The sequence below is a fragment of the Sceloporus undulatus genome, chromosome 2, assembly GCF_019175285.1.
Source record: "Sceloporus undulatus isolate JIND9_A2432 ecotype Alabama chromosome 2, SceUnd_v1.1, whole genome shotgun sequence".
Classification (NCBI taxonomy): domain Eukaryota; kingdom Metazoa; phylum Chordata; class Lepidosauria; order Squamata; family Phrynosomatidae; genus Sceloporus; species Sceloporus undulatus.
Window position 1 is genome coordinate 267,405,804 of NC_056523.1, and position 69,305 is coordinate 267,475,108.

Here is a 69,305-nt window from a genome sequence, read left to right on the forward strand (position 1 = left end):
TGGCGCTTATGTAACAATGGAGGTGCCTTGTATATAAGGCACAACCATTGTTACGCCCTTGTCACGTGCTAAAGTTGAGTGACGTGTGGGCGCTCCGCCCCCACACAACCCTAGCACGTGACGAGGGCATCGCAAAGGGCCTGTATGTACCGGGCCTATCATACCTTTATTGGACCAACCAAAATGCACAATTCTGGTTTTTGTGCTCTTCATGTCTTCACTGAAAACAAATTTAATTCTCCCTGTTACCCTCCTTTTCTTTTTGTTTTCTTTTAAAATCAGTCAAGATTCCAACTTTTTAATGCAGTTAAGTTTCACACATTTGGGGAAATCACAGGGGTCAGCAAACTTTTGACGCTTCACTGGCTTCTTCATCAGGCAAGGTGTTACAAACCAAACAGGAGAAAAAAATTGAAAATGTTATTCATGGGCCTGCATTTTGCTGTTTCCGTGCTTAGTTAAAATGTATAGAGGGGCATATTTTGCAGGCTGGCCTCTCCTCCTTCTGGCCATATGGTAAGTGGGAGATTCTCAAAGTCCTGGAAATTTAAAATCCATTTGCATTTTAGTTGGCCAATAAAGGTATTGCTGTTTTGGGGATTTTGTATGAAGACACGTATGGCCAAATCCAAATACAGTGGAGCCTTGCCTTACACAGGGGATCCATTCTGGACCTCCCCGCGTAAGGCAAATCCTACATAAGCTTGAGCCCCATTCAATATAATGGGGCTCGTGCTGATGGCAGTGCGGCAGGCGCGCATAGTGGGCTCACATGGCATTAATTTAATGGTGATGCAGCTTCCGTGTGAACAGGAAGCAGCGTATGGTGCACCCAGGTATGGAGCGGGTGCACTGTAGTCCCAAATGGATAGACTCACTGAATCAGTGGGTTTTACATACATCTAGCCTCATCACTGAGAAACTGAATCAATGAGTCTACTTGAGTTTGATCTAGCAGTTGGAATTAGGGCTATAGAGTAAATTCTTACAGTCAGCCCTCTGTATCCAAACAGTCTGCATCCATGGATTCAAACATTCCCTGTTTGGATATACAAATACACATACATATACATATATACAGTCGACCTTCTGTTTTCGTGGGAGAACCTTTCCAGACAGCCCCCCCTGTGAAAACGGAGCTTCACATGTATTCAACTCCCATTGGCTTTAATATAGGCTCATGGACATGGAAGCGCATGTGCGTGCGTGTCGGGCATGCACCCTATTATTTAAGAGAAGGTTAAGAGACTATACAATAGCCTTGTTTAAATATTTGAAGAGGTGTCCTGTTGAGGATGGAGCAGGCTTGTTTTCTGATGCTCCAGAGAACAAGACCTGGAACAATGGATGCAAGCTCCAGGAAAAGAGATTCCACCTCAACATTAGGAGGAACTTCCTGAGAGTAAGGGCTCCTTGACAGTGGAATGAACTGTCTGAAGAAGGAGAAATGCTGGATTCCAAGGAAACATCTTTGAATTGCAAATGGACATTAAATTTCCTTAACTTTGAGAATCTCCCAGTGACTGCCTGGGCAAAGCAGGAGGTACCAGCCTGCAGATAGCCCTCCCTGACACTTGAAGTAAGACCAGAAACAGAAAATGCAGGCCTATGGCTAACATCTTCAATTTCTGTCTCCTGTTTGCCTGATGAAGAAGCCAGTGTGACTTTGAAAGCTTGCAACATGTAATTGTGCAAATGTATCATTGTTTGGATGTTACTGGCCAACACGGCTACCCCTGGATGTCTGAGACTGTGGTGGAGCCCCTTTCTTTGGAGGTCTTTAAACAAAAGCTGAGGGAACATCTGTAGGGGATGCTTTGATTATGAGTTCCTGCATGGCAGAATGGGGTTGGACTGGGTGGCCCTTGGGCCTCTCTTCCGACTCCTGCGATTCTCCATTTTTCTTGACTGTGAGGCCATATCTGGTGTGAGGAGAAGTACTATTCTTATGACAGGCTGGCTGAGGAGCTTTAACTTTGTTTGGTTCTTTGCTATGGAATTCTGGGAGTTGGAGTTTGTTGTGGGCCCCAAACTCCAACTCCCAGAATTCCATAGCAAAGAACCAAACAAAGAGTTAAAGCGCTGCCTCAGCGTCCATTGGGGATTCCCAAGGCAAAGAGGAGGCGCGAGGCCATTGGCCCTTAAGAAGGCCCGCTGAGGCGGGGTCACGTGGTCCGTCGTTCTGAGCGCGAGGGAGGGGCCGCCTTCCAAGATGGCCGCCCTAGCAACGGCGGCGGGGAGGGTAACTAAGGGCCGCCAGGTAAAGCGGCCCACCTGAGCCCCTCATCGCTCTCTCCCTGCTTCCCCAGCCTCCTCCCTTAAAGAGCATTATGTGGGACGGTTGTTGGGCTCACGGTGGCTTTTTCTTGGGGGTTGTGTGTGTGTGAGTGTGTTTGTTGAGCAAAGCAAGGAAAGCCTGTTTGGATCCTGGGTTTGTTGGTATTATTATTGTTGTTGTTGTTGTTGTTGTTGTTGCATCTGAGGAAGTAGACTGAAGTCTAGGAAAGGCTCCTGCTGCCAACTTCTTTCTCTCAGTGAGTCTCAAAGGTGCCACAAGATCTCTCTACGTATTATTATTGTTGTTATTATTTAGACCTGAAGCATCGATTTCTCCTTGAAGTTAGTCTGAGGTCCACACTGCAGAAATAATCCAGTTTGGGACCGCTTTAACTGCCCTGGCTGAGTGCTAGGGAATCCTTGGAGTTGTGGAACCAGAGCTCTCTCTGACAGAGAAGGCTAAATGTCTCACAAAACTACAGTTCCCAAGATTCCCCATCACTGAGCCAGGGCAGTTAAAGTGGTCTCAAACTGGATTATTGCTGCAGTGTGTTTTGGACCGTGGTCTCATCCAACGCTTGTTACTGTTAGGGTGCATCTGCACTATGGAAATAAAATGCAGTTTGACACCACTTTCACTGCCATGGCTCCATCCTACAGAATTGTGGGACTTTTACTTTTGGGAGGTACCAGCATTCGTTGGCAGGGAAAGGTAAAGACTTTGTAAAACTACAGATCCCAGGATCCCATATAAGATGGAGCTAAGTGCTTAAAGTTGTGCCAGACTGCATTATTTCTGCACTGTGGATGTACTTTAAGGGATGAGAGATGCACCTGTTTTCATCAATAAATGCAATGATAGGCTACAGGTTCCAGAAGGCTACTGTTGCTTTCACTGGATGTGAGGAAGGAGGGGGCATCTACACTGTAGAAATAATGCAGTTTGTCACCACTCCTTCCTACAGAGTTCTGGGATTTGTAGTTTCCTAAGGCACCACCGCTCTTTGGCAGAGAAAGCTAAAGTCCCTGTACAACTTCAAGTCCAGGATTTCATAGGATGGAGCTGCAGCACTTCAAGTGGTGTCAAACTGCATTATCGCTGTGGAATCCTGGGGTTTGTAGTTTTGTCAGATACTTTGCCTTCTTGACAGAGAGCTCTAGTGCTACAACAAGCTACAAATCCCAGGGATTCTATAACATTGACCCATGGCGCCCTGGTGGCGCAGTGGTTAAATGCCTGTACTGCAGCCATTCACTCGAAACCACAAGGTTGCGAGTTCAAGACCAGCATAAAGGGCCCAAGCTTGACTCAGGCTTGCATCCTCCTGAGGTCGCTAAAATGAGTACCCAGACTGTTGGGGGCTAATTAGCTTACTTGCTAATTAGCTTACTTGCTGTTCACCGCTATGATCTTTGGAATAGCGGTATATAAATAAAACAAATTATATTATTATTATTATTATTATTATTATTATTATTATTATGACAGTTAAAGCAGTCTAGGGATTTTGTTGGTGTATCGGCCACCCCGTGCGCTAACAGACTCCCTTAACGAGTTGACACAGTTGGTTGCGGAGCTGCTGTTGGAAACGCCCAGGCTACTTGTCCTGGGCGACTTCAACATCCCCTTCGCGGCCAACTATGTTCCATCCGGTGCGGCTCGGGAATTCATGGAGACCATGGCGGCCATGGGCCTGTCCCAGCTGGTTAAGGGTCCTACGCATTCTGCGGGTAATACACTCGATTTGGTCTTTTGTTCGGAGATGGAAAATCCGTGGGCGGAAATATCTAATATTTCCCCCCTGTCATGGACGGATCACTTCTTGGTGGAGGCAAAGATCAAGGCTTCTACCCAGATCCCTCCCGGGGGTGGTGGACCTATTCGAATGGTCCACCCTCGAAGGCTGATGGAACCCAGTAGGTTCCAAGAAGCCCTAGAGGGTTATATGGTTGGAAATGACAGCGATACTGTTGATGCCCTGACTAACACCTGGGACATTGATCTCTCCAGGACTATATACAGTATCGCTCCCAAGCACCCTCTCAGGCCTGCTTCCAAGAGAAAGCCCTGGTACACGGAAGATCTCCGGGCAAGGAAGCGGGTTCTGCGACGGATAGAGCAGCGCTGGAGGAAACACCAGCGCTTATCCGACCAGACTCTCCTAGATCGTCTGTTCGATGACTATGGAGAGGCGATACGTGCAGCTAAGAACTCGTTCTATGATGCACGTATCGCATCCGCGGAGTCGCGTCCGGCAGAGTTGTTCAGGGTTGTGAGAGAGCTGACCCAGCTACCTCCTGCCCTGAACCAGATCCTTGAACCGACCAAGGCCTGCTGTGACCAATTTAACAACTTCTTCGCGGATAAAATCTCTCGGATAAGCGAAGGTCTTGAACCCAGTATTAGAGCAGAACCTAGAACAGAGGTATCCAGAGCTTCCGTGGACTCGGTTAGACTGGATCGGTTTGAGTCTGTGAGTACTGAGGATGTGGACAGGATCCTTGGAAGTGTTCGGAAGACGACCTGCTCTCTCGATCCCTGTCCCTCATGGCTAGCGGCTCAGGGGGGCCCGGCAGTAATTTCTTTACTGCATCGGATTATAAATACATCTCTGGGGGAAGGACAATTTCAATCCAGCTTAAAATTGGCCATTGTAAAACCTTTGCTGAAAAAGCCTTCCCTCGACCCCCTGTTGCATAATAATTATCGGCCTGTTTCGCTACTGCCATTTTTGGGGAAGGTGATCGAGAGGGCGGTTGCAATCCAGCTTCAATCGATCCTGGAGGAAACGGAGTATCTTGATCCATTTCAAACCGGCTATCGGGCGGGCTACGGGGTTGAGACGGCCATGGTCGCCTTGGTCGATGATCTCCGTCTGGGCATTGACAGGGGAAGCGTGTCCCTGTTAGTGCTCTTGGACATCTCAGCGGCTTTCGATACCATAGACCATGGTATCCTTCTGGGGCGCCTGGCAGGGGTGGGAATCGGGGGCACTGCGCTCCAGTGGTTCCGATCCTACCTCTCTGGGAGGTCCCAGATGGTGCAGCTGGGAGACATGTGCTCCGATGAAAGGCCCCTAACATCTGGGGTCCCTCAAGGGGCCATTCTGTCTCCCATGCTCTTTAACATTTACATGAAACCGCTGGGAGAGATCATCCGGAGACATGGGGCGCGGTGTTATCAGTACGCTGATGACACCCAAATAGTCTTCTCTATGTCCCCGACTGATGCAGTGACCGGGGTTGGCATCTCTCCTCTCGTGGGCTGCCTGGAGTCGGTAATGGGTTGGATGAGGGAAAATAGACTCAGCCTGAATCCAGAGAAAACGGAAGTACTAGTGATAGGTTCTCCTGGCCCAGGGATGGCGGTGGTTCCACCTGTTCTGAACGGGGTCACGCTCCCCGTGAAGGACTCTGTACGCAGTTTGGGGGGTGCTCCTTGACTCGTCGCTCCATCTTACATCTCAGGTGGATGCGACGGTCAGGAGTGCTTGTTATCAGCTTCGGCGGATACGCCAACTGCGTCCCTACCTGGACCGGAGGAACCTTGAAACGGTTGTACATGCTCTGGTAACCTCTCGTTTGGATTTCTGCAACGCGCTCTACATGGGGCAACCCTTGTACCATTCCCGGAGCTACAATTAGTGCAGAACATGGCAGCACGACTGGTCACTGGCACGTCCAGGGCCAGTCACATAACACCGGTGCTTAAAGACCTCCATTGGCTGCCTACTCGCTTCCGGGCGCAATACAAGGTGTTGGTTATTACCTATAAAGCCCTAAATGGCTTGGGCCCAGGGTATCTAGCGGACCGCGTCTCCCCATACATTCCGCCCCGCACACTCAGATCATCTGGACAGCTGCGCTTAAGCGTGCCAGAGGCAAGGTTAATATCTACATCAAAGAGGGCCTTTACCATCTTGGCCCCTAACCTCTGGAACTCGCTGCCAGCCGAACTCCGTGCTGCCGCCTCCTTAGCCCAATTTAGGAAAGGGTTGAAGACCCTACTATTTGAGCAGGCATTCCCCTGACACTTACCCCGACTATGCTTTGATCCTCCCCCTAGCCAGTGTGGCCGCTGGCAGAATTGTGGTTTTAATCTGTATTTAATTTTGTATTTAATTGTGTATTATGTATTGATGTTGTAAACCGCCCTGGTATTTGATAGGGCGGTACAGTGCTACCTCGGGTTACGAAATTAATTCGTTCCGTGGCTCCGTTCGTAACCCGAGTAATTTCGCAACCCAAAAAGCCGCTGGAAAGCCGCTAGCCGCGCTTTGCGTTTGAATTTCGCGCCGAAATAATTTTCGTAACCCGAAAAAAAATCGTATCCCGGAACAGTTTTTTCCAATCTAACTTTTTCGTATCCCGGAAATTTCGTAACACGATCAATTCGTATCCCGGGGTACCACTGTATATAAATAAACATTTTATTATTTTATTATTTATTATTGCCAGACTGCATTATTCCATGCAGATGCAGCCACTGTCGTCTTTTAAAGAAGAACTATAATGGTTCTCATTACAAAACTTCTTGCCACTATTTTCCTTATAGAACGGCAGCAGTGATAAAAGTGCTGTTCAACATTTTCAGAACCAGAAGATGAAAGCTGACCAAGTTAAGAAAGCTGAATTTTTTAGAACAGGAGATAAGCTAAAGAATCAGTAAGTTTACATCTATTTATTTTATTTATTTAGTGTATTTATACTCTGCCTTTCAACTAGAAAGGTCCCCAGGGTGACTTACAGATCATTAATTTTACGGTTCCTTACCCTTAGGCTTGCAGTGTAAATGAGGCATGACACATAAGGAAAAGGGAATGGCTGTCAGGGAGTCTGTCAGATACTGCCTGCTGTTCTGAGAGGCCAGAGCATGTTCCAGTGGCAGTTGGAGCATGGAAGGAGGGTTCGCACCAGCTGCTGTGCTAAGACATAACGGATCTGTGTCTGGCTGCTTTCCTACCCCTTAGAGACCAGATAAATTTTAGAATCAAATTCTAGAATGAAGTTAATTTTTCTAAAACAGCGAGGAAATGCTTTTGAGGTAACAAAGGAAACATTAACATTAGAGAGGCATTATAAGAAGGAACACAGCTCTGAATACATGAAGATTAATATTCTTCAATGCCAATAGCTTGTTCAGCTTTACAGAGATCTATTCTGAATCATTTGGGTGACCTTCCAATAGAATTTTATATGGTTTAGAAAATGTGTGGCTCAATCCCATGCATGCTTACTCAGAAAGAAATCCCACTGAATGGTATAAAGTTCATACCCTAAAAAATTATAAGATAACAGCAAACTATTGGCAAAGATTGGTCAAAGAAAAAGAGATTCATGAAATATTATTACCTTCATTAAATAATAAAATGTCAATTCATAATGTTTATGGTATTTTAAAAGATGTAAAATTACTGATGAATGTTATACTTCATTGGCCACTATGTTCTCTTACTGATAATTGCTCTACAAAATGTCATTTTTCCTACGGTTTTAATCAATGCCATATTTATTCATAAATGGCATTTCCAAAGACTTCTTGCTGGGGTTGTTCTGGAGAACCCTGACTGTGTTGTCCTTATATGTGTTAGCTTCCAAGGCAATTAACCTCCAAGGCATTTTAGTTAGGAAAAGAATATAAAGATTAAACCACTTGCTCCCAGATATCTCCCCTCCTACTCTTTTGTCCATCAGTGAATGGTAGTTTGTATTTATTACTTTTATATTATTCTAAAAATGATGTGATTGTAGTTTGTTAATCTGCATTATTAATCTGCATATTACTAGAATAATTTACCCCTTTGATGGACCAATTAAAATGAATAGTGACTTTTAATTTTTGTTACAAAGAGACCTATCTAGACAGAACTTTCAAACTTTCATTTAAGTGATCTTAATATTTATTGTGTAATTTGTTAAATATGTGTTCCTCTCCCAGGCTGGTGAATATCAAAAAAGATAAAAGTATCTTCAATAAGAAGAGTGACTTTAGAATGGAATATTGCACACTGGAAGAACTGGAACATAAACTGACTAAAAACCGGAAAGAAGAAAGTAAAATGTTGTTTTCCTTATTTTATACCTCCCACTACTACTTTGTTAATAACAGGAAAGAGCCTTCTGCAACTTTTATATCTGTTGTATAACAACACATGAGCATAATTTTTTTGGCAAAATAGTTTAAAAGATCTCTCCTCTAAAAAAAGATGCATATACACATTTTTTATTATCTAAATTTGAAAATGTAGGAAAGCCTTTTAATAAAATCACATTTTTGAAGCATTTTGACTCAACATGCTACACCGTGTTGGCTCTCTTATGAAATATATAGTCTATGAAAATCTATAAAAAGCAGTCTGTCTAAAAAAAAAAGATAATAAAATAGTTTAAAATGAGAAAGTGATAGGATTTTTTTTTTTACACAGAAGCTAAAATCCAGCAAAAACTAGCCAGAATTCATAACAATGTTAAGGGGCTTCAGCGACAGCTAAAAGATGTGAAACCAACACCAGAATGTAAGTCTTATACTGATGATTTTTCTAAGCAAACAAAATTTTTGAATAGCTGTGCCTTTGTTTAACCTTAGTAAATTTCCCCATCTTATGATGTTATTATTCTGCTTTCTTCCATCTTGTATTAATTCAAGTTAAGCAGTGATGGATGGAAATGAGAAAACAAGCCAGTGAAGCGAGATGCAGATGAGAACAGGACTCCTGCACCCTTATTAGTTGTCTATAAGGATGATGTTCAGTTGGTAAAGATGATTCATGAGTCAGCAGTGTGATGCGGCAGCTAAAAAAGCCAATAAGATTCTAGGCTGCATCAATAGAAGTATAGTGTCTAGATCAAAGGAAGTAATAGTGCCACTCTGTTCTGCTTTGGTCTGGCCTCATCTGGGAAACTGTGTCTAGTTCTGGGCACCACAATTCCAAAAGGATGTTGACAAGCTGGAGCGTGTCCAGAGGAGGCCCACCAAAATGGTGAAGGGTCTGTAAATCATACCCTTTGAGGAATGACTTAGGAAGCTGGGTATGTTTAGCCTGGAGAAGAGATGGTTAAGAGGTGATATGATAGCCCTTTTTAAGTATTTGAAGGGGTGTCATATTGAGGATGGAGCAAGCTTGTTTACGGCTGCTCCAGAGAATAGAACATGGAGCAGTGGATACAACTACAGGAAAAAAGATTCCACCTAAACATTAGGAGGAATTTCCTGACAGTAAGAGCTGTGCAACAGTGGAACACACTACATCAAAGTGTGATGGAGTCTCCTCCTTTGGAGGTTTTTAAACAGAGTCTGTATGGCCATCTACTGAGGTGCTTTAATTGTGTGTTCCTGCATGGCAGGGGATTGGACTGGATGACCCTTATGGTCTCTTCCAATTCTATAATTCTATGGTTCTATGCATCTATGATTACATAGCTGTTCTTGGGATAAATTTGGGTAGATTTTGCAGGATATTCAGCTATTGGAAACTTAAAATATAAATCTGGTTTTCTCTGATTTCCCTGTTCTTTACATTATTTTAAAATGTGTTACTTTTCCTATAATATTTGGTATGTTTAAATGTCTTTATTCTAAATAATATTCCTTTATTCTGTAGTCGTTGACAAACTAAGAGAAATGATGGAGGAAGCTGAAATGGCAATACATGCTTTTAAAGAAGAACAGCGACAAATGTGTGTATTTATGTTTAGTTAAAGTATTAACAACACATCTTTCTTAGAGCTCAGAATGATTAACTACCAAAAAAAGGAAATCTTAATAATGAAAACAAATATCTTAAAAAGCATCATTTTTTAAAAAAAGAGTGGAAGTTAGCAGCTGTAAAACTAGTTTCTTTCAAATACTTTATTATTTATTACTTTTTTATTCATTTACATCCCACCTTTTTCCCAGTTATGGGTGAAACAAAATGTAACACAAAGCTGCTTACAACATAGTTAAAACAATACAAATTAAAAACTGTACAAAAACTGCAATAAAAGTATAAATATAAAAGTTAGGTCCAAAACACACTGCAGTTTGAGACTGCTTTAACTGCCCTGGTTCAGTGCTAGGGAATCCTGGGAATTGTAGTTTATTGAGGTACCAGAGCTCTCTGATAGAGAAGGCTAAAAGTCTCATCAAATTACAGTTCCTAGAATTCCCTAGTATTGAGTCAGGGCAGTTAAAGCAGACTCAAACTGGATTCTTTCTGCAATGTGTTTTGGACCTTATTTAAAAGACCATTAAACAATTAATGAAATTGAATTTATGAAGTTATGACCTTACTGCAAGTTCAGCAGTTTAAACAGTTCATCTTAAAAGATTTATGACCCAAAGTCCTTCCTGGATTGGAAGGTTATGACAGTACTTTTTAAACAAGGACAAGGCACATCCTCTTTCAGAATGAGTTTTAGAGTCTGGTCACAGCCAGCAAGAAAGACCTGTTCTATGGTATTTTATGTGCTCTGATTCTAAACCTAATCATTACACTTGAACATAGCAGTACTTTGCATAATGCTAATTCTGAACCTATAGATGTTATATCGTGCAATATTTCTATGTCCTCCCTTCCTCAAGAGATGCGGTGGCTTAGTGGTTAAGACGCCGATGATCGGAAGATCGGAAGGTTGGCAGTTTGAGGCCCGAGTGCTGCATGATGAGGTGACCTCCTGTCGCTAGTCCCAGCTTTTGCCAAGCTAGCAGTTCGAAAGCATGCAGATGCAAATAGATAGATAGGTACCACTTTAGTGGGAAGGTGACAGTGTTTGGTGCAGTCATGCTGGTCACATGACTTTCTTACATGCAAAAATCTTTTTTTAAAATCAACAAAGCAAAATAAAATTTGTCTTTCTTAACCATTGATTTTACAGCAAAACAGTAAAACTAAAGAGGAAAGGTAAAGGTAAAGGTATGTCTAGTTCTAACCAACTGTAGGGGGTGGTGCCAATTGGAAGTTTGGCAGTTTGAGGCCCGAGTACTGCATGATGGGGTGGCCCCCTGTCACTAGTCCCAGTTCTGCCAACCTAGCAGTTCGAAATTATGCAAATGCAAATAGATAAATAGGTACCATTTTGGTGGGAAGGTGATAGCATTTGGTGAAGTCATGCTGGCTACATGGCCACCAGATCTGTCTTCGGACAGTGCTGGCTCTTCAGCTTAGTAGTAAAGATGGGCACCACCCTCTGCAGTTGGTTAGGACTAGACATTCATGTCACAGGACTACCTTTACCCTTCCTCTTTAGTTTTACTGTTTTGCTGTAAAATCAACATTTAAGGAAAGACAAATTTCATTTTGCTTTGTTGATTTTAAAAACAATTTTGTTGCATGTAAGAAAGCTGTCCATTTAACTCCATGAACAGGTTTAATGGATGTTTATATTTGCATGACTTAATGAAGTCATCATTCTTTCTTTACTTTCCTTGTTTACTGCCTTAATACATAGTTCCTTCCATTGGCATGTTTGACCCTAAAAAGCATACTTTATGCTACATCATGAACTGCTTCTGAAAATTTCCTGTGTTTCAAACATTTCTGAAACATGTAGGCACAAGTTCAGAATTAGTCATACCATTCTTTGCTTTTTGTATTACTTTGCTGTTAGCAAATGTGTTATTAATTACTTTTATAATTATATTAGTTATGAGGAGCTTATGCGAGAAGAAAAGTCTGCTACTAATGAACTTAATGCTGTGGAGAGAAAAATGGAGCAATGGGCACTGGGTACTTCAATAACAAGACGAATATTCAAACAAAGCTTACTTCCTCTGGAAAAAGATCTTCAAAGCCATCTGCCTGAAGAAGTACTTGACCTTGAAAGATTCCTTCAGCAGACAGGAGGGAGACAAGGTGGTTGGGATGAATATGACCATCAAACCTTTTTGAAAATATTTGTAAAGCATAAAGGAAAACCATCATATATAGATGAAGCTCTTGACTGTCTTCCTGACAGAACAAGGGAGGACATTCAGCAGCATGAAAAATGGTATCAAGAATTTCAAATTTTAGAAGCTCGGAAAAAGGAGGTAAGAGAGTAATTGCTGCAGTAACTAAAGCATTTTTCCAGTTTGCAATAGTGTGTGTTTTGGAACTGATGCAGACAGTTAGCCCTTTTCTTCACTTCCAGCTCTTTATGGTACAATGATTTTTCTTCTTCAGCTGGAAAGGAAGACCTACTTACTATCTGTTAAATATTTAGTAGATATACATGATGGTGTTCTTTTAATATGTACATGTTGTGTCCTTGGAGTCACAAAGAGGATGAGTGAACTGGCATTTCTTTTGAAATGTGGTATGTGTTCTGTTGGTTCTGGGCAGAACCACACACTTCTGTCTCTTGACATTTATTATCCCATGCCCAGTCCTTGTACCTTCAGAGAACATAGCCACCCAACTGTCCACCAGCTGGTGGTTCTTTCCAACTTTCTTGGTCTTTATATAGACTGGCAGTTTATCCTTGTTGAGCATGTTTAGCCACAGTTCAGGATCCTTTTTTGTTTCCTTACAGTTGTGACTTTAGAGAGGTTTCCAGGAGTCACAACTGGGAGGTTCCAGCCCCACCTATATCATGTCTCAATTATTGAAGTTCATCTTAAATTGCATCCACACTGCAGAAATAATCCAGTTTGAGACTGCTTTAACTGCTCTGGCTCAATACTATTGAATTCTGGGAATTGTAGTTTTGTGAGACATTTAGCCTTCTCTGTCAGAGAGCTATAGTGCCACAATAAACAACACTTCCTAGAATTCCATAGCACTGAACCATGGCAGTTAAAGTGGTGTCAAACTGGATTATTTTTGCAGTGCAGATGCAACCTTAGTGCTGTTCCTGCTGTTGTCCCAGCAACTGTCTTTACCACTGCCTTCTGTATTCTTGGCTTTTCTTGCCCACTGAGTTTGGTGCTGAGGTGCCTGTTGACTACTGCAGAAGTTTCTTGTCCCCTTTCAACTCCTCCTTCACTGTAGGGATCTGTAGCTGTGGCCACCATCTTTTTGTTTCCCTGAAGCCATGTTTCTGCCGAGTTTCATTATTATAGTCACTAAAAATAAATTAAAAGTAGAAACATTAGTTTAATCAAAGGTTATATGAACAGCATTACAAGATGCAGGTTTTTTCAGGTAATAAAGGGGCTGTGCAGACTGATGGGAGAGACCCATCATGGAGACAGAGTCAGGGCATGGTGTCTTCACGAAGCATGCTCGACTCCGCCCACCCCCCAGGGTGCCTGATGCCGCACTCTGCTCCACATGGTGCATGGAGTCATGGCGCACCTCCGGCACTGCGTCCATATGACGTACCGCTGAAGGAGTGTCCTATAGCCTCAGCAACACGGCTGTGGCACTGCAACCTGAAAAGACCGGATCGGGGCTGCGGTGTGAGGTTGCTGTGGCCTCGATCTGGCTAGGAGAGGGGTGGCAGCCCCAGAGTTTTGATCCTGAATGGGAACACATTTTCTGTGCGCAGAGGTTTCTGTACATGGTGGTAGCTCCTGTATGATAAGGCCATTTATATCACAAAGTTTAGTGTACTGATGATGCTGGTATGACCTTGCTTGCATAACTTTTTACTTTCTGGATTATGCTGGTTGTTATAATTTTGATTGGTATGACACCTTTTACATTTCAGTGGAACTTATTTCCAAGCAGTCTGTTTATATTTGCACCTGTGTGTGGAAATAAACATTCTTCCCCAGAGTCCAGTTGCTGCTCCTGATATGTTGTTGGAGCTGGGAGATTATGATTTGCCATCTATAAAATCTATAAAAATGGAAGGAATTTAAATCTATACTGCCTTGAAAACTTATGATTTAGGGCATGATATAAATATTTACATTTTTTAAACACTTTTAAAAAAATTATAGAACTATAGTAGGGAAAGTGATGCTTTCCAAATGACATTTGGCTGCAATTCAAATCAGGCCTAGACAGCATAGCAAATTGCAAAGAATGCTGGGAACTATGGTCCAGCATCTGGAACGCTTATTAAGTTTCTGTTCATTTAATGGGCTTGTTCTAGTGGGACTAAAAACTGGATTTACACCATAATTTGTTCTCTAGTCCATTCAGAATTGGAAGATGAAAAAGAAAGAAGAGAAAGAGAAAATTTTAGCCCAAAAGGAAAAACCAAAGGAAGTGCTCACTGCAGGTCAACTTCAGCATGAAGAAGCTCAGAAGCAAAAAGCAGAAGAAGAAAGGAAAAAAAGATTGGCTGAACTTGAAGCATGGAAAAGGCAAAAAGCAATTGCATATGCAATGAAACAAGCCACTCTGCTACAAGAGGAAGAAGCAAAGGAAAAGAAAAAACAGAGGGAACGTCAGCGGCAGTTTGAAATCAAGTTGCTGTTGGAAAATTACAGTAGACAGAAAAGGGCACAGGAAGAGCTGTTGAGACTTGAGAAAGAAAAAAAGGAGGAAATTGAAAGGGAAGAGAGGAAAAAAACTGCAGCAGAAGAAATTCTTAAGTTCCAAGAGCGAGTAAGTCGACTCATTTGTCTCCCCCATAGTTACTTTGTGAGCTGTGTTTGAGTACCATATGTTCTTTGCTTGTTATCTTCTATTACTGTGTGTGATCTGGTGACAATTTTCTGCTGGGAGAAAAAGGTCACATATAGCCCAAAATATTTCTTTCATGGATTTTTCAGAACAATGACTAATACAGATTTATCTGGAGTGACTAAAACCTAGATTGAGGTGACACAAAATTGTGCTCACTCATTTTTCCTGTAATTCTGGAAGTAAAATGTGACACCTCCTTTGGTGGGAAGGAGAGGGGGATCAGCTATATGTGCTGTTTGCAGAATGCATGTTCTTTGCTTTAAAGGTCTCATCTTGAGTTGTTTTTCCTTTCTACAATGTCCAGGAGGAGAAGCAGTGGGTGAGATAAACCATCACAATGCTGCCTCTTGAATGAAAAGTTGTATTATTTGTGGGGGGTGGGGTGGGGGATCAGTTTGGAAGGATGTGCCCAGCTGCCTAGACCGATCAGCCCTTTCTTCTTCTCCCCACAAAATACAGTGCCATTAGTTTTGCTTTTCTCTTTTTCCATCATTCTTTCACTGCTAGAAATATGGACAAATATAGGCCTTTTTTCCCCTACAAGAGTGAAGATATTGGAAACACAAGCTAATGCCCAGTCTCTATGGTGAGGCTATGGATGCTTTCCACAGGCTGAGGCTTGTTTGTTTTTCCAAGTGGGTAAAAGAAAGGAAATAGCTGTTATTGCAACATTTTATTTCTGAAATCTATACCATTAGTCTTCAGTGTCCAATTGATATCATCAGAGCAGCTTACAAAATAGTAAATATATTAATATTTTTGACATTCTAGGCAGCTTGTTGGTGACGAGGGAAGGAGAAATGCTATAAATAAATATAAGAAAACAGCACCACAATGCACAATTACACTACAACTATAAAAAGTATAAATGTTAAAAACCTGAAAAATAAAAATATGTTTGCCTGGCATGGCATGATTACAAGGTATGAGACAGCAGAATCTCTCTGAAAAGGGTTTCAACAGGTGGGGTGAAACCGCTATAAAAAGGCTTACTCTTTAGCTACCAACCCATTTGCTTCCAAAACACCTACAGAATAGCCTGTAATGTAAATCTTTATAGATATTTTGTTTGATACAGGAGAGAAGAGTCCATTTTAGTAAAATCCTAATCTGTACATGACACAAAGTATAAAAGCACCAGCACTTTGAACTGAGACCCAAAACAATCAATGAGCCATTAGGGTTGTGGGTAAAATATATCTAATATTCCTACTTGTTCCTTTTCTCTTTGAGTTGGGGAAGGAAGTGTGCCTGCATGGAAATAAAATTCTATATGCAGCACTGTTCATTGGTGAATGAAGAGTTGGAACTATGCTATATGTGATGGCCATTTTGTGCAGAGGCTTTGCTGACGGTTACTCTTAGAATCATAGAGTTGGAAGAGACCGCAAGTGCCATCCAGTCCAACCCCCTACCATGCAGGAAATCTAAAAGCATCCTTGACAGATGGCCATCCAGCCTCTGTTTAAAAACCTCCAAGGAAGGAGATTCCACTACACTCTGAGGGAGTTTGTTCCACTGTCAAACAGCCCTTACTGTCAGGAAATTCCTCCGAATGTTGAGGTGGAATCTCTTTTCCTGTACCTTGCATCCATTGCTCCAGGTCCTAGTCTCTGGAGCAACAGAAAATAAGCTAGTTCCCTCCTCAATATGACATCCTTTCAAGTATTTAAACAGGGCTATCATATCACCTCTTAACCTTCTCTTGGAAAATAAGCTATTTGCCAAAGGCTAGCACTGTAAAATTATTGCAGTATTAGTAGCTGTTTTGTATTACACTGGAGTTTGAAATATTTTTTATTGTATTTTTTTCAGGATTTGCATAAACTTGAGCTTAAGATTCAAGAAAAACAGGCAAAAGAAGATGAGAAAGTAGAGAAAGAAAAAAGACTGTCCAAGTTGAGAGAGAAGGTAATACTTTAATATGTTGTGCTTAACAAAAGTTTCTCACTATGTTTAGTTACTCTCAGCATAAGATAAGTAAATATGTTCCTCCTATCTATTTGCTGCCCTTTTAAAGAGAGGTATACATGTCTAGTCAAAACCTAACTCTGGCGGGTTATAAACTGCTGCTTTGAGGCGGTCTGCTGCCGCCGCCGTTTGCTCCGTGCGGGAGCCGCAGTAGCCACACCGCGCGGCTCCTGCACGGACCGAAAAAGAAGCTACAAAATGGAGCTTCTTTAAGCGGCACCTCTATGACGTTGCGAGGCGCCAGGGGTGGACTCGTGACGTCATAGACGCCGCGACACGTGCGGACACACAGCGTCTGATAGGTAAATATGGCGGCCGCCGTGTGGAACGGCCGCTGCCATATTGTATGTACAGAAAACGTACTAGGGTTAGGGGGGTGCGGAAGCACTGCCCCTTCCTAACCCTAGTAGGTATTCATTACGTACTAAATGGCGGTGTGTAGTCCGCCTCAGTTTAGTGAAGATTATTCCCTCTGCATGTTTAAAATGTTAGTCTCTAGCAGCAACTCTGGGGTGAAACAGACTCGCAGTTTGGAGTGGCCTCTAGCAGCTCCAGCACTGGTTGTCCCTGATTGGCGCGGGAGTGCGGTGACTGGGTGGCCTGCTTTGGAAGTGGGCTGCTGATGCTGCACTCCCAAATGGGATGCCACCAGGAGCAGCTTTTTTTGTTCCTTTTTGTGTTGGCTTTTCCCTGTTCGGCGTGCCCTTGGCACTGCTTCTGGCCACTTTAGGAAGGTGTGTTATTTGCAACCTGAAGCTGGAAATTTTGCCTGTCTGCTTCGGGCCTGTATCACCAGTTTCCTGAGGATAAGCCCAATTAGTCAATCAAAGGCCCCATGCAGACAGGCCAAAATAAAGCTGCTTCGGGTCACTTTGGAGGTATGCTGTTTAAATGATGCATGCGTCCTAAGAGGCCAAAAACTGCACTCCAGTCCTTCTGGCTTCTTAAGATGCCTTGCATCATTGAAACAGCATACCTCCAAAGTGACCCAAAGCAGCTTTATTTTGGCCTGTCTGTACAGGCCCCATGTTAGTGTTTGAATGTGCAAAGGGATTTGGTGGTACCTTTGAAACTAAGAGTGTATCCACACTGCAGAAATAAAACAGATGACATTACCTTAATTGGCATGAATATATCCTACAAAATCCTAGGATTTGTAGTTCAGTGAGGCACCAGAACTCTCTGACTAGGCTGACTACCTCACCAAACTATCAATCCTAGAATTGCATAGGAGGGAACCAAGGCAGTTAAAATGGTGTCAAACTGTTTTATATCTGCAGTATAAGTGACAGACAGAGGTTTGTAGCAAAAGCTTTTGTAGACTAGGTCTACTTCATGAAATGTGAAAAGTCTAGAAAAGCTTATTCTACACACCTTTTTTTAGTCTCAAAGGTGCTACAAGATCCTTTTGCATAGCGGTAAGATAAACATGTCTTTCAGTGTTTGAATAGATATTCACTCTACCTTTCACTTTTCCAAATTTTGTTGTTAAAGAGCCTGGAACAGAAATATAATTGCTGCTGTTACTATTTGACACACAGTCGTCCTTTTGTATCGGTGGGGATCCGTTCCGGACACACAATCCCGCAGATAAAAAAAATGGGACCTCAAGTCCTGTTGATTTCTATGGCAGCATGGTGTACGCATGGCCATGTGCATGCTTCAGTTACAATCAACAGGGCTTGTCATCCACAGAAACTCAAATCTGCAGATGGCAAGAAGAGTGGACAAGAAGAGTCCACAGGATATCCAACCCTGTGCAGATCTAAAATATTTTTACTGTACAAAAATTAAGTAAACAAAAAGCAAGCTGGCATTTTTGGGTTGTCTAAGTAGTCACACACACCCCCCCACCCCGTTCTGACATGCCTAAATAAACTGTGGTGCCTCCAGAGGTCACATAAGTAGTTGAATGGAATCCATTTTAATGTGTTCAATTCTAGTGCCACCTGATCTCCACTTTCTAAAGGTTCCAGAGTTTGCTGGAAAGCACAGCTAAACAAACAGCATTATAAAGAATAAGGAGCTATTTAAACAAGTCTCAGGGAAAGTTGTGAGAAGCACCAGTCATGTTTGGCTAATTAAGATAGATAGATAGATAGATAGATAGATCCCAAACCATGAACTTGCCTCAGATCACCATTAACTCCATTATAATAAAATGGGGAGCGGGGGGGAATCATGTTCAACCACAATTTTGCCTAGCAAAAGCTACCTACCAGAATTCTGATATAAGGGCATGAGTCCAAGAAACAACTAAGAGGCTCGCAATAACTTTGAAAGAGCAGGAGATGTGCAGCTGAGATGTGATAAACAGCCCATGGGATAACGATGCTGCAGAAAGCTTCACTTATGAAAAGGTGGAAAGAAGAAAGCTATTGCTGAAGCAAACCGTTATCAAAGCCCATTTGGACCTTGCAAAAAGACATATGGGAGATATAGCAAAATATGTGAGAAGGCTTGTTCTTGGTGAGTAAGACTGAGCTTTCCTCTCGGCAAAACACCATGTGTGTTGCAAAGCCAACAATGATAATATAAGAACATAATTTCTACAGTGAATCATGATGATAGGAGATATTATGAGGATGTTTTCCCTTGGCTGGGAAACTGGGCAAGATCATTGGAGCTAAATACAGCGCACTTGTGCAACCAGCCACTTGATCAACTGCCCCCATGACATGTTGGTGCACCCAGTGACACACTGGCACTGCACAATCATGGATCATACCCTTTCTCTCCATCTTCCATACTTCGTTGAACCAGCTAGTTTGTTAATGTCGTTATTAAATCCTTTGTATTGTTGATAACCTGACATGTTTGTTGCCATTTCACTCCATGGGGTGTGCAATGAGTCAGTGATGCAGTTGCCTACTCACGTGCTTTTGCTTTTGCCAGTTTGCTTTTCCTGGTTTGAACTGTAGCAAACTAGGATTTTTTTTGCTCCAGTGCTAAACTCCAGAGCAAGCTTGGGTCTTTTCCCTGTTTTGGCCATGTGCATTATCTGAACAGGTAGGTTTCGAAATGGGGCAGGACTGTTTCTTTAACTCATGCAGACAATCTCTTAGAAGGGTGCAGTTAAAGTTCAGGCCTCAGGTTGCTAAGAATATGTAGCAAGAGTTGAAAGTTACTGTTTAACCATGGTCCCCAACCAAACTGAGAGTTAGAGTAATTTTGAAGGAATGGTCACAAACTGCAGAATCCAGATGCACAAAGTTGGTAGAGACTTGTCCAAAAAGACTCAAGAGTTATACTTGCTGCCAAAGGTAGATTCTCAGGGGTGAATACTTATGCAGCCAACAAGTGTAAAGTTGTTTTTGTTTACTCAGCTTTTGTGCTAAAATACGTTATTTGTACCTCCAAGTACTGAATATCTTACAGATATCCAGTAGTAACAATAGGTATTAAATTAATTTCAATTCCAGAATGTAACAGGAAAAAAGTGGAAAAGTCAAAGGTGGTGTGTAAAGACTAAGCTGTAAAATCTTACTAAGCAACATTTCCTTCAGAAGCTGTAAAACAGTGGTTCCCAACCTGTGGGTCGGGACCCCTTTGGTGGTTGAATGACCATTTCATGGGGGTTGCCTAAGACCATTGGAAAACACCTATTTAATTACAGTTATGAAGTAGCAACAAAAATAATTTCATGGGTTTGGGTCACCACAATATGAAGAACTGTATTAAAGGGTCACAGCATTAGGAAGGTTGGGAACCACTGCTGTAAAAAGATTATACCAGTTGTTTCGAAATATAGTTGGTTCCAGTTTTGGGGGTATTTTTTGTTTGTGTGTTTGTTTTTGGGTTTTTTGAGTAGCAGTAACTGGAACAATCCATGAAACTGTTTTTATTACCAGCAATAACAAGAGGTCTTGTCTTTAGAAGTAAATGTTGAGTAAAAAATTTAATCATAGCACCTTGGTTGCTAATTACAGAATATTAGAAGAGTAATAACTATTTGTCCATGGATGAACAATGAAATGAAAGATTAAGGAAAATTGGAGATAATTTCAGTAGTATTAAAAACATGTATAAATTATGTGGGGAAAAAGGTTTAGTTAATTCAGAATTCATCTAGGTTATTTTAGGAATATGTCATATGGTTTGTTTTTAGATTATTATATTTAAGGTTCTCTGCTTAATATCTGTAAAAAATATTATAAAAACATTAAAATGACAAGAACACTCTAGAGTAATGCTTCCCAAACTTCTCTGACGGTTATTTTTTCCAATGTGTCACAGACTGGTGCTATTTTTGTACCCATTGGCTACAATTCTTTCTTTCCTGGAAACTTGCTAAGGACTGGCAGCCAATGGCTCAGGGACCAGCAGTCATCAGGGGACTCTACTGTGAGTGGCACTGCTGTCAAGCTGTTTACAGGATTATTTGTTGCAAGTATATTTTTATTATTTTAATTTTTTTCACATACAACAGGTTGAACTTAATGTCACCCGGGACCCATATAGGTTGTACAGACCTACTAAAGTTTGGGAAGAACGGATGAAAGAGATTGGACCAGAGGGCTCAGGACCACTTCTGCATATTCCACACAGGTAAGGAAACAACAAGATATTTGAATGGTGAATCAAAGTCATTAAAATATACTTAACCAGTATTTTTTTTTATAGGGCTATCCCAAGCTGGCGACAAGGGCTGTAATTGGATATCTGCTGAAAGAAATATTAGACAATAGATACATGTGTACAGTTACTTGCTATTTTATATATTTTGAAGGAAAGTTGCAGAATTTAAGGATGTTCATTTTGTAATGAAAGTGAAGTTATGTACACATGAATTTTATGTCATGTTAATAAAAGAGCAGACATAACATATTACATGCACTAATTACAATATGTACTACTTTATGTAAAATTGCATAATTATTATTATTACACCCTTTTCTCCACATGGTCATTCTTACACATAGTCATTCTCACTTGTTTTGCGTTTTCTTCTCCCCTTGCTGGAACATAAATTTAGCAACATAGGCCTTGTCATATATAGACAGTACTTGTAGCATCTTTGAGACTCAGAGGCTGTGCAGACCTGTATTTTGCGCTGGTTTGGGGAAGGAGTTTGGGCATAGCGTCTACACAACATACGCCCCAGCTCTGCACCCAGGGTGGCGTGATGGCACACGCCACACATCGCACAACGTCACAGTGCTCCTCCGGCACTGCATACATATGACACAGCACCAAAGGAGCACTGCCAATACATGACTATCCCGCTTTTTGTGTCTCTTTTTACGCCATGCAAAGGCTAGTTTGGGGCTGCAGCATGCAGTTGCTGCAGCCCCGATCTGGTTGTAACAGGGGCAGCTGGAGGCCACCCTTTCAGGGCTGTGTGCTCAGCCCAGCCCCTAACTGAAAGAAATAAGTTGGCAGCATGTGAGCTTTTGTAGACTTAAGTCTACTTCCTCAGATGCCTCAGATGCATTCTGGTTTTGTCATCTGGAATAAAAATTAGTAGCTTTTCTTGGTTATAATATTCATAATACATTCTTAGTTCATCTTGAATATGGTTAATGGTTTGGTATTCTAGTGTGTCTCATTACCTTAAAAATACAAGCAGCAAAAAGACAGAGTAATTGAACTGAGAGAACTGAAAATAGAAATGTCTTACATAGCAGTATTGGTGTAGTAATTTAAGTGCTGGACTATGTTCTGGAGACCAGGGTTCAAATCCTGCCTTGGCCCTATAAACTCACTGGGTGATCATGGGCAAGTCACACTCTCTCAGTCTCAAAGGAAGGCAGTAGCACTTTGAATAAACTTGCCAAGAAAACCTCATGATATGTTCTCCTTATGGTAGCTGTAAGTCATAACTTGAAGGCACAGAACAACAAGCATAGCAGTAACCATTCTTGAGGAAGAACAAGTTGTTCCTGGCCTTCCCTATTCCAACCCATACTGTTTATTACTTTTTAAACTAGGCCCACTAGAGAAGCCAACTATCAGCACTGTCTGAGGTGCTTGACCTCAACAGTTGCTATTTACACAACAGAATGTGAAAGCACAAACTGTTAGTAGTATTTGACAATATTGCACTGACCAACCTGGAATGATGCACAGACACAGTTGGATTCAAAGTCCTTGGGAGGCTTTGATCACTTGTTTCAATATGTACAAATTATATACAAATTCTCCTGTAACTCTCTCCAACATTCACTGGCTGATATACAGTAAATTCACTCTCTACAAACAACACACTGACTTCACTCCAAGCCACTAACTTCAAGCCACACTGGGTTTTACAGCACTTAAATACAGAGATTCAGTTGCTTAGTGGTTAAGATGCCAATTCTGATAATCGGAAGATTGGCAGTTGGAGGCCTGAGTGCTGCATGATGGGGTGAGCTCCTGTCGCTAGGCCCAGTTTCTGCCAACCTAGTAGTTTGATGCAAGTAAATTGATAGGTACCACTTCTCAGTGGGAAGGTAACAGCGTTCGGTGTAGTAATGCTGGCCACAGGACCACAAGAGCAGTCCTTGGACAATGCTGGTTCTTTGGCTTAGAAATGGAGATGAGCATTTCCCCCTACAGTCGGTTATGACTAGACATTCATGTCAAGGGACTATCTTTACCTTTATATACAGTGGTAATGACTAAGGGTCAAAACCTGTTGTTACGTCTCATTTACAGCCATGCAAACTATTTTTCACTGTCTTAAAGGGACATTGTTCCCAACAAAGTTTTGTGCTGAACTCATGTCTCTGGGAAAGGATGATGAGGAGGAGTATCTGGGGTCAATTATTGGAAAGAGCCCTTTGCTTTGGAGTGGCTCTTGTAATTAAAATGTCGCCATGCCAGTCTCCAGTTCAGGGCATGTGGCCTCTGTAAGCCCCCTTCACACACACACAGGCTGTGCCCATCTTCACTCCAACCAAGGACTGAGGGTCCTTCCTCACCAGGGAGAAACTTCTCCCTTTGTATAGGCCGCCTTGGGAGCAGCAACCAAGAGGCCTCTTGGCTGCACTGGCCTTTGCTGGAGGGGAATCAGAGAATTGGAAGAGACCCCAAGGGCCATCCAGTCCACCCCCCTTCTGCCATGCAGGAACTCTCAATCAAAGCATACTTGACAGGTGGCCATCCAGCCTCTGTTTAAAGGCCTCCAAGGAAGGAGACTCCACCACTCTCCATTGAGGGAGTGTGTTCCACTGTGGTTCTTCCTAACGTTGAGGTGGAATCTCTTTTCCTGCAGCTCACATCCATTGCTCCCGGTCCGTGGCTGAGAAGGTTCCTGTTCACCCAGCCTGTTTAGTCGCCACTCCCAGGAAGACCAGCTGCAAAGGGAGCAGTGACCAAGGCTGTTTGTTTTGAATTTGTAGTAGAACAACAGACCTGATATCCAGACATATGCGCTGGAGGTGGGCTACTAGGGTCATCGCTGCCCAAGACGAAAGCTGGTGGTAGCCAAGAAAAGTTTGGGGACCACTGCCTTCCAGGAAACCATCTGTTATATTAAAAAGGCTCCCCAAACCCTAGGTGCCCAGATGTCCTCACCGCAAAGGAGGAGACAGTGTCCCAAAATGGAGGACGTTCAAGGAAAAGAGGACATTAGAAAATTAAAAGCTAAAAAGCAGCACTCAGGTAAGTATAATAAACCCATGCCTCTTAGTCCTGCTCAAAATGGAGGATGCTTTTGGAGCTCCTGCTGGAGAGAGGGATGAAAGGGAGGACATTAGCAAACTAAAAAGTTAAAAAGCACTACTAATACAAATTCATGTTCAAAACAGAGGACGCTTTGAAACGTCTGAGAGAATGCTGACATCAGAAATGGAGGACAGGAGAAAAGAAACAGTTAACCCCTTTCCCACTACTATTAATCTAAAGCCATGCTCAGAACGGGGGCCAATGGGGAGCCCCTCCTGGAAATGTAGGGCATTAGAGAAACAAAAGCTCAAAAACAGTACTATTAATATAAACGCATGCTCCTGGGCAGAAGGCTGAAATGTAGGGCGTGTCCGGGAAAAGGAGGACGTCCGGCCCCGCCCCCCAACTGACCCCTGGAGGAGGAGGAGCAGCCCAGCGGCTGAAAGCGAAAGGCGCTTGGGAGCTGCCTGGCCCCGCCCCCTTGAGCCGCAGGAGGGGCGTGGCCGAGCGTCCTTTCCCTGCCCATTGAGGGCTCTCATTAGCATAAGGGGCGGGCCACGTGACCTGCGGATGCTGCGCGCGACGGCGGCTGCCCAAGATGGCGGCGGTGTCTGAGGCGGAGGGAGGCTTCGGCGACGGAGAGCGGCTGGACTTCCTCAAGGAGCGGCACGTCCGGTTCTTCCAGCGCTGCCTCCAGATCCTGCCGGAGCGGTACTCCTCCCTGGAGACCAGCAGGTACCCTGGGAAGGGGAGGGAGCGGGATCCCCGCGCCTCCAGCCCTCTGAGGCTGCATCCACACTGGAGGGATAACCCGGTTTGGAACCGCTTTAACTCTTTGTCTGTGTGAAGGCTTAGCCCTGGTTAGCAGTACTTGGATAAGAGACCGCCAGTGGATACCAGGGACTGTGGCTATATATTTCATCCCTTGGAAAACCCTGGGAAGTCCATGGGGACTTGGCTGCCCAGACACACACCTTGATGCGCAGTGCTCTCAAAACGCTCTCCTAGGGAACTATAATGTCTTTCCTTTAAGAACATAGCTATTGTATATTCAGGCGTATGGCTTGGTGTGGGCTTTGCAACTTGGAGGGGATCGGTGTTGCTTTGGGAATTGGAATGGAAGTCTAACCACTTTCTTGCTTCTTGGTTGTTTCAGTTACAAGCGAAGCCATCTCAAGATATTGCTGGGGGAGAAGTTATACAGCGCATAGATTGCTATGTGTATGTTATGTGCCTCCATGTTCTCTCATATTTGTGACCCTGGTTTAGGCTTTTCTAGGCGAGAATTGTGTTAGGCTAAGAGAGTGTGACTTGCCTAAGGCCACCCTGAAAGTGCCAGTGGTTCAGGTGAGAGTCCAGAGTCCTGAAACGTCTAGCCGCGTTTTGAAGCCACTGTGCCATGCTTGCTCTCATCCATTCCTCTGTTGCTGCAGAATATCTTTGACATCCATGGGAAGATGGCATCCATGCTATCTCTTCAAACATCACATTTTTCCCAGGCTTCCAGAACTAAAACAAAACAGGAAGCCTTTGATGTCATCAGCTGACAGAGATGCCAGAAAGCTGTAATTGGCACTTCTGTAGCCTCCTTTCCAAGCCCAGGAGATGTGGAGGATGGTTCTGCATACCTAGGACACACCTGCTTAGAGAATCATTTAAGCATCCCCCCCCACTCCCAAATGTATTTATTTATTTAATGTGTATGCCACCTTTCTCCCAGGAAGGGCCCAAGGCATTACACATAGGTAAAACACATTCCTTTACTCATTTCTCACACTTGCCCAGGAATACCTATCCCAAATGCAGGTAGACTCAGGGCAAAAGGAGCAGTCACAGCCCACTCCCACCCTGATCACTCCAGGACTGTGGCTTTGCGCTGTTCCTTTTTCCAGTGGTTTTGGGCCATGTGAAGTGGCCAGAAGCCTCTTTATTTGGCCCTTCTGCTTCAGGCCTCTGTTAAGAAAGTAGATGTGTTACATTCCTATTTTAACAGAAAATTTGGTGTGGGAGGCACACGTAAGAGAGAAAGCATAGGGATAGCTTTCTACATCCCAAAGCAGAAGGGTGGATCAACATGTATCAGCAAACCTTTATTCAGAGCCAGTAGGTACCTGTAAAATGAAACAAGTTGGTCAGGTAAGCCTTGTAAACAAAAGCAATTTGAACCCTCTGAAGACTACTTGAAAGCTTTTGCCAAAATACATCTGGAAATTACTTTTTCTTTCACCAGCTTCCACTTTTGTATGGTTTTCATTTTGGTTACTGAGGCCTGGTACAGACTGGTGCTATGCGCTGGCCTAAGGCCAATTTTAGGGCTTGGGAGAGTGGGGCATCGGCACGCTCCCAAGTCCTACCGAACTGTCTGCACATGCCGATGACATGCCTCCTTTTCCCAGGCACATCATTGCTGCCCTTTCTGCCTGTTTGTGCTTTATAATTTGTGCTTTTAGAACTTGGGAGTTAGCTAGTGAGGCAGGTTTATCTGCTGTCCCCTTTTCACTCTGTTTTGCTGTTCACTCGTGGTCAGCAAGGGATTCTGGTGCGTACCATACTTTCCTTGGTATTTTCTCTTAATTTGGGCTTGCAGTTTGGAGTGTGGGCTTTTTAACCAAGCCTGAGAGAAGAGTTGTTCTCCATTTACCAGCCCAGATGTTTAGTTTCATCTAATGAGGTTTATATCTGCTGAAGTAAGAAGCAGTGACAGGAAAATGTGTTTTCCTAAGGCAAAAATGGAAGAAAGATGGCCTGCCTTTCAAGCAAGAGGTAATGAAGAGTTCATTATAGTTGTCAAAAACTCGTATCATGTAAGGAAAGGTTGTGAACTGGGAGGATCAAGATGAGGGTTTTACATGGCAGAGACCTGTTAGAAATAGATGTGTACAAAGAAGGACTCTGGGCAGCAAGAATAAGGGTGGTGCCTCTTACTAAAGGACTGAAGTAGTTTTATTTATAAAGGGATTTATTTTGAAGATAATCTCCTCTTTTCCTGCTAATCTTTTAAAAAGAAAGCTTTAAAAAAAACCCACTATAGAAGCTATCTAACTGAAGGAGTCAGTCTAAATAATGGGAAAGAAAATGTGTTTGAGTGCATACTTTGCTGAGAATAAGCTTTATGGGTCTAAAGAGTAGTGAATATACCCATATAGTATTGTATGGTGAAGCTCTTTGTTGGGGCATCTATAAAAGGACATAGTACAACATATGATGCCAGTGATTGGAAAATGCTGGCCTATGTAACCTTTAACGGAACAGCTTCCTTATCAGGGTTTGTTCCATGTTGCATGTTCTTGGAATATGTTCTGTAATATATTTATCCACCTTTTAAAGTACCTGTTTTGCATCATGGTTACTAATAACTAAGTATGCAAGCCGTGCAGTTCATGAGGAGTCTTGTCTCAGTGTTGAAATTAAAAACAGGTTATGGGTTGAAATCGGTATAACAAACATTAGTGTGGTTATTTATTATTTGATGGTTACAGCATTGCAAACTTTAGATAGATACAACTAAGCATATGCTTGCAAGCAAGGCTGCAAAGCCCAAATGAGTCATGGATAAGTGTGATAGGCTATACTCTTAAGATCTCATAAAGTGTGAATGTGTCCTGACCCCCAAACATTAATAATTGGTCTCTTTCTACAGGTCTCAGAACAACTCATTTCTCAGAGACAAACAGTGACCTAAATTTCAGTAGTGTTCTACAACTAGTGCACAGGAATTTTATTGTATTGGGAAAACACTGGCTGAACCTGTTGTGGCTTAATTGGAGATAATCTTATTAGATTTAAATGTGATCTGCTTACCTAGTAAAAGACTCTAAGGTAATATGTTTGTTCACTGAAAGATAAACATAATTGTAATACATTTGGTTCAAAACAGTAAAAATAAACATGCTGAGAAATAGAGGAAGACGTTAAATATTTAAAATGCGCTCAAAATCAATATATTGTTCTGTAGTCTCTTAGCATAGCATCTTGCATCTCCAAATAGCTGCTACACACACTGTGCAACCTTTTCAACCAGGTTAAACTCTAAAATGTACAGCTTTTGGATGGAATAGCAGGCAGAATGGAATAAAATAAGCAAATATATCCTGGTGTATTGTTTTGTTTTTTAAAACATAATATGTTTATATGATTGTTGAATTGTTGGATGCTCTTTCTGGAGGTGCTAGGCTCAGACTTCTTTGTTCTATGTTTGCAATTGATGATGACTTCCTTCTGGTCAGAGCCTGCTTCCTCTTAGGCTGGCCAACAGCTGACTTGTGGGTTGCCCCTCCCATTGGGGGGCAGGAGGGTCTTTTGACTCTGTAATTGTTTCCCGGCCTCTAGGAGCACATGGGAAGAACAACTTGACTCTAAGGAGGATCTCACCTTCTCCGCTGGGAAATGAATTGTACTTCTGAAAACTTGGGCTTCCTCTGAAATTGATGGTGTCTTGCCCTAGCACATGGATTTTACTGTTTTGGCTGTATAAGTGTCCATTCTTTATCATTCAGAGTATATAAAGTTGTTATCATTATTCATAATAATATAAATGTTGAATTTGAGAATTTTGTTAGCCCAAGGATGAACAAAATACAGCCTCTGGGATTCAGTGGCCCCCTTCTATGCCCAAGATTTTTAAAACGGGTGTTGCTGTTTGCTGATTGAATTCATTGGGAAAGTGTTAAGTGTACTATATTTAATTGGGAAAGTAATTAAATGCACTAGAGTCAGTATTATAGGCCCCATATAGACAGGAAAAATAAAGCTGCTTTGGGTCAGTTTGGAGGTGTGCTATTTAAATGTTGCATGCCCTAAGAGTCCGGAAGCTGTGCCAAAGCTATGATCCAGTCCTAAGCACTGGAGCACAGCTTTGGTGCAGCTTTCAGACTCTTAGGGTGCTTGCTTCATTTAAACAGCATACCTCCAAAGTGACCCGAAGCAGCTTTATTTTGGCAGTCTGTATGGGGCCATAGACTTTTTAGCTCATAACTGTTGGTACAAAAATATAGTATGGTATGTTTTATAAGAACACAGGGATTTTTTTAAACCTTAACCGTGATTGTATCCTTTTTATTGATCTGCTTGGCAGCTTCATTTTTCTGCAGCTCACACTTTTGAGGCCATATGACCTAAATTTTTCATGTGTAATCTAGTGTATAGGCTTATACTGCAAGAGCACTATGGGCCGTTACAGATGGGCCATATAGTACGCGCGGAGCGCGTACTAGGGTTAAGAAGGGGCGGTGCTTCTGCACCCCCCTAACCCTAGTGCGCGCTCTGCACGCACAAAATGGCAGCGGCTGTTCCACACGGCCGCCGCCATGATGACGTCACGACTGCGCCACCTCTATAAAAGGCAGCGCAGATGTGACGTCGTCGCTCCGCGCCAGGGCGCTTAGTGCGCCCTTAGCGCGGAGCAGGGCCGTTTCAAAGCTCCTTCCTGGTTTGCGCCATCTTGGGCCAGCCTTCACACAGCTGCGCCCGCGGCCAAAGGAGAAGGGGCCAAGCGTCCCCTTTCACCTCCTCCCGCGCCGCGGGGGTGTCCTGGGCTTCAAGCCCAAGGACACCCTTCCAGGCTGTGGGAAGCGGCCTTTTGCGCTTCCCGCGCAGCCTGGAAAGCGGCGGATCGGGGCCTCAGTGGCTGCCGGTCTAGCCGCTGAAGCCCCGATATACCGGGGAAAGGGGCGGTCTGTAACCCGCCATAGTCATCTTTTTACCCATGTGTGATTTCTAATACAAAAATATCTGTTACTTGTGTTAAAAAAGGTAAACTAGCAACTCTTATCTGTCCCATGGTAGTTTCTGAAATAGCTCTCAGTGCTTAGGAAGTTGCCCTTCCTTAATTTTGTTGTTAATGAGCTATTTATTACATAGATTTTTTTTGCGTGTGTTCCTGTTCTGCATTCTCTCGGTGTGGCCTCCTTCACCTAACAGGGAGAGAACTGTTGGTAGTTCTTTACTTTTTGCCTCCAATTGAAATTTGTAAGGTGAGCTTGACAGCCATACCTGCTTCCAGAATTGTTGTGTCAGTAACTTCCCTGCAGCTGGTTGTCATATTGCAGCACTCACACCTGTTCAGTTTGTTCTGGAGGCTAAAAAGTATGCTTTGTGTGGTTTGAAGCATGAAGTCTGAGTTTTCATGCTTTCAAACAGTTTGATCCTCTTGGTGATTAATAAAACTCTGGTGTTTTTTTCCCTTTCAGGTTGACAGTTGCGTTTTTTGCACTTTCTGGTCTGGATATGTTGGATTCCTTAGATCTGGTGAACAAAGAAGATATAACAGAATGGATTTATTCCCTGCAAGTCCTTCCCACAGAAGATAGTGAGTGAGTTTTTAGCTTTTCTTATATTGACGTTCATTAAACTTGTGCTGTTTCTCGTTTTTTAAAAAAAGCACACAAATGCTGGGTGCTTGCAGAAACCAATTAATTTGAATGATTATAAATTCTTCTTATTTCTAAAATGTGTGTATGGTCTAACTCAAGTTGCAGTACAGAGCAGTGAAGCCTTTCAAGAGCATTGTAATTTGCTCACATTGATTGTACATAGTGAGTTAGTGATCTGTATCTACAGTGCAGAATAGGTTGAGCTTTTGAATAGATTGCCCCTCACATTTTCAGAAATTCATGCTCCACAGGTTCGGTTAAATATGTTTTTTTATTATTATTACTACCTTTATATTATGCCTTACCCTCAAAATCTGGGGCTCAGGTCAGTTTACAAATTAAAATAAAGTATAGTTGAAACATACAAAACATTTCCATTAATATAGAATTAAGCTGTCAATAACATTAAAAATAGTTAATTAAAAATAGCTATGATTACAGTAAGACCCCCATATCCATGGTAAACGCTCCTGGACTTTCCACAGTTATGCGAAACCATAGGTGCTTTTTTAAAAAAAATAGATGATGATGATGATGATGATGATGATGATAATGGAAATGCTTTTTTTAAATGAGAAAATAATAATAAAGGCTTGTAGGCCTTACTAGGTGCCAGGGTGGTGCCTCTTCTCTATGGGCTGTTGGCAGCACAGGTGAGCAAGTGGTGCTCCTTCTCAGGGGGCATCAGTGGGTGCTCAGAGGCAGAAGGGATGAGCGGAAGCTGGGGCAAGCTAAGCCATGCCACCTATGTATGCCTCTTTCCCCTTCCCTCACTAGCCCCACCAGACAATCCACACATTCTTGGGATGGGGCTTCAGTGCAGGTAAGTCAATCTGTGGCTACTGGTCTCGCAGATATGGGGGTCCTAATGTACATTAATGCATGTTTGGCAAAGTTTCTTATTATTGTAGAACAATAACAGAAGAACTGAAGTTGTTAGAACTAAGACTGGTAGGATGTTTGGAATAAACCTTTTCCCCTTCTTGCTGAATGCCTCTGACCTACTGTGTGCTCTCTTTAACAAACGTTCTGGAAAAAAGATTGCTGGATTGGAAGCACTTTCCCCTTTCTCTATAGGTTCTCCTATCGAAATATAGTAGTGGATGATGACAGGTTAAGGACACGTGAATATACAATTGGCTGTCCACATTTGCAGCTTTAACGTTTGTGGATTTGATTATTCATGGATTTGATTAATATGTTATCTCAAGAAATGTCTAGGTCCTCCAATGCAACTCTGTGTCCAACATCTAGCAGAAGTTGACCATAGAGTCACACTGGAGGACCTAGAGATTCCTACAGAAAACACTTCTTTAGGCATTTCTATGTTCTCTATTGCAATTCTGTGGCTGTTTTTTTTTTAAAGTGTTTTTTATTTGTGTGTGTTTTTCACTTTCACAGGGGTTCTGTGCCCCTAACCCCAGTTAATGTGAAGGGCTTGCACATACACACTCTTCTCTCTCTCTCTCTCTCTCTCTCTCTCTCTCTCTCTCTCTCTCTGTGTGTGTGTGTGTGTAATCTCAATATTATATATATGTAGAATCTCACTATTATCCTATGTATAGCTACCAAAAATAAACTGAATTATTTAAATATCTAAAGCTACTTTCAGTTCATACTCTGACCTAGAGTTTGGTAAGTATTATGGGAGATGATTATAACACAATTCTGGTTAAGCAGGTTTTGTTAGTGTTATGACTTCCTTTGTAGTTATACAGTACTAATGTGGCTGTGGCAGAAATACACTTTTAAAAGAAACAACAATACAATAATTGGCAGTAATACTTGTACATAAATGGTTTTATGTTTAAACAGTAAAAGTTTAGCAAAAAAAAAGGATGGGATAATTTTTGCATTGACACATTTTGTAAATGGATTGATACTCAATTTTATGGAATGTATTGTGGGAGTTCCACAAAGTTTTGTGTGAGGAAGTCCATTTTCATCTTTCATTTTCATTTTGTTCAGGGTTGATTACATGGAGGAGATGATATTTTACTCTGTGGAGACACTTCCCCCTTCTCCTTGGGCTCTTATTTTGGCTGTCCTTAATGTAATTTCTGCAGGTTATCTGTGTTGTTCTGTTAAAGCAAGCATAAAATTAGTGTAGTGGTACATTACAGACTGACATTTATGTTAAATCGTTTAAAGTGACATAAGATTATATTTTTCTTCTTTTTCAATAATGGTGGATTTAACTCACTAGTACATCTTCTGTCCTTCTGTAGATGCTTTAATCTTTTTCAGTACAACTAGTATCATCATCAATAATGATGGTGATGATAAATATTTTCCTTCCCTCTTACGGATCGAGGCAAGGAACAACAAATGAGCATATGTAGAGAACAAACGCTAGATGGTGCTATACCACAGTTCAGTTTAAACAAGACTACAATTATGGGGATGATTTTCTTTTTTAAGAAAGCAACAAAGTTTTGTAGCACCTTAATCAAATACAAAAATGCATTGTAACATACACTGGTGGCATATGGTGGTTGTATATTTAAAATCTTATACTATAATAAATGTAAACATATTCATGTGATGCTATAACATATTTGGTGTTTAAGGAGCTATGAAGTTTGTTTCAGCTTTTATTTCATATGACAGTAAGTGAATCAACTTTTTTTTGCTTCTGTTTTTTACAGTTTTGTTGGCACCTATGGCTAACTAAAATATTACCTGGTTATGATACCGTCCCCCCCCTCCCCCACACACACACAATTAACTGTCCTATTTTTAAATCACAGTATCTTGTGGCACACATTAGTAGTCCTGATGTGAAATATAGTACCTTTTTAAAAAATTTCCTACTGTTATTTCAAAAACTTTGAAGCCTCATAAATTAGCCTTCAGACAGTTTTCCTGGAACATCATAATACCTCATCAATAGGAAATTATCTAAAATAGCTGCTGTTGTGGTTTTTGAAACTGCTAAAAGAGCTCCTGGTCAATGAATAGTGATCTAGGTGTGGCTGTTTCCCTTGTGCAAGGTGGCCTGTTCTCTGTTGAATTTGTGGAGTGCTTGTCTTAAAAGGTTATAGAAGGTTTAAGATCATTTTGTGCACAGATCCTTAGAAGCAGCAGTGCTAATGATCCTGCTTGAAAAACAATAACACACTTTAATATGGTCTGTATTCTCATGGGCTATCAAATATCTGTAGATAATAACATGTTAGTGAAAGATGCAAGAAAAGGAGTTTGAAGTAAAATATTTTTCCTGTTTAACAATAGCTTTGTTCTAGCAATAAAATGAAAATATATCAGTTAATAGTTGGAAGCAGGTTTATGTTCTTAAATATCATGAATAGTCTGTGCTTATATTTATCATCTCTTCCAAATTGAACTATAAGAATAAAGTCATGAGTTCATGCTAACATTCTTACATAGGTTATCTATGTATGTTATCTATGCATAAAAGTGTAAAGAGGTATGACTGTACTTGGCATTTTATTGCTCTATTAGCATAAATTTTGTACATATTTTTGCAACTAGAGGTAACACTTTATATATCTACCAAATGGGTCGCTATAAAAATGTAAGCGAGAATAAATCTGATACTTTCACTAGGTTAGATGAATGATCTCTGTGTATTGTGACCAAGGACTTGCTACTAGGCTGACTTGGTGACCAGATGTTTACACCTGAACCTTCTGATAGGTTGGAAATGACTTTAAGGTGCACAACTGCAAGTTGAAAAGTAGTTTTCAGCCAGGAATCATGTTTTCCTTCTAAAGCAAATAAACAAATTGTGGCCATTTTTTCTGTTAGCAGATAAACTATGGTACATAGCTAGGACATCCTTTGCTGCCATATGTCTTAGCCCTCTAATGAACAACAGTGAAATTCTGAGTGATAAAAGAAAAAATGGCAATACAGACAGCTTTTCGGTGCTCCTTGGGTGCACAGCGTGACATCCGTGTGGAGGTGGCCTGTGTATGTATGCCACACCCCCATGCTGGCTCCACACCAGTGTATAATGCCCCATATTTGTGCATCTGTTTTGATTAGTGATAAGAATAGCTGGGGTATGTGTTAGTGGGTGTATAACACAGACACACAGTCTATATATGCACTACTTAATGATGTACTGGAAATAATAAGCTGTAACCTGTGCTCTCCTTCTGTTTATGGAGATCTCATTGATTCAGTGGGACCTTCCATAAATGAAAGGAGAAAGGCATCATCCTTGCAAATTCCTTCTTTCTCTTCATGTTCCCTATACCAACTACCATGTTTAAGCACACTCCCTGAAGCAGACTCAGGCCCTAACCAGATGGGTAGGATAGCATGGGGCACACCCATGCTATCTTGAGCCAGGTTAGTCTCCGGACCATCATGGTGACAAGTGGGTATTTACATGACCATCCACCACCAATCCATGCTACTTCTGTGCACCCTGTACCTGCCACCACCATCATACCTGCTGATAAGAATCCTATTGTGACTCACAACAGTGGAAATGGGGTACCTGGTTACTGCCATGTGGCCAGGTGCCCATCTGACATCATATGCAGCAATGGGAGTCTTCTCAGCAACTGTGATGGCAGAGGCAGATACTGGGCATGTGAGGCTGTCTGGTCTGCTGGTTGCCACTCTGGAGTTTCTTAGAAATTCCATGGCAAACAACCAGTGTTTTTAGACTGGGTTAAGGCACTTTTGGGCTGGGATCGTGCTGGATCCATGTCTGATCTGCCTGATCCCAGTCCAGAGCCAGTATCCTGCATCATTTGAACAGGAGGACATGAGGCTGGGGGAAGATAAGTTTTGGCCTGTGCATACAGATGCTCAGAGAATGCACAGGGATGAATTTGCAAAAACTGTCCTTCTTTTCTTTCTGTTCATGGCAGCCTACAACAGAAACAGTATTTATATAAATACTGTACTGCAATAGCACTAATATACACATGTGCACACACAGACTTCTTTTTAAAAAATCTCTCAAATTAGGTTAATCAGCTTGAAACAAGGCCTTTGATTTGTACAACTGAAATATTTTGGATTCCTTCGAGATCCTGTCTATAGTGATTTTATGCATACCACTGTATGAGTATCAGAGGATTTTCTGAAAGGGTAAGGCAAAATATGTTCTGAAAAGGTCAAAGCCCTTAAACTCTTAATAAAATTGTTACATCAAATTTTCCTATCTACAGTGTTATTCATGCCTTTTTATGCCTGTTGATCAAAATACCTATTGCAGTAGTGAGTGTTAGTTAAAAGATGGTTTTAATTTGTTTCTTATGTTTACTGAAGCCATATTAGGGTAGGTCCCTAATTAGCAACTTTTTTTTTCTTGATAACCAATTTGAAGCTGGCTTTGAAATTTGAAGGAAACCTAGAAATTTTGGAGCTATTCACTTTCTGATGCTCTATGACTGAGGTGCAGCTGTGTCATAAAACTTCTAATAGGCTATGTTTTGCCTGTGAAGTTGCAACTGCAATTGGGACACTTTGTTTACATAACATTAAAGAGACAGGTGTGTTAACTTCCTGTTCCTTCAACTAAAGGGAACAACTTATAGTGACTTACGTTTCAAGAATCCAGAACTGTGATGATGTGACAGATTTTAGGTTGCCTCTTGTATAAAATTAAATCCCAGAAACAGGAAATGTCAGTTAATGTTTATGATGTGTAGGATTCATATTAAAGAAACATGCTTTTAGTCCTTTTTGTGGAGCCAGAAAAAAATGCAACTAATACAACCAATAATGTTTAATAAATGAGTTTTTAACACAGATATATTGACATCATCAACTATATAATTAATGTTTTGCGATGGTGATGTTCATTGTTTCAGTTATCTTTTACAGGAAAAAGTATCAGATAGCATAGTCCTATACATTCAGTCACAATTACAGGGGTACCCCGGGTTATGAAATTAATTCGTTCCGCCGCCGCTTTCGTAACCCGAAAATCTTCGTAAGGCGAAAAAGCCATAGGCGCTAATGGGGAAAAGCCGTAATTTCGTGCGAAATAGCGCCGAAAAGCACCAAAAAATTTTTCGTAACCCGAAATAACCTTCGTAACCCGGAACAGTTTTTTTAAATGGATTTTTTTCGTAACCCAGAAATTTTGTAAGGCGGCGCATTCGTATCCCGGGGTACCACTGTAATTTATGGGGACTTATCATTGGGTAAATGTGTATATATTGCTATGTTGAGACAGAGAACTGTCTGGCATCAACAGTAAGCCTAGAAAGCCTTTAAATTTACCTTGATCTGTATAGTACTAAATGCTGCCCAAATGAACATGCAACATTAATTTGATTTTTTCCTCTTAAGGATCAAACATGCATCGCTGTGGATTCCGTGGTTCTTCTTATTTAGGAATGCCATTCAATCCATCCAAGGTTAGTGAAAGCTTATTTTCTTTCTTCCCCCATTGTCAAATATTTAGATGATTATGAAATAAGCCTTTCAGATGGGCATAGTCCCAAAGCATTTTAGAAACTTGACATTGGGAATTGGGGTGGGGGGGATATGCTTTATTTTTCTTCACTAAAAACTGCAGAGTTTTCTACACAGAAAGCTCTTCAGAGTTTTCTTGAGACATTAAAGACAAGTATAAATTTAATGTTTTAATGAAAACTAAGCATTAATACAAAAATATTTATTAAATTTTAAGATTAGCGAGATTAGGAATTGGAAATGGTAGGAACAGCTTGTTGTCACTCAACAAGTAGATTCTCTTGTAATTACAAGTCATAGCTTGATGGCACACTAATAAGCCCTGGGTTTACATATTCCCTTTTCTCCTGTTGTGCTCTATTTAGTCAATTCCTTGTTTGCCTCAAACTATAATTTACTATTACATTTAATTCAGAATATTAGTGGTCACTTCTGGTTTTGAAAAAAGTTTTCCCCCATCCTAATAGACCATGATGGAAACTGTCTCCAATATCCTCTAGAAGGCATAGAGGGTATTTTGAATAATTTAAAAAATAAGTTTTAAAAATGAGAAGCAAAGGTTTCTTGGAGCCTCAAAAATAGCCATGGGAAACTACATTTCCCCACTTCTGTTCTAAGCAATGGTTATGGTGTTATGTGAACTTTCTGGCCCAGGAGTTGCATGCTGACATAAACATGGAGAGTCCTGATCTTGACATTTACTTTTTGTAGTCTGCTAAACAGTACAGTCTGCAAACGCCATTCATCTCAGTGAAGACACAGAATCCACTTAAGGTCTGTTGACTTGAATAACTGTTGCCTCTGTATTTGTATGCTCACTTTGCTCCTTTCACTGGGGTGGAACCAGAGGTGGGTGTTAATGCATAGTTTTAATACAAGGAATGCATTAGCATTATCTTAAAATATATTTGAATATTGCAAACTAAATCAGGATATATTTCACTTGAAATCCTTCACTAATATTATGTCAGTTTAATAAAAGATGCAGGAACGAAACAGACGGGCCTGAAAGTCCAGCTCTGTGCTGGCTTGGGAGCATGGTGTTTAGACACGCCATGCCCCCAAGCCGTACAGAGCCGTGACAGTGATTACATGCCAACTGGCTTCTATCCAGCTTGGGGATGTGGCATTTAGACATGACTTATGCTGGAGCTGGTGAAAAGCCAGCTCCAGCAGCAGAGGAGTGCCTTTTTTCCACCCCAAATAGGAGCAGATTTTTCCTGCTCCTATTTGGGGTGGAAGCTAGCTGGATTGGGGCCACAGCATGTGGGTGCCACAGCCCCCAACCACACTCCTTCAAGGCCATCTGTTTTGGCCCTCAGTTGTTCTGTGGCAGGGTTAATGAGCTCAAAATAACTGAGCCTATACTTAGATGGCTTTGTGACATTTTTGGCAGACATCACAAGTCAGATTCCTACACTGCATGAAACACTTCTTGACATTAACATAGGCCTGAGCCAGCAGGGCTATTCCTATCAACTCTTAGCATTCTCTTTTGTACAGTAGTCAGCAATATGTCTTTGGAAAGCCCACAAACAGAACATAAATGCTGTAGGAGCCTTCCACTCATACCCTGGGCAAATGGTATTCATAGGAATACTACCTCATACTGGATGTAATACAACTATTGGCAGCCTTATTCTCCATGAATTAGACACCTCATCCAAGTTAGTGACTATCACTGCAACTTATGGTGATGAATTTCCCAGTTGGACTGTGCACAGTGTGAAGAAGTACTTCCTCTTTTCTGTGTTTTGACTTCACCATTTGACTTCACTGAATGACCCTAAGTTCTAGTATTAGGAAGTAAAGAGTTTCTGTACACCATGCACAATTTTAAATGCAGCTATCTTAGCTCCCCTTGCTTGCCTTTTTTCAGATCTAAACAATTCTAAATGTTATAACCTTTCCTTGTGCAGGGGTTTCAGCTTCTTGATCATTTTGTTTGTCTTCTTCTACAACTTCTTCAGTTTTGCAAAATCTTCCTAAGTACCTTGACCAGAATTATACAAGTGCAAGTTTAGAGGAATCTGAATTCACATTGCCTGTCTGCTGGAAGCTTGGATCCATAGCCAGACATTCCATTCCTAACATTTCTTCTTACTGTACAGCATCAGTGTGTAGGTCTTGTGTGCAAGGCCAAAAACAGATGGCCTTAAGATAAAAATAGTATTGTGGCAGACAAACCAACACATGATCACACTTTTCTTTACTGCTGTAAAGCAATAGAAGGGTTTTTAACCCCCGCTCCCAAAATTGGGTAGGCTTATGGAAAAAAGGATTCAGTATAAGACACCTGATTTGCACTATATCCATCTTGGTGTGATTAACTCTTTTAAAAAAAATCACTCATAGAACAATGCAGAATAAATTTTAGATGCGTAGTTTGTTATATTGTGTAATCTTGTTTACAGATATATTGAGGGTAATTTTTATACTAATTTAGCAATATCTCATTGCACCTTACATGATATTGGAGTTACTTAACCTAGTATCTTAAATATAAATCCCAGAGAATACTGCAAGGATAGTACCCTGCTCTATCATGTATCAAGGGTCTTTCAGGAGAATTAGCTAATTTAAATATGTGCTTCATTTTTTAAACCTTTTTTCTTTTTAGGTTTGCAGATAAATAGTGAATGGTTTAATAGGCTCAACCAGTGCACTGTCATTTGGTTCATTGTTCTTTGTCAATGTCTATTGATTCATTACTCATTATATCAGTAGATATAATGGTTGAGCTCTGTCACATAAGACTGAAGTGTGGCATATTGGAAACAGAATATTATCTGTTTGTAGAAATCTGTGCAAAATAATTTGGGTATCAGAGACATAGTCTAATCTTAAAATACCTGTATCTGATGGCTTGCATACTTGCTGATATATGTGGACAACATGGAGGTGGGCATTTATGTATAATTTTCAGACTTACCTCTGTTGATATGTTCCTCCTGACCAGTTACTTGAAAGATAGTTCAAGGAAATTTTCTTAGTTTTCTTTGAAAATACATGTTTGGATTTACGGGCATACAGTTATGATTCTGTTTAGCAAACTAAAACTTGATTATTATTTTTTGTGTGTTTCAGGGTCCTGGCGTTTCTCATCCCTATGATAGTGGGCACATAGCAATGACTTACACTGGCCTCTGTTGCTTAGTTATTCTTGGTGATGACTTGAGCCGAGTAAATAAAGAAGCCTGCTTGGCAGGACTCAGAGCACTCCAGCTGGAAGATGGGAGGTACAGTGTATTCGGTGTTGCAAAGTGTTAAATATTTTTAGAGAGGAAAAACTGAATCCGAATATATAATACACTCTGCTGTAAATTAAGAATTGGCCAGGCTGATGCCAGCTTGGAAGTAGAGAAGATTTGAAGCACATAAGCAAAAGGAGGGACTTCTCTCTTACTTGCATGCTTTGTACTCTACTTCTCTCTGGGGAAGGCAAATTTAAATTAAAGTATGCCACTTTTTTCTTCACTTCACATAAGCAGAGGTAAGCATATGCTGCTGCTGCTTTTAGTGATACCAATCACTGATGGCTTGAAAGTCCTGTCCTTACAGAACAGCTTTTAATTCTTTACATCCTGTACCTCCAACCATTGGGTGAAAAAGCCAAAGCTGAGTGGTTGCAGGGTAATGGAAATAGCTTCTAGAGAAGTGGAAGATAAAAATATTGAGGCAAGAAGTCAATAAATTTGTAGGTGTTTTGATACTGAATACAATAGTAGCTAACTCAGTTTTCTGGTCATAACACCTTGTTTATCTCGCATACTTCCTATTGTACCTCCTTTGTTTCTCTGATGTGTGTGTCCAGCTGTTGCTATAGAACCTTTACCCATCTTTTCTGTCTGCCCACAAGCATGGCTCTGATCTATTTTTATGGTCTTTCAAATTAGCTGTTGATTACTCCTACTATCATTTTATCTCTCCATCACATTGACATTTTTATAGGATGGAGACTTTGAGAAAAGTTATCCTTCTGTATCTAGGATATGCAGGCAGCTAGAAAAAAATATTTGAATACACCTATTTTATAGTCTTCCATATTTAATACATCTGTAATATGCAAGTACCCATACTCTCTAGAAAACTAATACTTTACAGTCTGATAATTAAATAGAACATTTTATTTGTAGACGTCAAAATCTTATAAAACAAAACATCAGAAATATGAATGCAGAATTTGTGTGTTTCTTCCCTTCAGTGTTGAACGAGTTTTCTTGGGCATCTCTGCAAAATACTTCCTGTCCTTGTTAGTTTCTGTCTCTCTGTTAAGTGAGTTTAGAAAGATTTAATTTTTAAAGATGTAAAGCCTTTTGAAAACAAGTTATAAGTTTGTAGGGAAAGGGAAGATAGGACAGTGAGAATTTTTCAAAATTCACAACTTTGGATCCCCTTCTTCTGGTGACTGAAAGAAACTGTTGAAGAAAATTGAGTACTGTACATATATATTGATTACCCTTGACAAGCAATTCTTACATACACACACAAAACCCCACCCCTTAAACATATATAATATTATAATCTCAGATGGATAAATTAGAGAAATATGAAGCTAGCTAAATATTGTTTAAGTTAACTAACTAGTCTTCTAGTATGTGGACTTTTAAATAGACCTGCAGCCACTCTTTTGTGATTATGTACTACTTGTAGATTTGCTTGAACTTTTTCATTGTGTGCATTTTTGTCCAGCACTGGGGAAGCAAGGAAGCTCCATTGGCATATTTATAAGGTGCCTGATGAGTGTGTTGGTACTAGGGCTCACGTGGACCAGTAGTCACTTTCTTCAGTAAAAATTTAAGGACTTATTTGTAAAAAAAAAGCCACAACTTTTATGATGCTGTCATTATCTTTAAACAGAGGCTGGATGGCCATCTGTCAGGGGTGCTTTGATTGTGTTACCCTTCATGGCAGGGGGTTGGACTGGATGGCCCAAGTGGTCTCTTCCAACTCTATGATTCTGTGATCTAGTTTGCTATCCATACTTCCCAGCCCATTAATTGGAGTACAGTGGTGCCTCGGGTTACGAAATTAATTCGTTCCGCGGCCGCTTTCGTAACCCGAAAAGCCTTCGTAAGCCGAATTGCCATAGGCGCTAATGGGGAAAAGCCGCGATTCCGTGCGAAAAAGCCGAAAAAAAGCACCAAAAGTTTTTTCGTAACCCGAAAAAACATTCGTAACCCGGAACAATGATTCCCTATGGGATTTTTTCGTATCCCGAAAATTTCGTAACCTGGGTATTTCGTATCCCGAGGTACCACTGTAGAATGAATGCTTTATCTCAGTGGTTGTCAAAATTTTTACTCTTGTGTCCAGCTTTCCATCTACATGAGACCATCAGCTCCCCCCTTCAATGTAGCATATGAATTAAAACATTTTCTTTGTTTAGTGTGCATATTTTCATTCAGACATTCATGTATATTTATATTTTGACATTTTATAAGGAAATAGTTCTCCTCCTCCTGGCAGAAGCTCTGAAGCCCCCCCCCCTGCTTTTCTTTTCCCTTCCAGGACAGAAAAGGTTTCGGAAGAGAAGGAGGAAGGTTCAGGGCCTCCCAAGTCTCAAGGTCCCCTTGAGAAGCTCTTTTCTCACACCTCTGGGGTTCTACCCCACCTTTTGAAAACCACTGCCTTATCTCATTTGAATTTTCTTCTCACTACAGTTGTGTTGAATTATTATCATCTTTATTTTTTCACAGTTTGTAAGAACAATGGAAACAGAATTCAGTTTTCTACCTTCCCCTAATTGCTGTTTGAGTAGGTATTCAGATAGGTGGGGCTGATCATATCATAATGGTTCCAGTCCTGTAACCTACCAGAGCTCCTTGGAAAAATGTTATAACAGAATAAAAGTGTGCAGGCGAGGAATAAATGTAGAAAGTGTGTTCAAATCTTACCTGGAAGGAGAGATTACCTGCCATGATTTTGCCCACTAGAGTAACCACTAGCACATGACTGGTTTTAAAAAAAATAATCAGGGATCATACATGGTCTGATGTCTCAGTAGTTTCTGTGGTGGTTCATACAGCCATGATAAACATTTTATATTATATGGTGCTTTCAGCAGCCATGCCTTATCACAAAGAGCACATCAACCTCAATAGGGAAGGAGTCTGAAATATACCAGGAAAAGGAAGATCAGAAAAAATAGAAGGCATGCCTTCATGAGGTCAACAGAGCAGAACTGGACATGAAAATAGATGGGCACAAAAAACATGCATTGGACACTGGATGATAAAGGGGGAGCAAGCAGGAAAACAATTTCATACGCACTGGTTGGATGACTGAGGTTGGAGTGCAGATTTTGAAGTTCAATAGATATATATTGTTGCTAAGATTTGGCAGTATCTGTATGGTATTTGAGAGAGATTTTGGCGTGTTAAATTGTAACTGTAAAATAAGGTTCCCCTCATTCCTTATGTTGCACACCACAAAAATGTAGATAAACATTTTGATATTTTGTACCCATGGCATTCAGATATTTTACATATTTCTTTTTGTGATGTGGAAGAGCATGCAAACTAGTATCTCTTCTAACTGACATATTCTTGAGTGAGTTCGATCAACATTATCATATTTGCCCTGAAAATGTTGGTTCTAATTAGCATGCCATTAAGCCAAGTGCTAATTAAGGAGAAATGGCTAGATGAGAAATTATGCTGTGAAATGTTGCAGTAGTGTGTCTGTAGCAATGTGATACAGCAGCAGATGGAAGAAGATCCACACAATAAAGTGTTCAATTAAATATTAATAAAAGAAGCTAGGCATTCATTTTTAATTTGTATGAGCTTCTGTTTCATCCCCCCCATAATATGTAGAATATGAAATAGTATTTTATAGTGAATACTGTCACACTGGTCTGACACACACATGTTGACAGTGACTTAGTTATTTTAGTCCTTTGTTTTCTTTTACAAGATAACTGATGTGCAGTTGGTGAACCACATGAATCCCCCCCCCCCCCCAAAAAAAAACACCTTAGGACATGGTGCAAATATTTCTGCAGCTACTTCAAATGAACTATGGAATCCATATTACTTGGGCCCTTTGGTGCTTAACTCTGGGTTCTCATTTTTATTTTAAGAAGTGCATGTAGTTAAGGCAGGCATGGATAAATTCACCTCTTTAGAGGAAGGTGAAAGATAAAAAAAATTCAGGCGGCCATGCTTGGTGTGCTGTTCCCTGACGCTCAGTGATGTTAGGAAGGTGTTTCATTTTCTTTTCAGTTGTCTGTTTCCTCTTCAACTGGTGCAAATGTACAACCTTCTGAATCCTAAGAAAGCACAGGCCCTGTCAATGGGGTGAGAACAGAAGATTCCTATCTGAAGATTGAGCAATCTGGGTAGGCCCAAACTGTTATGAAACTGAAAAGTACTGTGGATATGCTGGCTTTGTTATGGGTTGAGTTGGCAGAGGTCCTACAGTCGTGAGATAGGGTACTACCCTGCGATGAGTAAGTTGTTCATTTCCCCATAGAAATGAATGTTTTGAAGGAAATGTAAAAATTTCTTTATATTTAAAATAAACAGGTCAGGGTTTATTTTTGTAGTGACTGTTAACTGTTACTTAACTTTGTTTCAGTTTTTGTGCAGTCCTTGAAGGAAGTGAAAATGACATGAGATTTATATACTGCGCTGCTTGTATATGCTACATGCTCAATGACTGGTCAGGGATGGATATGAAGAAAGCCATAGACTATATTAGAAGAAGCATGGTGAGTGTCATCTTATGGGACTTTCCCCATTTTCAGGTTAGTTTGGTGGAACTTAATGCTCTAGTAAATAGGCATAAGTTTTATAGTTTTGGATGTTCTTGTGTGTCTGGTATTTATCAACTTATTGACTGACCTTGCTTGTCAATAGACCATTCAAAACAAAATGACTACTCATATTTATGCTGACTTTTACCTATGTTACTATAATTACAGCAGTGCAACATAGCCTTTAATAAGGTGGGAATACATTTTCTCCTTCAGCTTTATTTAATCTGTAAGATAAATTTAAATTCAAACTACTTGTGATTTATGAAAGTTAAAATTTAAAGTTTGGCTTTCAAAACGTGGATCACATAATTGTTCTGTGATTAAATCAGCAGTAGCTTTTAAAATACATTTGCCTTCCTTGATGTAAATTTACAAATAATTACCTGTGTTCTCACTTCTGTCTTCCTTTTTGTCTGATTTAATAGGTGTTAAATTCATAATAGTGGTTTAGAATGTGCAGGTAGAGATAATGCACATGTCAGAATGTCACTTTCTACGTGTGTCATCTTTAAAATTCAGAACTCACAACTGTGCAAAACAATACCATACAGTCAGATCAGAGAAAATAAAAAGTTTCTTCTTTTTAAAGTTTCTCTCTATGAATCACAAGATTCAGTTGACTGTAGATTTGGTTCTTGAAAAAAAACCTCCTTGCTGCATCATCTGTCCTTTACAGTCCAAGAATCTGGCACGGAGTATTTTTAGTCCTGATGTGATATGGGGAAAACACTTCAGTAAGTGGAGTAACATTGATAGTGAGATACTAGAGTTCAAGTATGCCTGATTATAAACTTGGAAAATCAAGTGTGATCCAAAACAGTAGTCTGAAAAAGCAAATCAGTGAACCCTGCCATGTCCTTTCCCAATTAAAATTCTGTCAGAGTGCAGTCAATTACTGCACAGAAATAAAACCTTTAAATTGTATAGCAAGTACAATTTAATAAAACATGCTGTTGAAGCCAAGATTGCTATACTTACATTGACTTCCCCTAGATACTTGTACTTCCATAAAGATTAGTCTTGTGTATAAAGGAAAGTTTTCTATTTAGATGAGATGTTAGGATTGGAACAGCTCAATACCATTTTAGATTTAGTTGAGGAATTTCTGTACTTCACTGTCAGTTTTAAGGGCAGTTTACAGATAGAATGATAAGAGTGTCATTACAAAAAGATAATCAAGCACAGCAGTTAAAAGCAGCATACAATTCTGTTTGATTTAGATGCCTGGGAAATTATGTAGGCTTAGGAATTTCTTTTCTCATTAATATTGTTGTAGTAATTTTATATGTATTAATGAGGAAAAGGAAACACTTTTCACCCCTAGTATTTTTATTATCTCTGCAAAGGACATATAAATATCAGCAACTTCAGCCTCTTCATAGCCACTACTGTAATATTGACTTACAGAAACTGTACATGCTCTGTATGGAGAAGATCTTGAAATACCATAGTTGACATTCTTGTGGGCCTGGTTAATGCAACAGGAGCAGGTCAAGGATTTTGCTCAGTTTTTCCCATGCCACGTATTCCTTTTTTGGAGACTTACATTTTATTATCTGATTTGCTCTGGAGCATTTTGAGTCACCTGATTTAGAAGTAGTATGTGCCACTGAACGGGAGTGGTGGTGGTGATTCAAATTCAAAATTGAAAAGCGTTGCAGGTGAGCTTGTTTAGCTGGGTTTAAATGTGTCTATTTTTCATTCAAATGAAATTAAAATTTCCTGGCCCCCTGTGGTAATGTTATACCAAACAATCTGTACAGTAGTACCCAGGGAGAAAATTCAGTTTAAAAACTGAAATATTGAGGATCTGCTAGAAATGTTGCCAGAAAGAGTAAATATACAGTTGAAATAAGGAGAATGAAAAGTTATACAGTGGGCCCTCAATAGCTGCTGGGGTTTAATTCCAGGAGCCCCCATGGATACCAAAATCCATGGATTCTCAAGTCCCATTATATACTGTGGTGTAGTAAAAATGGAATCCCTTATATAAAATGGTAACATTAAGGTTTGCTTTTTGTAATTTTTGTTGTGAATATTTTCAAATAGTGGTTGTTTAAATCGATAGATGTTAAATCCATGGATACAGAAGGCCAACTGTGTTTGTGTATGTGTGTGAGAGAGAGACAAGGTGAAGTAGCTGTGCATGTATATTGTGCACACTTAGTACAGGGCAGAGAAGTTTGCTATAATGATTGTGCATAAGTACAGCTAGGCCTTTGGCAGCAAATAGAGGACTTCCCAGCCCATGTCTTGCTCTCAACATGAAAGTAGAGGTAAAGAGTCTTTTGTTGGGAGAAGTGGCAGGTAAAAGAGCTCTCATTTAGCCTTCTCCAGCTAAAAAGAACCTTTATAAATGCCACATCCCTACTTTATATGTGTTAAGTACATGTTTGGAATCCTGTTTGCTGAACAAAATCATTCAGTCTTCATGTGTTCCTTTTATTTTCCAGCTTAATAGGCGAATGCTCCTGCTATCATCATTTTCATTCTTCCCCCCTTTGGATTACTGAGTTCTTTTGCACTAATGTCCTTACTATCCAGTAATGAGTTTTTCACTGAGGTCAGTTCAGATTTGTATGGATATATTTATAATAGAGGGACTTACTTGATATTTCTCACAATTTTCAATACCAGACTATTTTGATGGCATTTATATTTCATGGCAGGAGTCCTTATAGTAAAAGCATTGTGTAATTTAAAGCAAAAAACCAAAACACTCTGTAATCAAGGTAGTGTATAATACTTTTGTTGTCCAACATTCAGAATAGCTGCTTCTTTTGCAGCCTGACATTTCCCCCCAAAAAATATATATTGTGGCTAATAGAAAGTGAGACTATTTCTGATAACCATTGTATTTACGTCAGAGGTATCTCACTGTAATGGAGAATAAATGCATCATGGATGGAAATGATTGTGTTGGTTCTTATGCAAGTTAACTTGTGCTGATAATGTCCCCTCAGTATAGGCAAAATAGATGGCCTTGTTTAGCAGATGCTATTATAGATGTAGTTTTGTTTCATCATATCTTGGGGGGGGGGAAGAGCTTTGTGCAATGCAAATTGACATTCTGCTGAGGTTCATGTACTCTGTTTAGGCAGCAATTGTTTTGGTCTGTAAAATATTTGAGGCCAGCATTTTCATAGACTGGAATCCAGTGTTTGCTCTTGCACAGAAAGAAGACACTTTTGCTTGTACAATGTGTCCCTCCCTTGTGAAAATTTTCTTTGCTTTGTTTTGGTTACCCCCCACTCATGCCAGGGGCTTCCTTAACCCATTCATGTGGATTTTCAAGTGGATAAGAGCCATCATGTAAACAGAGTTCTTCACACTGATCCTTTGGATCTAGATTTTAATATTTTAGTATTTAAAGAGTATCTTTAAGTAGTAATCCAAACTTTTACAAAGATACAACTCTATTTGAATCTATGATTCTACAGTTCTCAAGACCGGAATTAAGCTTATCCAGGTAGACTCCTTTCACAAGTGTCATGGCAAGAATAAATGGCAGTTTCTCATTATTCCAGTACATAATGATCAGTGTAGTTCTCTATCTTAAGCCTCCTTAGAAACAGTTTGGATCTGGTAAAGCTTGCTTTTTTCTCTGTGACTTTAGTGAATTGCCCTTCTCCCTCTTCATGGAAATACTTTAGATATCCCAGAAGTTCTATTCTGACATTTCCTTGGATAAATGTTTCCAGTGTAATGCCAAGATGCTCGGTCACTTCATTTTCTTCTTATAGTGCATTGGCTAGAAACATAATAGTAAACTATGCCTGACTGGTACAAGGTAGTAGGAATGCATTTGTGTAGCAAACCATAACCTCCATACTTGTGATGGGCACCACCATTTTTAGGCAGTTACTGTACAGCTTCATTTGATCAGCTGTACCTAGCCAGGAGCTCTTATGTACATTTCCCTTTCTTGTAACTGGAAACAGTGTCATAGCTCTCCGTTCGAGAACTTACACTTTGAATGGAAAAATCTTCTGGAGATCTTTCTCCCTGTCAAGTGCTATTTGTTGTCCATTTTCATTGTGTTCCCTTTTTAGCTTTGCCCATTTGTGGCGATGTCTATTTACAAGTGAGGACTCAGAGACATTCCTATGTCTCACTGGACACAGTTCTCTTATGTTAGGGGACATAGTGCTGTGTACTTCTCTGTGTTTCCAAAAATTTCCCCCTCTTGAATAATTTTCACAGAAAATCAGGTTGCCTTTATGTAAAACTACACCAAAGATTGTCAGTCATGGTTTCATTTTATGGTATTGGGGAATTTAGGTTTGTATGTGTGGATTGGAATGTTCTAAGCAGTGTTGTGTGTGTGTGTGTGTGTGTGTGTGTGTGTGTGTATTAAAAAGTCAAAATTTATGGCATTCAGAAAACAGCTTTCTTTCTTCTTTTTCCATCTCAGTAGATCTAGAATGTTCCTTTTGTGTTTTGGGATGAGTTTGTCAGCATTTTCCACAGAGGTATGTTGAGGGCCACTGCCATTATTTAGGAAATTGGGTGCCAAGTTTTGAGCATCAGATTACGAACCATGATAGTAAATCTTGTCCATCACTTTGACTCATATATTCTACTTTCTTCCTTTTAAATTGCTGCTTTGAATAGTACTGTATTGAGATCAGGTTTTAGCACTATTTCATTGAGTACTTTTATACTACAAGATAATAGCAATAGCAAGTACATTTCTATACGGCTTATCAATGCACTTAAGCACTCCCTAAGCGGTTTACAATGTGTAAGCTAATTGTCCCCAACAAGCTGGGTATTCATTTTAGTGACCTCAGAAGGATGCCAGGCTGAGTCGACTCTGAGCCCCTGGCTGGTATTGAAATCATAATCTTGTGATTTGTGAGTAAGTAACTGCAGTATATGTATTTAACCACTGCACCACCAGTGCAGTACTGGGCATTACTGGAAACATTACAGAATAATTCAAACTATTTTAGAGTTGCCTGGTGTTAAAAAGGTTTAATTAAGAATAGTTGTAGTTTCATTGATGACTTTAAAACAAACTTCGTACAGTTCAGTAATGCAATTAGTATTATGTAATTAGCCAGTGTAGTGCAGTGGTTTGAGCCTTGGACTACGACTCTTGAAACCAATATTCAATTCCCTGCTGGGCATAAAATCCCACTGGATGACCTAAAGGAAGTCACACTCTGTCAGCCTGAGAGGAAGGCAATGGCAAATCCCCTCTGAAGAAACTTGCCAAGAAATAGGTTCTATGAAACTTACGATAGGTATTATAGAACCCTGTGATAGGTTCGCCTTAGGGTTGCCATAAGTCAAAAAATGACTTGCAGGCACACAACAACAACAATTAGACTATGGAATAAATTCTAACTGTACAATGAAATAAAAGCTGCTATTCGTTGGGCTCTCTGCTTTTCCTGTCTTGCACCAGTCTAATGTATGATTACTGTAACCATTGGAAAGTGGAGTCTTACACTTCCTCTTTTTTTAAAGGGCAAAATTTCTAGTTTTACTGGCAGATATAACAGTCACATTATGTAGATAAACCAACATCAAACAGTTAGTGTTGAAGTAGTGCGTATAACAAAGGACCTCCCCTTGGCTAAGTCTATCCTACAGAGTTTGTGCTCCAACTTGGTATAGTGTTTTGTTCTCTTTGTGGTTATCTGTGCATCGTGGTTTTATTCCAACTTACCCTTTCACAAATGGAAAAGCTCCTTCTGTTTGCAGAAGGCATTGAAATCTTGCCAGTGTTTCTTCTGGATGGAATTGGGGAAGCTTTTTTGCCAATTCATTTTTCCCATTACAGCAGCCAGTAGTCTTCCTTGGTCTTTCAGAGGGTCCCTTTGGAGCACATTTGCAAGAAACATAGGAGAAAGAGGAATCAGCAAGAATTCTTCCCACTTTCTTTAGGAGGAGCATCCTGTGAGTAGAAATTGGCTTACAGGAAGTCGAGACCCAACCTCATATCCACAACTAGATTATTCTGAAGTAATCAGTACATCCTTAGCAAATAGTAATTCTGATGTGTCGCCCTTCATTCATCTGTGCATGCTTAGTGAACGAAATCACATTTCAGTTAGTTCTTTGTGTTCTTATTTTTCAAAATGGCAGTTTTCTGAGCATCTGTATAATTAAGAAAAAGAATGATCTCCAACCTAATGTTTTTAAAAAGTAGAATCTTAAAGTATATACTTCTGCAAATTCTTTTATGGCATTTACAGACCAGCCATTTCACAGCAAGTCATTTTATTAGCTGGAAGGATTTTGGTATTGATATGTCACAAAATAGGTTGAGTAGATGTTGCTGCCTCATGCCTTACTGTCCTATTTTATTTTCCTGTAAGATCCAAAAAATAGAGGGATCTCCCAAACTGGATACTGTAGTTGATTAGTTTAGAAAATTTCTGTAAGTATTCTGTATTTAACAAACAAACAAACAGCTTCATTTATATATACCGCTTCATACTAAACTAACAGTGTCTAAGCGGTTTACAACTGTAAGCTAATTGCCCCCAACAATCTGGGTACTCATTTTAGCGACCTTGGAAGGATGCAAGCCTGAGTCGAGCTTGAGCCCTTTCGCTGGTATTGAACTCGCAACCTTATGGTTTTGAGTGAGTGGCTGCAGTAAAGGCATTTAACCACTGCGCCTCCAGGGCTCCTGGTGGTAGATTTCACTAGATCTGAATGCCATGATTTAGTGTTCTAAACTGAGTTAGGGAAGGGTTGAGGTTGGGCGTTGGACCTGTTGAGAGATGGATGCCATTCTATGAAGAAAGTTTAAACACATACCAATAGGCAGCCTGTTTGAGAGGTCTTTGAGGCAGGGAATCTTTCCCTAGCCCAAATGTTCTCTGGATATTTTGGAATTCAGCTCCTGTCAGCCCCAACCAGTATGACAAATGGTGAAGGGTTATGGGAACCGCAGTGCAAAACATCACCATGTTGGGAAAGACCAGTGTAAAATACACATATTATATGGATTTAAGTGCTGTGCTGCCTTGCCCATTTAATTCTAACATTTGAAGTTCATCTTGTGTCTTCTGACGTATCTCTGAGGCCAGGATCCAGTGGGATACATCTATTGGTGGAAACTGTTTCTGTCAGCAGAATTGTGTGAGAAAGAACTCCCTTTCTGCTGTAGCCCCTCATGCACCTTAAAAACCTGCACTGGAGGGCTGGAAAACTGTCTGCCAACAGGAATAAAGTAGCACAGGCCTCCAGTGAGGAAGAGAAGGGATGGAGCTCCTCCATAGCATTGGTGTTTGTGCAGAGGAGGAAGACATACAGGTATACTTCAATTAACAAAGTAGATATGTCCCTGGGCATTATTTCTTTAACAAAAAAAAATATTTTTTTTGATACCATAGGCAGAAATAACATGAAAAGAATCAGGGAAAGTTCCCACACCACAACAGAGAAGAGCAGTTCAATATGCTTTTTTTATTCAAAACTAGCAATACATATATGTGAAATTAAACAACTAGGTCAGGCAAGCCTACATAGTTAAACAAAAACATTTGGAACCTTTTAGAGAACATATAAAAGCTTCTTCCAAAATGCATTTTGGGTCCTTCCTCCCCCTACTTTTTACTAGCCTTTTTTTACAGTGACTTCCGTTTAGGTGGCCAGTCTTAAAGATCTGTCCTTCTTTAATATGCTGGTGGTAGATAGCAAGGCAGGGTTATCTGCTTTCTCTTTTCTCTCTGCTTTGCTGTTGCATTTGCTCAGCAAGGAACTGTGAAGGCAGCTTTTGTTTTCCTTGCCCCTTGCATGTAGGTCCACATGGCTACAGCAGATTCCACTAGATCCGAATGCCATGATTTCCCAGCTCATACTTCATTGTACTGTTTACTGCAGGCACTGAAAGTCTGTTTCTCCAGCCCTCCTTCGCAATCCTCCCAATGCCAAAACTTCTAAAACAGACCTTCCAGATAAACAGTGACAAGGAGGAAAAAGGGGTCTTTGGGCAAATAAAAATACTTTTTTTAAAAAAAGGAGCCCTTTATCAGAGGATTTGTTAGCTGAGGTACACCTGTAATTGGAAGGCAGGATAAAACAATCGAAGGATGATCTCCATCAACCGTAAAAAGTGAACGTGTAATAGTATGTTTCCAGTATTCCTGTTAGGACCTAGAACTTTATAGATTGGCTTGGATATAGATTCTGGGCACTCAGTGTCATTCAGATTCTTTAAAAAATACTTTGATTTAATGTCTGTATTAACATTTACATTTGTCCGGGTTTTTTCTTTCTTTCTTCCCAGTCCTATGATAATGGACTTGCTCAAGGAGCTGGACTTGAATCTCATGGTAAGAAGGTTACTTATGTTATAAGCCATTTTAAAACAGGAACGAAATATACCATTACTTTTAATTAGAGTAGACACTTAAATTATTGGGGTTTATTAATGTTTATTAATCACAATTCATTTGTTCCACTGATTTGTAAAATTTATATGAGTCTAAGTAAGACTAACATTGGTTGTAATCCAACACCATTCAGATAGAGAATACAGTGGGCCCTTGCCTTACGTGGGGGATCTGTTCTGGACCCCCCGCATAAGGCTAATTCCACGTATGCTGGAGCCCCATTCATTTGAATGGGGCTTGTGCGCGGGGTACCATGGGCGCACACCCCCTTTACTTGGATGGGATGCGCTGCACCTTTGCCCCGCACACTCCCCGCGGCTTGAGCATGTACGCTCAAGTCCGCATAAAGCGCGCCTGCGTATAATGCAGACGCACTATATAGTGTCCTTTTTGAAAATGAAACTGTAAATTAAAAGAACCTCATTTGCTGAGCTTCGTTTTGGCTAATGTGCTGGCAAAATTTGGATACTGTCAGTCATGTTTTAAGAATATCCTTCATGGAAACAAATACTTCATTGCTCATCTAATGTTGACAAATGTAGGTTTCCCCTACATTTGAAACTGTTCTATCCTCATCCTCTTGCTTGCTGTTTTTACTTTCACATAAATTCATAAGTTCCTGCATTATGAGACTAAAGAAACCAACATTCAAGAGAACTGGAGCCTACAGTTTATGGGTGGGCTTAACATTCCACTGCCTGTGAACTAATTTTATAAATAAGTATTTAGAGTCTGGCTCTACAATGTTAAACAATAGTTAATTAGGTGGGGATTGCTTTTCTGCCCAGGTTAAAGTTCCTGTTTGGGAAGAGTCTTTAACACATTTCCACACTATGTGTAGAATCATAGATTATAAAGTTGAGGTCTATGCAGTGGCTTGCAACATGCAAAGCTAATTCCACACAACTTCTCATTTGCATGCTTTAGTTCTCTGTGGGATGATTTAAAAATTTAATTGACTATCTATCTTTAAGATACAAGACTGTTAAACATCACTGTTTTAAAGAAGTGTTCAGGATTTCTTTTCAGTCAGAATTAATTAATTATAATTATGAGCGTAAAGCGAAGGGGTGGGGTGACTTATTTTGAGTTGGGGAGACATGTAGTCAGGCTATGGAATCAAGCCATCACTGAAAAGAGTGATGGCTTGATTTGATTGAAATAGCTTCCAGGATGGAGCAGCAGCAACAGAATAGTATTGGCTTTCTTTTCTGGATAATTGTTGTAGAAAATACTAATTATATTTTGTTTAGAGATTTCTGGCACCCAGATATTAGAACAGTGATGTTTGGATAGCAAAAGAGCAGGATTTTATCTGGTCCAGTGAGACCTATCTTACATTTTTGGTGGAAAATTGTTTGCCAAGCTACATGCATATCTCTCCTTTCTGCCCGAATGAAAGGCCTTGCATCACTGAAAATGATCCCGCCCTTCATTAGAAATGCCACTTTATATAAGTTGAGTGGCATCAAAAACTCCCCGAGTGACTGGAAACCATATTGAACAGACTCTTCGTCTTATAGGTGGCTCTACATTTTGTGGTATTGCCTCTCTGTGCCTGATGGGTAAACTTGAAGAGGTCTTCTCTGAGAAGGAACTTGACAGGATAAGGAGATGGTGCATCATGAGGCAACAAAATGGCTATCATGGTCGACCAAATAAACCTGTGGATACATGTTACTCATTTTGGGTTGGAGCAACTCTTAAGGTAACTTATAAGTACATATAATAGTGTCATGGTATATGATTTACTTGTTGAGTGGAGACTTTTGCATGTGTCAGATTGCCAGTTCATGTAAACTGCATTTCAGTATCAAATGTTGTATTTTATTTTTTGTTACCAACTCTACATTTTTTCTCTAAGATGTAAGAGTATATGGATGTCATTAAAATGCTCTACCTTACTTCTATATAATTGAAGCTGATAATGCTTCTGTGCTGTGTTTAATGAGACTAATTTACTCTTTCAGCTTCTGAAAATATTTCAATATACAAATTATGAAAAGAACAGAAATTACATTTTATCGACCCAAGATCGTCTTGTTGGTGGATTTGCTAAATGGCCAGATAGTCATCCAGGTAAATTTTTTTTTTTTGCCCATCCATGGAAAAATGTGAGAGTGTGTGTGTGAGAATGAGAGCTGTATCTAGATACTCATAGGTTGACAAAGTATAGTTCATATTTTTTTAAAGTTACAAAGTGAGATATACAATGCGCCTGCGCCATACGCGGGTGTGCCATACGCGGACTTGAGCGTACGCGTGGGGCGGAAGGGGCGGCGTGTCCCATTCAATTGAATGGGCATGCGCGCCCGTTGCGCGCTGCCGTGCACGAGCCCCATTGTTTCCAATGGGGCTCGAGCATAGGTGGAATTCGCCTTACGCGGCGGGATCCGGAACGGATCCCCCGCGTAAGGCGAGGATGCACTGTATAGGCGCGATCCAGACCGTCCTGGCCACACACTAGGGTAACCTGGGGGTGGAGCGTCTGCACGCCCCGCAACCCTAGTACGGGGCGGCGCCTCCCATCTATGTGGGGGCTGCCATGATTACGTCACATGCCATGTCCAAATGGCGCGGCATGTGTGTGGCATCTCTGTGCCGCCCCAGGCAGCTTATGGCAGCGTGGCTGCGGCACAAGAAGAAGCTTTGAAATGGAGTACCTTCTGGGCGTGTGCTTCGTTACCGCAGCCACCAAACGGCTGCGGGAACTACGCTGGGGAGAAAGGGGCCAAGTGGCTGTAGCTCCCGGGGTGTCCAGGGACATGAAGCCCCAAGGACATCCCTTTTCCGTGCCACGGAGAAGTGGCATTTTACCTCTTTTCTGTGGTCCAGAAAAAGTCCAGATTGGGCCCACAAGGCTGCTGGTGAGGCTGTCCTGCCCCCAACCCAGAGCTAAAAGGGGCAGTACCATGCCATAGAATCAGAGCAAGAAGAAACTAAGAAAGATATCTGGAACTGAACATAAGGAATATAATGAAGTGGTTCCAGTACAGTAGGACTCTTTTTCTACAGCTCTTTCCACTTCACAAAAATTTGCCCCAGAAAGCAAACTTTCAAAGCAAATTTTACATGTGTGGAGGAATTACCCCCAGTTCCATTGGAATAAGCAATTCAGTGCAATGACACAAGGTTGAATTTAAAGTTGTTCTTTATGTTTTTATAGTTCATTATTGTTGAATTAATTGAACTATGCATCTTATGATGCCTTACTCCTGTCAAAAGGTATAAAAATATACCATCTTTCTCTAAACCTATTTTCAGACAAAAATGGCTGAATATAATACATTCCCTTTCTCATTAATAAGATGGTTGAGAACAGAGGAACTATGTAATTCCTAATTCAGCATATGCTGAAAGCTGCTCAGGGAGAAGGGGCAGCGCATCCCATAGGGAACAGTGGGGTGTGCGCCGCCATGCTGCCACGTGCACAAGCCCCGTTCATTTAAATGGGGTTCAAGCATAGGCGGAATTTGCTTTATGCGGGGGTGTCCAGAACAGATCCCCCTGCATTAAGTAAGGGTGCACTGTAGTTCACACTTATAAGATGAATGCAGATATCTCTGAACAGCTTCTTAGTCCATTGTTTTTCACTTAACCAATAGTGCTAGCTAGAACATTGCATCTACAGAAGATGTTCCTTACTTCTAAAGGGCTTTGTCGGTAAATACATTCACCCAGTAGACAAGCACTTGGGCTTCCAGAAAGGATATGGAAGATAGTCTTGCTGAGGATTTGCAGCATTCATAGGCTAACTGTTCATCCTTTTAGTTTGAGATTATAAAACCAGAAGCGGAAGCTGAATGAATGGGTAATTGTCATAATAGAGGGGAGCCTACAGTGGGGACCTCCAAGGGTTTATATTGGGAATAGTGCATGAATATGTTAACTGCTCATCTTATTCTAGATATTCATGAATACATTTATGTGACAAAGTTTACAGATGACAGTGAGTGATTCAGGGTGGTGACTCAAATGGGCCCCAGAAGGTTCCCAGCAAACCAGAAACCTGTTTTCATAGATGATGAATATGGCCAAAGTGTTTGGAAAATGCCTGAAGTCTAGAGGTTAAAGCAGAAGGCTTTTGTGAGTGAAAAGGCAGCTATTCTCACTTAAGGCACAACCCAAATTCTTTGACTGCCAAGAGTAGCATATGGGTTGTGCAGGGGGCAGCAGTGGGAGGGAGGAACCTAGTGGACAGAAATCCACTTATGCATTTCTGGAATCAGCCCATTGTCTCACCTGGTTGACTTGCTCAAAGTATTTAGGTTTTTTTTGAATTGGGAAAATAAGTTAGTTTGAGTACTTTGTGCTGTTGGCTGTACCTATTTTAAATTATTAAATAACTAAATGTTACAAAACTACTGTATCTCTCCACCCCTGACCTTTCGACGGGGCTTGAACAGCAAGTTTCTTCTTGTCTGACTGCCATCTCTCAGTGGATGCGGCTTCGGCGCTTGAAGCTCAACATGTCTAAGACTGAGCTTCTCGTCTTTCCACCTAAACCCACCCTTCATTATTCCTTTTCTGTTTCTGTCGACGACACTTCTATTCAACCGGTTCATCAAGCCCGCAGTCTTGGCTTCATTTTTGACTCTTCTCTGTCATTTATTCCCCAGATCCAGGCCACCGCCAAGGCCTGTAGATTCTTTCTCCACAACATTGCCAAGATCCGTCCATTCCTCTCAATCTCTACTGCCAAGACTCTAGTCCATGCCCTAGTGGTTTCGCGACTAGATTATTGTAACCTCCTTCTAACAGGGCTTCCTCTTTCACACCTCCATCCTTTAATATCTGTTCAGTATTCAGCTGCCCGTATTGTCACATCCACTCGCCGCTTTCACCATGTTTCTCCTCTTTTATCCTCCCTTCATTGGCTCCCCTTCCCCTTTCGCATCCGGTACAAGCTTTTGTTACTGACTTTCAAAGCCCTCCATGGGTTGGCCCCTCCTTACTTATCTGACCTTCTTTCTCCTTACATTCCTACTCGCACCCTCCGCTCTGGTAGTCAGGGTCTCCTGTCACAATGTAGGACTACCACTGCCCCCTCCCGAATTCGTCCCTTCTCGCTTGCTGCCCCTTACTCCTGGAACCTTCTTCCCCCACATGCACACCTCATCACTTCTCTGCCCAGTTTCAAAACTGAATTAAAGACTATATTGTTTAGAGAAGCATTCCCAGAGGTGAGCCCCTCTCCGACCCAGGAAGCCTCCTTCTAACCATCCATCAAGAAGCCAAGCCCTTCCTCCAGTCCATCTGCCTTGGTCCAGGCCTCGGAGGTGGAAAAGATCTGCTGGACCTGATCCTATTCCCCACCACCACTCCCTTCTCCTTTTGTGTCGTGTCTTTTAGATTGTAAGCCTGAGGGCAGGGAACCGTCTGACTAAAAAAATAAATAAATTTATGTACAGCGCTGTGTAAACTTACAGCGCTTTATAAATAAAGGTTAATAATAATAATAATAAAACTACTGTCTGTCTTGGTTTTACTATTCTCAATACCTAATCCCACATCAGAGATAAATATGAAAGCAACTGCAAGTCATGGATGTTGTTCATTGTGTGAAGAGGCAAAGTAAATGGCAGTTGTTAAGCCAGCAGGGTCATATTCTTTGCTACTGACTTCATGGCTTTTAAGATGCAAACCACATAGTGAACATCCTCACTACCTCTACCTTCACTCTCCATTTTGGGTTTGTGAAAGTTAGTTCAAGAATTGCTGTAAGTCAAGCTGTCAAATGAAAAAGTGTGTGTACTTGTATGTATCTGCACTGTTCATATAGCCTGTGCTTATTTGTGGAATGTTTCAAAGCACCCTGGTAAACTTACCATCCTTGTGTCCATTTATCGTAAATATGCAAAATATATGTCATATGCTGAGTATGTTTCTGCTTTCATAGTAATGAAAGTTGATGAGTGCTGACTTTCATTAAGTGAGGTTCAGATTTTTTGTTGTTGTGAGCCTTCAAGTCGTTTCCCACTTCTTCCAACCCTATCACAAGGTTTTCTTAGCAAGATTTGTTTAGAGGGGGTTTGCTTTTGCCTTTCGCTGAGGCTGAGAGAATGTGATTTGCCCAAGGATAGCAATTTAAAACATGGTCTCTAAAGTCATGATCCAACACTCAAACCACTACACCACACTGGCTCTCATGAGGGTCAGATACTTGGCTGAAATAGATGAGCAGTTTGCTTATTTTCTCTCGCCATGCCCAAACTTACTGTCGTCTGTAAACCTTTTAACCACTATACATATTTTTCAGGCAGCACCCTGTAATGAGCTTATTTATATTCATATTTGACTTATAATTAAAAAATGAAAAGTTGAAAAATTAAGAAATAACTAGGTGCTACTATATAATCCACCCACCATAGCTTCTCATTTCTGTTTCTAGATGCTCTTCATGCCTACTTTGGGATTTGTGGCCTGTCGTTAATGGACGAGTATGGTATTCGCAAGGTTCACCCTGCCTTGAATGTAAGCACAAGAACCTCAGAGCGCCTTCAGCACCTTCATCAAACCTGGACAACTAAAGACTCTAAACACTGTTCAGAGGAACTGCACAGTGCCACATGACTGACTGAAATGCCAGTTGGGCTTGGTAGCATAAGTGTAGCCCAAGGTTAAAAGCCATGTGTAACCAATGTGCTCTTTTTTAAAGTGCTGGACTCATACAATCAGATTCATGTCACTGTCATCATTTTGACAGCAAATGGCCTTCAGCCAATTCTGGATTGGGAGTGAAAATAAATTGTTTCCCACTCTCAGCAGGGTAACAAATTTGGTTTCAGAGAATCCCTTCCAAGCAAAATTAATCATTTAGTTCTATAGTATTACTTTAAACAGTGCAATGGTGAAGTGTAACAATAGTAAAAAAAAAATCCCTGCAAAATGTATTTGCATATTTTCATACTTTAGTCGCTTGAATTTAGTGACACCTATTTGACATATACTTCGTATAAAATCTTATAAATTAAGTCTTGATTGCAAAAAGGTGTTCTTTTAAATTAGATAATTCTATAACCTTTGTAAAAAATAAAATTATTTTATTGATAATATATTGAACCCTTGTGTTATTTTTGGGGGGCACCTTGACTTAGAGGAGGGGTGGGAAATTGTCCAAGGCTAGGGGGTCTGCATTAGCTCTCTAGAAGACTTTGGAGGACCACACCTGCTCCTACCAGTATACAGTGTTCTCAGTAATCATCTAGTATGGCAGTTACTGTGACCTGATACAGAAAACTGCACAATGGTAGGATGCATAACTTTCTGTTAAACCGTGTGAGAAGTAGCATTAGCCAACAGTGTGGTGTATTGGTAAAACATTCTGGGTTAGGAGCAGGTAGCCTCTGGGCCAAATCCTTCACTTAGGTGTGGAGCTTACTGGGTTACTATGGATGCTGGTCTGCTGTCTCAGCCCAACATTCCTTGAAGATGAATTCCTGGGGAGGAAAACAAAAGTGTCATAAACTTTCACAAATCATCTTTCCAGAAACACTGTTTCACAGTGATCCTGTAACTCTGGCCTAGGTTGGCAAACTTTTTTAAAAATCAGAATTTTGAAATTCCATTCAAAATCATAATTTATGGTGGATGCTTGTTGCTGCTGCTTTAAAAAACAAAAAACCTCTTGTGCTTTATATCTTTGTAGCTATAAGAATGAAACCAAGGATTTCACAGCAGTTATGAAGTTGTTTCTTCTACTTTCTAGCAAGAATTTCTGAATGTTTTGTCAGATATCCAGTTTCCAAAGAGTGCCATCTGTTGAAGATAACATGACTTTATTTAAGTCCTGTCACTCATTTACAGTGTTGGAATTTGAGAAGTATCCCCCCCCCCACCCCGGCACTCTTTATGTGGCTAGGTACAAACGAATAGGCATACTGCTTGTACCAGAGAGCTTTATTTGATTTCTTTTATCTTTTGTGATCTCTCAAAAAGCACTGACATGTGGTCAAGTTAAGATGCTTCAGGTTGAACCCAGCAATTAAACTTTATTATGAATCACATATTCTGGTTTGTTTGTTCTTTGTGTAGCACAACACTTCCCTACAAGCTCTCAGTACTCATATGACAGGAAATAACTTGGAACATGCCTGAACCTAGAAAAATCTAACCACAGTCTTAGAGCATTTCCTATTTATCTCCATCCTATCTTGTACAGCTGGATCACAGTGCAGAGGAAGATTAACTTTAATGAGCCATGTGTGGTGGTGTGGTTTGAGCATTGGATTACGATCCCCCTTTTGGCCATTGAAACCCACTGGGTGACCTTGGGTGAGTCAAACATTCTCAGTCCCAGAAAATCGCATGATAGTGTTGTATTGGGGTCAGCATAAATTGGAAATGACTTGAGATCATACAACAACAACAACAAAATGTAATACAGGCAAGCCCTATATTAAAAGTGGCCATCAATGGTACATTTATATTTTCTACTGTTTAATTCCTATGCATACTTGGTTTTGTGCTGATTTTATCTTTTCAAGATGACTCGTGTGTTCTGGAAAGTGCAGATTCTGTGAATTCTCTAATTTTGAAAATCTTTATGAAGGAGTCTGAACCAGGACCCCTAATCTATTGAAATTGTAATTGTTTATGCAAAGTAACTAGCTACTTTTAGCCACTCTTGAGACATCTGGATGCTACAGGCCACTAACCTGTGGTATACAATACACTTCCCAACATCCATCTTGGTGCCTCATTAGCCATAACAGCACAAAGCAGTTCAAAAGTTATTCTTGTGATATTTCACAACCACCACTTGTGCAGCCGCCTCTCCATAACTATAAAGTAACAAAAAATTAAATTACTGTGCATTGTAAATGGAATGAAGTTACCTTTGTTCAGTTGCAATCAGTATGTGAGTTCTAACTTCATTACTGGAGAAAGAAATTAACTACAAGTACTGTAGCTTATTATTTGTGAACTAGTTACTTCCAAGCTGTGGAAAGGGTGATATAATGTCTGCAACATGGATAACTGAGAGGTAAGGTATTGCGTCAATAGGAAGATTTTATTTTTAAGCTGTTAAAAAAATTAATTATGGAAAATGAACAGATGGTTCTTAATACATCATTTGGCTGCCTGGATGACTAGCCTGTTTGAGCAAGTGTTTATTTTTCCATTGAAATAGCCTTCTTTGCCAGTTTTCAACATTTCTCTTTTTAGAAACATTTTAGTATGTACCTACTACTTTTTTCCTCTTCTATGTATATTACATATTGTTAATTTAAAATCACATCTTTATATTAATCTTCAGTGTTTAAGATGGCTAATCATTTGTTAGCTTCATCGCTGTTGCTTTTATGTTGAACAGAACATGAACAGCAAGAATACCGTCATCAAAACTAAGAGGATTCACCTAAACAAATCACAAATGTCAAAGGTTTTTCTAGTGTTAATTTGATCATTGATCGCTCTGCATAGAGTCCTTTCACATATCAGCTACAAAAATGCCAACTCTTGCCTTTGTGCAACCTGACTTAAAGGAACCACAGACGAGATCAAGAAAAGATTTCAAATACCATGTCAAATATTTCTTGTTGCTTAAAAATACATCTTAAAATGTATTGCGTAGGTGCTTCCCATTTTAAATCTATGGCTTGCCTGTTCTGTTAAAAGCAAAATATTGCACCCATCTTCCCTTTTTTAATTGATAGGTGAGTTGCTCTGCACCGTTCCAAGGCAGCAGATTATATATACCATAAATTAACTATTAAGTTGCTTCATCAGATGACCCCATGAACAAGAATTTCCTGATAATTTACACTCTTAGGACTTGTGTATGCTATGTATTAAAGCAGGGGTAGGCAGCCTACGGCCCGCGGGCTGGATGCGGCCCGGCAAGGCCTTGGGACCGACCCCAGCCCGGTCCTGCCGCCGGAGCCATTGGCCTCTCGCGTGAGGGTGTGGGGCCTTTGGCCTATCAGGAGGAGGCAAGCGGCGGGCAAGGGGGGCAATTGTCTATAGAAGCCTCAGAAACATGCATTTATATTAACATTTTTTTAAAAACCAGCAATTTTTTTTGCATATCCTCCATTTAAAAAAAAAAAAGTCCTCCATTTGAAAATTTTGTCCTACATTTGTCCCGGTTTATTTATTTATGTAATTTTTTTTAAAATAAGTATTTAATTATTTATTTTTTTGGCTTTGGCCCCCCAGTTGTCTGAGGGACAGCAACCCGGCCCCCGGCTCAAAAAGGCTGCCTACCCCTGTATTAAAGCTTTAGCATTACTTCCAAATTTTGTCAGGCTACAATCCTATGTAGGGATGTAAAGAATATTCTCCAAAGTTCGAAAATTAGTAGAAATATGTCTAATTTGAAAATTTCGAAAGCATTTTATAGAGAAGAAATTCTGATCACTTCTCGATCATGAGTAAGAATTTTGATTTTTAATCATTTCCAAATGAAGAGAAGAGAAGAAACTTTCAGCTGACAAATTCGACCTACAGGATTTGGGTATTTTGTGTAAGAAAAGCTACCATTCATCCTGGGTTTTACCAGAGGCTATTTCCTTTGTTAGGGTGATTCCCCCCCCCCCCCCCATCTTTGCTCGCTCACAGCTTTACTTTGAAAAACAAAAGAGAACAAAAGGGGAGGCATTTTGTGTGTTGGTGGTAGATAAGACATTCTGCCCTTTATGCCATGCTCTTTTTGGATGCATCACACACTCTTATTCATGGATATTTTGAACTCTCCTTGCCATATATATATATATATATATATATATATATATATGCAAAATAAAAGTAGGTTTGCCTTAGCATCACCTTGAGAGAACTGGAGAGAGGTTTGTCATGCCCTGCCTCTGAGGCTGAGAGAATGTGCACTCTCCTTGCCAATTATTATTATTTATTATTTATTATTATTATTATTGCATGACCTTAGCATCACCATGGGAGAAGTGCAGAGTTGGTCATGCCCTGCCTCTGAGGCTGAGAGAGTGTGACCCTCACAAAAGAGAAGAAGGGGCAGGGTGGGGTGCAATGGCAGGAATTCTGCCATGATGGATAAAACCTAGCATTCGAAGGGATTCCAAGAGGTCACCCCCCCTTCTACCATGAAGGAATACTAGGAGTTGAGCTGAGAGCATGTGACTTGCCCAAGGTCAGCCAGTGAATTTCTATGGTGAACTGGGAGGCTAGAGTCCTGATCCCAGCTCAGCCATGTAAATCCACAGGGTGACATGGGTAAGTCACACTGCTCTGGATGGATATTCTACTCTCCCTTGCAATTATTATTATTATTATTATTATTATTATTATTATTATTATTGCATGACCTTAGCATCACCATGGGAGAGGTGCAGAGTTGGAGTTGAAGCTGAGAGCAAGTGATTTGCCCAAGGTCAGCAAATGAATTTCTATGGTGAACTGGGAGAATGAAGATCTACTGAACTTTTCCCCTTCCCCACTGCCATTCCCTTCTCCTTTTGTCTCTTGTCTCTTTAGATTGGAAGCCTGAGGGCAGGGAAATGTGCCAAACTTCCTTTTGACATGGCAATTGAGTTTGAAATGCAAAGTAATTAGCGTAATTATTCGACTTGTCTTTTATTGTCATTCGAGAAATCTGTGAAAAATATTTCGCTAGCTGCTGGAAGGGAGAGAAGAAATCACCTTTTGAAAGGGGGTTTTGTGGAACGAATATTTTTTAAAGAAATTCTCTTAAAGTTCTCAATGAACGAGAAGAAAAACATGGGTTTCTCCAATCACTAATCCTATGCTTGTTTATTTGGGAGTAATCACCATTGCACTTGCAGCCTGTTTTGGTTTGGTTTGTTTGCAGGTAAAAAGCACCCAAAATTACTCTTTGGAACCCAAAAACAATCATGATCTGGGACATCATTTCATCCTGTGCACACTCCTGAGAAACCGACTATCTTTGTAATTGTACTGTAAGGGACAGAGATGGTTCTTTGGGGAAGAGGGTTGCATCTTAGAAGATCTAGAGTTCCAAACTGGGCTACACTTTAAATGGGATGTGGTGGACTCTCTTGAGATAATCCTAGGAAAAGGTCATAAGGAAACAGTGGCTTTGGGATCTTTTTCTATTTTCCTGCTATTTCTAAAGGCTATTTACTAAATTTGTTTGGGAGATGTTTGCTTTATTATGTTTTCGAGTATGTGATAGTCTTAAGTATTTCAGAGTTCTTTTTGGTAACTTCCCTTTCCTCTTTTCATATTCCATTACTCTGTCCTAGTCCTGTATTTATATTTCTTCTTTGTGGTCTCTGCAAATCATACAGATGGGTTTCACTGCACCTGTGCAGTGCTGTTCGGAAACTTCTAGAATCACTGGGCAAAGTACACTTTGCAACATATGGAAACTTTTTGGCGGTAACTCCGCCCACCCGTTATAAGGCCCCTGTGTTCCCGCTCTTTTCCCAGTTCCTTTTTTCCGCCACGTTAGCTGCTCTGGGAACTTCGCTTACTCTCGTTTTTGATCACTGGCTTTGACTTTGGACCATTTCCTGACTTCGACTCCTCTGGACCCACCGTGTTTGTTGACGTTCTCAGCTCACGTGACCTACGTTTCCGACTTTCGATTTCAACTTGGTTCTCTACAATGTCCCCGGCACCGTTCAAGAAGCGCGATGTCTGTGGCGGCAAGGTCCCGGTTCAGGATCCGCACTCCTCTTGCTTCCTTTGCCTGGGAAAAAACCACAACGTAAAGGCCTGCCAGCTCTGCAGATCCATGACCTCGCAGGCGAGGAAGAATCGTGAGTCCCGCCTCACCATGGCTCTTCTTTCAAAAGGATTTCTAAAACTGCAGGATGAGGGTTCCAGACCTGCTTCGGCCCCTGTGGCCTCAGCGTCGGCCGCCGCCTCCAGCCCCTCCAGTGTGACATCGGCCCGCTCTGTGGTTGCGGCCCGTGGTTCCTCCGAACCCAGCACCGACATCCATGTGGCCCATGGTTCAGACAAGCCCAGTGCCACCTCCAAGCCCTCCAAGTGCCACCATAAAACGTCTGGGCCTGAGGGTTCTTCCTCCTCGAAGAAGTCCACTCCACTCTTCTAATCACTTTAAACTTGTCCATGTATTTACTCAGGCTTTTAAACCAGTTTCCAGTCTTCTTCCATCTGGCATAATGGCCTGCCATTGAGTAGAGTAGTTAATCTGTCCAGCTCCAACATCTCAGTCAGCTTTATCAATCTTTCTTCTCTTGCTGGAATTATAGTTGTTTTCCAATTTTGAGCAAGAAGCATCCCAGCTGCTGATGCCATATACAATATCACTTTCCAATATTTATTTTCTACTTCCTTGTCTATGACACCCATCATATTTAGTAAGATGAGTTCTGGACTAATTGAAAATTTTATATCCAACATATCCGTTAGTTCTTTATGACTGCTACTCCAAGATCTTTTAATCTTTTAACAATTGCACCACGTATGTAGAAAAGAATTGTTCATGTCCTGGCATTTCCAACATTTTGTTTTGCCTGTTTTATAAATTTTGTCTAATTTAACTGGGGTCAGATACCACCAGTGTAGCATTTTGAGATAGCTTTCTTTCAAATCTTGACATAAAATAAATTTTGGCCTTTTCTCCATGAGTTCTCCCTGGGTTCCAAATCAATTGGCTTATGTACTGGGCCCATTTTATAATTGGTTCTCTTCACCATTTCATCCTCTAATTCCTGTGTTATGAGCAATTTGTAGTATTTGTTTATATGATGTTTCTGATTGTCTGCAATAATTTTGTCTATTTCAGATTCCTTCATCTCAAAATCTTCCAATTTTCTATTCATTTTCCATTTTTCTGTTAATTATTCATAGAGGCACCAATTCTCTTTCAGAATAAATTTTTTTTAATGTTCAGTCAAAATCTACCTTCCTGTAACCAGACCTTGTTCTACTCTTTGGAGCATTAGAAAACAGGCCTGCCCCCTCCTACCTTGAGAGATTTATGAAGTGCAATGATGCCACCCCTCAGTCTTCTCTTCACTAAGCTGAACATGAACACCTATATTTCAACCTTTTCTCATATGTTTTGTTCTTTGTTGCCCTTCTATGAACCTGCTCGAACTTGATTATGTCCTTCTTAAAATGTGATGCCCAGAACTAAACACAGTATTCCAGATGAGGCAAGACCACTACAAAATATAGTGGGACTATTACTTCCCTCAACTTGGAAACTATGCTTTTATTAATGCAGGCTAAATTAGCATTTGCCTTATTCGCTACAGCATCATACTGCTGGCTCATATTCAAGTTATGATGAACAATAATCCCAAGGTCTTTTCATCTGGAGTACTGCTGAGCCATGTATCACCCACCCTATAACTGTGGCTTTTGGTCTCTGTGGCCTAAATGTAGAAGTTTGCATTGGTCCCTATAGATTTTAATTGTATTAATTTCTGCTCAATTTTCAAGTTTATCTAAATCCTTTTAAAATTCTATTCATATCTTCCAATGTAATAACCACTCCTCCCAATATTGAATCATTTTCAAACTTGATAAGGATTCCCTCCACCTCCTCATCCAAATCCCTGATGAAAATGTTGAAGAATAATAGCCCTAGGACAGAACTGTGAGGCACTCCACTTGAGACCTCCTTCAATACTGAAGTGCAGCTATTGCTGACAGCTTGTTGAGCATGGTTTTCCAAACAGTTATGGATCCATCTCATAGTGTTTCCTTTTATTCCATATTTAATTGGTTTGCTAAACAAAATATTATGGGGAACCTTATCAAATGCTCTGCTGAAATCTAGATAAATGACATCCACAGCATTCCCACTATCTTCTAAACAAATGATCTGATAAAAAAAAGATATAGGATTAGTTTGGCAAGAGTTGTTCTTGACAAACCCATGCTGGCTTCTACTGATCACTGCACTGTCATCAAGATACTTGCATTCAGTTCTGTACTTGCGTTCTGTTCTGTGGACAAGTTCTCTTGTTCTCTGATGCACTGAAGAATGTGAATAGGTTGATGAAGTCTGCTGACCAGTTTGCACTTGCTGCAAGTACAGTCAGAGAGGTCTTCTGGGAAGAAAACTAACATTGCACATACATTGTAGCAGATGACTACAAAATCTTCTTCCTACCATTAATTTTGCTCCCTTTTGAAACTATACAGGTTGAGTCTCCATTATTCAGAATTCCAAAATTCAAAATTGTCCTGGCTGAGATAGAGTCACCTTTGTTTTCTGATGGTTCAGTATACACAAATTTAGTTTCATGAACAAAAATCATTTTAATATATATAAAATTACCTTCAGGCTATTCGTATCTATAAGAAAACAGAAATAAATTTCATGTTTATTCTTGGGTCCCATCTCCAAGATACCTCATTATGTACATGGAAACATTCCAAAATCCATATATATCCAAGCAATTCCATTAAGGGAGACTCAACATGTATCAAATCTTTGGAATACAGCTGTTGGCACAAAAGGCTGCTTCCTCTTCCAATTCAGCTTCCTTTCCACTCAAGTCATCTTCAGCGAAGGCTGCTGGGAAAGATATGCAGATAAGCTGTTGTTCTTTCCAGAACTCATGCTTATTCTAGTGGGAAGATTACAAGAACTTTAATATTTGCCATAGAAAAGAGGGCAAGATTAAAATGTGTCTGGCCTTTATTTTATTGAAGGCTTAAGATCCATGGTCATCAGTTTTCCTCCAGTTATAGATTCATATCCAACAGTCCTTCACTACTATATTGATTGCACTATGTACATTTAAAAATATGAACTAGTTTGCTTGACAGATTTATTATAACTTTCTAATATTTGTTTTTTACATACATATATTCATTTATCTCTGCTTTGATTAGTCACATCCTATACTTCTTTCTATTGTTGTATCTTGGAGTCATTTACCAAAAGGGAACAAAAGTCTACTTACTGCTTATTCGTGTCTGGGCTTTGGATACCAAGGGCTTCTTATTTGCAGCTTGCACCAGTGTGTTACAGGCCCCCTTCCATTTGTATTCAACACATAGTCTAATTTTTAGATTCTAAAAATAGCAAGTTTTATGTTGGCAGGAACTGTACTTCTGCCCTTTTGGCTCTGGGGTGTAATGG

The 69,305-nt window shown here is 40.6% G+C and overlaps 2 protein-coding genes across 6 annotated transcripts; both read left to right on the plus strand.

The window, feature by feature from the left end:
- Nucleotides 1-2,176: 2,176 nt before the first annotated feature.
- CCDC112 (coiled-coil domain containing 112) lies at nt 2,177-21,614 on the plus strand. Of its 4 annotated transcripts, none has more exons than XM_042454863.1 (11): nt 2,177-2,260; nt 6,833-6,942; nt 8,216-8,331; nt 8,703-8,792; nt 9,879-9,954; nt 11,902-12,286; nt 14,319-14,735; nt 16,632-16,727; nt 21,024-21,131; nt 21,217-21,335; nt 21,411-21,614. In XM_042454863.1, the coding sequence occupies exons 1-11, from the start codon at nt 2,213-2,215 to the stop codon at nt 21,439-21,441; spliced, it is 1,596 nt and encodes a 531-aa protein (XP_042310797.1). In that variant the 5' UTR covers nt 2,177-2,212; the 3' UTR covers nt 21,442-21,614. The 4 variants fall into 4 exon arrangements, with proteins under 4 accessions (XP_042310797.1, XP_042310800.1, XP_042310799.1 ...); XM_042454864.1 differs by lacking the exon at nt 2,177-2,260 and adding an exon at nt 2,502-2,534; XM_042454866.1 differs by lacking the exon at nt 6,833-6,942 and having other exon boundaries at nt 2,183-2,260.
- A 3,322-nt stretch (nt 21,615-24,936) lies between these two features.
- PGGT1B (protein geranylgeranyltransferase type I subunit beta) lies at nt 24,937-60,328 on the plus strand. 2 transcript variants are annotated; one of them, XM_042451498.1, is made up of 9 exons: nt 24,937-25,112; nt 30,566-30,684; nt 37,031-37,098; nt 40,244-40,395; nt 44,738-44,906; nt 53,170-53,215; nt 54,799-54,983; nt 55,246-55,354; nt 59,667-60,328. In XM_042451498.1, exons 1-9 carry the CDS (start codon nt 24,976-24,978, stop codon nt 59,846-59,848), a joined length of 1,167 nt encoding a protein of 388 aa, XP_042307432.1. In that variant the 5' UTR covers nt 24,937-24,975; the 3' UTR covers nt 59,849-60,328. The 2 variants fall into 2 exon arrangements, with proteins under 2 accessions (XP_042307432.1, XP_042307433.1); XM_042451499.1 differs by having other exon boundaries at nt 44,738-44,870.
- The last annotated feature ends 8,977 nt before the right edge of the window (nt 60,329-69,305 follow it).

Coding starts and splice junctions, on each gene's coding strand:
- CCDC112 (XM_042454863.1), top strand. CDS start 2,213: ATGGCCGCCCTAGCAACGGCGGCGGGGAGGGTAACTAAGGGCCGCCAG. Junction 14,736..16,631: donor TTCTTAAGTTCCAAGAGCGA/GTAAGTCGACTC, acceptor TATTTTTTTCAG/GATTTGCATAAACTTGAGCT. Junction 21,132..21,216: donor AGTCATCAGGGGACTCTACT/GTGAGTGGCACT, acceptor CACATACAACAG/GTTGAACTTAATGTCACCCG.
- PGGT1B (XM_042451498.1), top strand. CDS start 24,976: ATGGCGGCGGTGTCTGAGGCGGAGGGAGGCTTCGGCGACGGAGAGCGG. Junction 44,907..53,169: donor GGGACTTTCCCCATTTTCAG/GTTAGTTTGGTG, acceptor CTTTCTTCCCAG/TCCTATGATAATGGACTTGC. Junction 54,984..55,245: donor GGGTTGGAGCAACTCTTAAG/GTAACTTATAAG, acceptor TTACTCTTTCAG/CTTCTGAAAATATTTCAATA.